At 45.0% G+C, this 72089-nt stretch overlaps 1 long non-coding RNA gene across 1 annotated transcript; it reads right to left on the reverse strand.

The window, feature by feature from the left end:
• Positions 1 to 23595: 23595 nt before the first annotated feature.
• On the reverse strand, positions 23596 to 41066 carry LOC129030643 (uncharacterized). The gene is made up of 4 exons (XR_008500719.1): positions 40835 to 41066; positions 31571 to 31806; positions 27589 to 27772; positions 23596 to 24363 (listed from the first exon to the last, which is right to left on the reverse strand). It is a non-coding gene; the product is annotated as an uncharacterized LOC129030643 (long non-coding RNA).
• Positions 41067 to 72089: the final 31023 nt, after the last annotated feature.

The raw sequence follows: 72089 nt of genomic DNA on the forward strand, positions 1-72089 counted from the left end.
CTGCCACCTCAGACTCTCACGGAATTGATTTCCGCCCCTTGGAGAAACTATTTGCTGTGACCTACTTTTTCACATGAAAGACCTAACTAAAGTGTTCTTTTCTCTTTACTGAAGGTTTGAAAAAAAAAATTCTTTTTCTAACTCTTACACATCCATGCTATGGGTGAGGACTCCTTAGCTAAGAATGACCTACACAGCGCTGTCCCGTAGGACTTTCTGTGATGATGGATTTGTTCGCTATCTGCGCTGTCCAGCGTGACGGCCATGGCCACATGTGGCCACCAGGCACTTGAGACATGGCTGCCAGCATGATGGAGGAACTGAATTTGAAATTTTATTTAATTTTAATTAAACTTAAATGTAGCCATATGTGCTAGGGTCTACAGACCAGGCCTTCACATTCCCCTATCAAAAGAGTTCCTGGTCATGCTGTTAAAGTGAAAAAAGAAAGGCAAATTGTAGTGTTATGTATTTAGTATAAATATATACCCACCCCAAACAAAACAATATACGACATTTGTGCATAAAAATGCTTTTAAATGCACAGAAAAATGGCTGAAATTATACCCAACAGACCAGTATAAAAAAGGAGAACAATCTAAAAATGTTTTCTTGTCTGCTATATCTTGAGTTTTATTTTTTTTCTTGTGGTCTAGTTATCTTGACAAATCCACCTGGATCTAATATCAAAGACCACAGAAGCTTGAGAACAGGCAGACCAGCTGTAAGACTTTTTTTCTTTTTTCTTTCTTTTTTTTTTGAGATGGAATCTCACTCTGTTGCCCAGGCTGGATTGTAGTGGTGCGATCTCGGCTCACTGCAACCTCTGCTTCCCAGGTTCAAGCGATCCTCCTGCCTCAGTCTCCTGAGTAGCTGCAATTATAGGCACACACCACCACCCCTGGCCAATTTTTGTAATTTGGTAGAGACAGAGTTTCACCATGTTGGCCAGGCTTGTCTTGAACTCCTGGCCTCAGGTGATCCACCTGTCTAGGCCTCTCAAAGTGCTGGGATTACAGGAATGAACCACCATGCTCTGTCATAAGACATTCTTTTTAAAGAACCCAGAGATCCTCCACAGCAGGTTGTGGGACAAGCCAAAATGCACACATACATCCACGTGCACCAAGTCGTGTGGAATATGCTGTTCTCAACCTCAACTGTGCATCAGAATTGCCTTTTCAAAATATCCAGAGGCTTTGCATCCCACCCCAAAGATTCTATTTCAATTTATACAGAATGGTCCCAGGGCAATGGTATTTTTGAAAGGCTGACGGGGTGATTCTATTGTATAGCCAGGGCTGAGAATGCCTGAGCTGGAAGCAGCACGTAGAGGAATACCCAGCAACAGGGAGCCGCAGAGCTGGGAACGGCCGAGTAGGAAGATGCCTCAGCCCGTCAGCCACTGTGAGTGAGGAGCAGGACGCAGAAGGAACTACTTGTCTTGGCCTCATGGAGAGAAACATGGCATCCGAACCATGGAGAGCCCCAGGGTTTCATCCTAGTCTCTGGGTACCCTCGCTTCTTAGGTAATCTCTCATCCCCTGTGGTTTTAAATTATGAATGCCATCTCCATGCAGCAACTGAAAATCCTCAGCCAGACTGCGATTTCCAACTTCCTACATGCCATCCCTACCTGGATGTCTAGCCAGCCTCAGCCATCACACAGCCACACTTGCATGACTCCTCCATCCCCAGCTCCCCTCTCTCAGACAACAGCCCCGCCGTTCTGTAACTTCCCCCTCCGGAAGCTGTACAGAGCACACTGAGCCCTCTCTTTCCCTCACACCTCACATCGATTTCATCCTCAGGCCCTGCTGGCTGTAATGTTGAAATATATTGTGACCAACCCCTTCTTACCAACTCCATCCCGGCATGCCGGCCCACACTGCCAACATCCTCTGAACATTGTACCAACCCCCAAATGCATCTCCGGTGCTCCTTCTGTCTTCCTCCTTGCAGCAGGGGCCGCAAACAGCAGCCGGAAGAAACTTGTTAACTGAGCCCTGCGGCTCCATAGGTGAGCATGCTCACCCTCCAGGGGCTTCCCATCCCCTCAGAGCAACACCTGGTGACACGCTGCGGTGCACAGGCTCCAACACCACCCGGCGTCACTCTCTTCCAGACCCACCACCTTCTACTCCATGCCTTTCCCACTGAGTCCCGTCACAGGGTCTCCTTTTTGTTCTTGAATATTCTCTCCCCCAGAGCCTCTGCACCAGATTGCACATCCCTCCATCACCAAATTCACCGAGATCTCTGCTCAAATCCCACCTCTTGGAGTGAGGTTTGGGGGGCTTTCCTGGCCCCTCAATCTCCATCAAGAATCCTCTCCCTCCCCTACCAGCTTCCCTCTGTGGCCCCCTACCTGGCCTTATTTTTCTACCCATCACTTACGGCTACCTAAAATTACTACTTATTTTTGTTTCTCTGCCTCCTCCCCTGTCCTGCCCTGGAATCTAAGTCCCTGCAGGACAGAAGGTGCCTTGCAGCTGCACTGCTGGCTCCTGGAACAGGGCTGGCATGACCGCGGCCAGGCAGGTGCTCCATGTGTGCTGACTGAGTCTTCATTAAAAGCTGCACAACAAACATAATGAAGTGTTTGTTCATTCAGCTTTTTTTAATTGTGGTAAAATAGATGTAATATGCAATTTCTATTTTTGACATTTTTTAAGACTACAGTTCAGTGGCATTAAGCACATTCACTTTGCTGTGCATCTATCACCACCATCCACCTCCAGAACTTTTTTGTCATCCCAAGCTCTGCACCCATTAAATGCTAACTCCCCTTCTTCCTCCTCCCAGCCCCTGACACCCCCTGCCATTCTACTTTCTGTCTCTGTGAATCTGACTACTCTAGGGACCTTATACAAGTAGAATCATGCAGTATTTGTCCTTTTGCGATGGCTTATTTCACTCAGCATAATGTCCTCAAGATTAATCCTTATTGTAGCCTGTGTCAGTGTTTCCCTCCTCTTCAAGGCTGAATAATATTCCACTGCGTGTCTAGACCACATTCTGTTCTTCCATTCAACTGTCAATGGACATTTGAATTGTTCTCATTCAACTTGCAGCCAGAGTGCTTGCAAAATATGAAGTACCAACAAAAGGATACGGTACGATCCAGTGTCACCAAGAGCCCCAGTTTTCCAGGAAGCCAGCAAAGCAGGACATTCCAAGGGTCCCTGTGGAGGCCTTGGGGCAGCAGGGTCAGAACTGAGAGGCCTGGATGTGTGGCAGGCATGGAATGACCGATTTCATCAGTAGCATTACATTGAGTAATCACTAACCACCAACTACTTCAATTACTGCCACAACACAGCTGAGAAGAGGAAGATCTGAAGACGAAGAGAAACGCGTGGTCTTCTTCTGCCCTGGTTTGAGGCTGAGGTGTCCCTGGTAGCCCTGAGGGGCCTCCTGGCTGTCCTCGGCAGGTGTGGCTGTCCTCACTGGCCACTGGCTTTCTCCTCACACCTACCCAATGCCCCCCATGAGGCTGACTCCCCTTTCTCACCTTTCCCTCTCCCCACTCACCTGCCAGCCCTTCCCATCAGGACCCCAGAGCCTATTTGAAGGAGCAAACAGGTTGGCTGTTTTATTTCTTTAAAACTTAAGACCCCATGAAACAAAGCAAGGTCTGGTCATATTGGGTTGCGTCACAGGTTGAAAAAGGCAAGGTCATGTCTGCAAGAATGACTCTGCTGCTAGGAGGGCAGGAAGGCTGGGATGGCCAGGCTAGAGATGCGTGGTGGGGATTTGGGGAAGAGAGGTTGGTTAAGGAAGGGAGAACCAATGGTGAAAGGACTGGAAAGAAGACACACAGGGAAAGGTGGTGTTCTCTACCGAGGGGAGGCCTGTCTTGGGTAGGGCTTAGGAGTGAGGGAAGGTGGACGTCTCATTCAGCCTCCATTCTGAATACCCTCTAAGTTATCTCAACAGGACACGTGGCTCCTCAAAGTGAGGTCTACGGGTGGGGCTGGTCTCTGACTGTCTATTACCAGTCCACAATGAGAAAAGCACAGAAATGAGAGTCAAGTGAGTAGAAACTTGTGCCTTTGGCGTGGCTGCAGCAGCCACTAGCTGTGATCAGTGGCCTTGGCTTGTCGATGGGTCTGAGACCAGGGCAGGTGCTGTTCAGCGTGTGCTGAGATGCAGGCAGTATGAGTCACGTGCTGTCAGGGACTGTTGGACCTTCAGGGGTCTGGGAGAGGTGGAGGACACTGGTTTTCACTACAGCCGGTTTGAGGAGGTGTGCCCTGAGCCACGCTCCATGACCCCGCACACTGGCATCTCCTCCAGAGCCTGTTCCCAAGCTGGGCACCAGGTGATGTTATTGGCCTGCATTTTGGGGCATATGTGCACAAAAGAGACCTCTCTCCACCCTAGACTCACATTCTACCCAATGGGGGGACCCTGGGACCAAGGCGATCTGAGGAAACAGCAAAGTCCCTCCTTCAATTTCCTCTTGCTTGAGAGTGTTCGCTCTTTGAGTAGAATGTGAGAGGGGGGCGGAAATGTCCCTATTTCTTAATCCCTTTAATTTATTTAAATTGGTCTCTCTCCGCACATGTAATTGAATGTGCACAAGTTTGTATGTATGATTTGACTCCACTGTAGAAGTTACCACACAAGCAAAAACCAGACTGATCATGTGCTCAGCAGGAACCAGGCACTGGGATGATGGCTTTGCATGAGCTTTGACTCCTCACGTGGAATCTGTGAGGAAGGTGCTGTTACTATCATGCCCACTTCACACATGGGTTTTAGCTCTTCCCACCAGCTGTTGTTGGTTGAATTGTGCCCTTCCCCTTCCCCTATGTACACCTAGTGATATATGTTCAAGTCCTAACCCTTAGTACCTGTTAATGTGATCATACTTGGAAATTGAGTCTTTGCAGATGTAATCAAGTCAAGAGGAGGTCATTAGAAAGGGCCTTGATCCAGTATGACTCACGTCCTCATAAGGAGGAATCTGGACACAAACACACACAGAGGGAAGACAATGTGAAGAGATGCAGGGATAAAATGGCCATGTGCAAACCGAGGATTAAAATGATGCATCTGCAAGCCCCAGAATGCCAAAGCTTGCAGCAACCACCAGGAACTACAGAGGGGCAACGAAGGACTCTCCTACTGCTTTCAGAGGGAGCATGGCCCTGCCAACACCCTGGCTTCAGACTTCAGCATCCAGGACTGTGAGACAATCCATTTCTGTTACTTTAACCACCCGGTTTTGGGAGTTGGTTTGTTTGCTTTTGTTTTTGTTTCTTTGCAGCGTTAGCAAACGAATGTACCCTGTGCCCGGATATAACAAAGTAACCTAGGCCTGGCCAAACAGAGTCCCTTAACCACCTTCTATCCACTATGATTATAGTTCAGGAAGGAGCAAGGAAGCTGAGTTGATGAGAAGCATCACAGCTTTTTCCATAACTACAGGGAAAGAGAATTTATTTTGATGGATTCCTCAACTGCAAATGTTGGCTCCAAGCCTCTGTCAATCACCTGGATCCAGCCACACCTAAAGTCATGACACTTTTAGCCACATATGAGCACCCAATTCCTCTTGTCTTTTTTTTTTTTAGCTGGATTTCTCCCATTTGCAACCAGAGAGTGACGGCTTTAGGTAGTCTGCATAGTCAGCAAGGCTTTTTGGGTGGCATCTGACCTACCAGCCACCTTCCCTCTGCTCTGCAGGCAAGATCCAGCTTATCACAGGAGGACTACAGGAACCTCACACTGCTGAGCCACCAAGCTAAATTACCGTGGAGCAATGTTGCCAAAATAATAGCCTCTTGGAACAGCTTGATGTCTTTTTCTTCATATGGTTTCCCAAGCAGGATATGAAGCTGGCATCATTATGTGACAAGGGATTTACTTAGCAGGACCAGGGAGGGGTAGGGTGGGGTGGGAAAGAGCTGTGGTTCTACAAGGGAAACTCCAGGTTTAAGTGCAGCTCCCAGACAGTGATCCATGTGCGCCGCCCTGGGCCGGAACTTCCACGCACGTGCAGAAGCCTGGGCACCGGTGAGTGGGGAGCAGAACACCTGTTGGCAAATCAGCCTCTCTAGACCTTGCTAGAGTGGCAATTAGGCCTTCTTTGAGAGCAAAACAAATTATCTTAATAGATATGTAACTCTCAGATCCTATTGGAAAAACGTTAGATCATTGGGGGACTATGTATTTTTAATCAAAACTTGGCATTTTTATAAAGCGCATATGATTTGAACATTTTTAGTCTATGCCCTCAACGCAATTTAAATATGACGTGCTGAGCATACACTCAGTTTTGTTCTTAAAAGAACAAACTTTGAACCTGGCTAGACTTCAGTAATTTTTTTCTTTGAACCAACAATGTTGGGAACTGAATTTTTGAAATATATGTATAAACCAAAACTTACCAAAGGGAGAAGCTTATTTAATTTCAACCAACTCTTACTGCGTGTCTTCTAACACAGGGCTTGGAAAACTAAATAATCCATAGCCCTTGTTCTTGCTCTTGAAAAGCTGCCAGTCCTTGATAAAGCCTAAGAGACCTGAATTTTGGAAAAGCATTTTGGAATGCTTTTAGTTGCAAGAAACAAATGAACAAAACTAACCCCAAGGAACATAAACAATACAGGAAATGTAAAACCCACAAAGACTTAAAGCCTGAAAATAGATTTGCCTTCAGGTGAAGCTTGATCCAGGACCTCCACAACCCAATTTTTTTCCATCTTTCCTGTTTTCAGATTTCCATTCTTGGCAATGTCCTCTCCTCTCCCAGCCTCAGCTTGTCCTCTCAACCCCTCTGCTAGCCTGCTCCCTGGGAACTAAGAAAGGGTTCCCAGAGAAGGTAATGCTTAGAATTTTGAGGCAGAATGTGCATGGGATCGACAATAAAGAAAGCACGTTCCAGAAGGGAATATCCTCAAAGGCATGGAGGAGTGAAGCTACAGGAGAGTCAGGGGAGCTGCAGGTAGATTTTGTGCTGCTGGAGGAGAGAGTCCACTTGAGGGACTAGAAGTGACAGATGCTCAGGAGTAGGGAGGAGGTAGTAGGAGGAGGGATGGGGACCATGAGCTCTGTTTTGAGCTGAACTGAGGTGGAAGCACTTTATCCTGAAGACGATGGAGAATAATTCTAAGCTGCGTATGCAAGGATAGGATCTACACCTCAAAGTGAAAGCAAAAAAGACCAACTCAAACAATAAGAAAGTGTATTATCTCATAGAACTGCAAATTCAGAGGGAGGGTGGGTCCAGACTTGGCAAGATTAGAGGCTCAAAGATACCCTCAAGGACCTAGTTTCTTTCTGTTTCTCTGTTCTACCACTTTCTGTGTGAGCTTCAGCCAAGGTCTGGCTCCCCGCATGATTGCAGGATCGCAGCCAGAGGCAGGCAGGGCCATATGTCGTTCCCAAACCCATCCAATGATGGAGACAGAGAGGGGGCGGAGAGAAGGAAAGGGAGAGGAAAAGGGAGAGAGAGAGTTTCCAAAGGGGCCCATAGGGAACAAGGAATCTGAGTGGAAACCAACAGTGCCCTTCCCGAAGGCCTTCAATTCCTTCTTCAACACCCAGGGGCCTGTTGTATTTCGGAATTCAGTACTTTTTGGATTTCAGGAGGGTAACAGAGTGCCTGTACCTCATATTTTAGGAGGGTAACAGAGTGCATTAGACCCCACAGGGGCTCTGAGGTGCTGCCCCCACCCCACCACACCAACGACTCTGCATAAAGGGCATGGACGCCAGGTGCCCTGCTCAGTCAGGGCAGGCTTGGCAGCCCGGGGACCACAGTGTGCGGCACGTTCCTTCATTCTTGTGTGGACCCCCGTGCCCAGGACGTTCCTCGACTGCTCTGTGAGCAGGGGGAGGAGGGCTGGAGGGAGCGGGTGGGGGGGAGGTCAGAGAGGTGATTTCTGAGGCTATGGGGACATGCCAGTGGGTTGCGAGATGGTCTGAAGGAGAACAGACACGATGGGAGTGGGAAACCGTGGGGACCTGAAAGAGATTCCAGAGAAATGAGGAGGCAAGTGTGAAAGAGGATTACCTGGAAAAATCAAATAGCAGAGTCCTTCTTCTGCCACTAGAGGTCATGAAGAATTAAGTCTAAGTCACTTAAATTGGTGAGGTGTTTGCAGTTCCTTTCTGTGAAAAGATCTCCAGGACAAAGAGACAAAGAAAGAGATTTGTTGACATATTTCAGATCCAGAACAATGAGCTACACACTTTCTGAAATCCACAAGTGTGTGTCTCGTAAGCTCCTATGAGTGTGGTCCTTCTTAAGAGCTCAAGCTCCCTCCGGTCTTGAGTTGCCTTGACATCACACGCTCAGGTGGGCCCTGCCTCCAAGCCCACCTTGTGAAAACAGGGATGGGGGACCGCCACTAGGGAGAGAACATGAGAGTTGGAAGGGGCCCAGGCCCATGGGGAGTCCAAAGTGGGCTGTCCAGGTAGGGAAACTGAGGCCAGTGAGGAAAGAAGGACTTTTCTAGGTCACAGAGCCGTGTGGGGCAGAAGTGGCACTAGAGTGAGTTTCCCTGATGTGAGGCTCAGGCTCTGGACTCTGCATGATCCGGGGGTGGGGGACGCTGGAAGCCTGGTTGACTAGAAGGAAAGACAAGCCAGAGGCCAGTGCTACTCTCCACTTCTGCCCTCTGCTGAGCTGGCCCTGACCCCTTCCAGGCCTCAGGGCCTCCAGCTGCCCTGATTTAAAGCTCCCTTTCCCACGATCTGCACAGATCCTGACTCACACCCTCCTCTTCATGTCCTTGGGCTACTTTCTCTTTGACTAACAGTTTTAAATTTTTATTTATTTTTATTTTTGATACATAGTATTGTACACATTTATGAGGTATGTGGAATATTTTTTACTTGCATAGGATGTGTAATGATTAAGTCAGTACAAACATACAGTTAAGACAGAAGAAATAACTTTTTTTTCTTTTTTTTTTTTTTATTTGAGATGGAGTCTCGCTCTGTCACCCAGGCTGGAGTGCAGTGGCTCGATCTCGGCTCACTGCAAGCTCTATCTCCCAGGTTCACGCCATTCTCCTGCCTCAGCCTCCCGAGTAGCTGGGACTACAGGCGCCCGCCACCATGCCCGGCTAATTTTTTGTATTTTTAGTAGAGACAGGGTTTTACCATGTTAGCCAGGATGCTTTTGATCTCCTGACCTCATGATAAATAAGTTTTTTAAATAAAATCATTCAAACTTTTCGATTCGGGGTACATGTGGAGGTGTGTTACAAGGGTATATTACATGATGCTGAGGTTTGTGGTATGATTCATCCCATCACCCAGGTAGTGAACATACTATCCAATGGGTACTTTTTCAGCCCTTGTTCCTTACCCTTCCTGCCCCCTCTAGCAGTCCTCAGTGTCTATTGCTGCCATCTAAATGTTCATGAGTATCCAATGTTTAGCTCCCACTTATAAGTGAGAATATTTGTTATTTCCTTATCTGTTCCTGCATTAAGTCACTTAAGATAATAGCCTCCAGCTGCATCCCTGTTGCTGCAAAGGATCTGATTTTGTTCTTTTTTATGGCTGCATAGTATTCCATGATGTATAAGGACCACGTTTTCTTTATCCAGCCCACCATTGTTGGGCACCTAGGTTGATTCCATGTCTTCGCTATTGTGAATAGCACTATGATCATCATACGAGTGTATGTGTCTTTTTGGTAGAATGATTTATTTTAGATGAAATAAGTTCTGAAGCTCAATAGCACAGTAGGATTACTATATTTAATCACAATGTATTGTATATTTCAAAATACCTAGAAGGGAGGGTTTGAAATGACCCAATACATAGAAATGATAAATACTTGAGGTGAGGGACACCTGACGATTAACCGGCAGTTTTGAAGCCTGGTTTTGCACAAACACCTCACCCCAACTGCAAACACTGATAAGGGCAGCTTCCCATCCTCAAAGGCTCACACCTGCCCATGTCCTTCCTGGTGTGAACCTGTTCTCCTGCTGCATCACACAGCCGGCCTTATAGGCCATTTTTCTGGATTTTTGTATTGTGTGATGCTGTCATGGGCCATGCTCCTCTCTGCCCCAGCCCAGGTGCAATGCCAGGGAGATCACCTGAGATGACAAGCCTGCATCCTGCCATGCACATGATCCTGTCTGATGCCTTATTTTGGGGCTGAAGATACAGGCTTATTTAAGGTGGTAGCTAACATCTTTACCCTGAAGAGGTCCAGGTTCTTCCTTTTGGAGCCTGAGAAAATAGACAGAGTTTTAAGAGTAAACATGTGGGCAGGGATGCCTAAAATTGAGTCAAGAAAATTAAACTGGAAGAAAGCTTATTCATATGCAAGGAGTATCATTAGGTCCATTGGTAATAAACTAATAAAATGTTCTATAAATACTCCATGAGAAGTATCCACTGGGCATCATCAGGTGGTCGGTCTGTGGTAGCTCCTGGGAAGCTAAAAGACTAATGGATTTCATACATGTTCCCATAAAACCCAGAGCTCATTCCTAGGATGAGGAAAAGCCAACAGAAAGACTGAATGAGACCAGGCACAGGGACAGGCGCTCTTCTCTCAGGGGTGGCAGGCCCATTCAGAGCAAGATCTGACCGCTATAAGCCCTTTATTATAAGGGAACAAAAGGATATGGATAAATTCGTTTTTGGTATCAAAGTTTTTTTTTTTTGTTGCTGCTTTCAGCATTTTATTAACTCATATATGTGAAAGCTCTTTATGGGGTAGTGAATAGAGTATTTTCCACTCTGTGATTTGTCTGGCAATGGGAGTGAAAAGTAGCATTATTAGAAAAAAAAAAAATCCCCTAAGATACCTGTCAGATTTTTTTTCCCTTCTATGCTATTTTCTGTTTTTTTGTTTGTTTGTTTGTTTGTTTGTTTTCAGTAAAAAGAAATCATCTTTCACTCTGATGCAGAGAACTAAGGAGAATTTTCAAGGTAATTTTTATCTGAGGAAAGGAAAAAAGAAAACACTGTGTAAATCACTTGGAGGTCATTTTTTCCCATGCCTTGTTGAATCTGTTGAGCCTCTCCCGGTCCTCCGGCAGCCTTGAAGAAGTTCCTGAAGACTCAGTTCTTACATTTCTGCGAGTGGTAACTTTATTCAAACTTGGAACCTTCCACTCTTTCGTAAGAGTGTACGCACAGTTTCCTTTTGTCCTCATGGAATGTTGCTGCTCCCCCCAGAAAGGACTGCCAAGCATCAGCCCCTCAACTTGTGAAGATGCGGAGGAGCCTGTCTGCAGGGCTTCCATCAGATTATTTTTCACTTTGGGAAAAAGTCTGTCCCCACAGGCCTCTCCTCCTCCCTCAGTCTCCTTCCCTTCTTTCTCTGACCCCTCCTTCCCTGGGACTCCACTGAGCTGGCCTGTCCACTTTGCTTCCTTGAAGATGGGACACTCATAAGACCAGCATGCTGAGGTTGACCCACTGGCACCACGTGACTTCAGCATGGTAGTTTAGTAAAAGGCTGGCTCTCCTTAGGAATGATGGTGGAGAGGGAGAAGGTATGGAAAACACAGAAAACCCCACCCTGCCCCACTGAAGTGGAGATAGAGCAGCCACAGAGAGTGGATGGGCAAGGACTCTCCTCTGGCCTCTCATGTCCTGGGCTTCAGGGTCCCCATGACAACTGTCCATGGGCACCCACACACCTAGGAACCTACAGGTGCTGGGATTGGACCTCCAGGCAGGCCAGTGGTTCTTGAGCTGCATGCTCAGCACCCTGGAGGGCCTGTTAGAATACAGAGGCCTGCACCCCACCCCAAGTTTCCAATTCAATAAACCTGAGGTGTGGCCCCCAAGTGTGCACTTCTGACAGCTTCCCACGTGCCGCTGAGGCCCCAGGTCCAGGGACCCCCTCACTTGGAGAACCACTGGGGTTAGCAAATAAGGCAGAAAGTAGGTAAGCAGAAGTCCTGGTTTGTTTGACTTGCATGATGAATTGTTCAGTGATGACTCACTGCAGTTTCTCGCTCACTTTCTGTATTTTATACCTGAATTTCTCTTTGTCAAGAACTGGGAAGGGCCTGAGATTGACACTCCTTGCAAGTTAACCTGTTAACTGGCACAGTTTCGAGAATGCTGGCAGAAGACACAAGATGCCTGGGTTAGAGGCAGAGGACAGTTTACAACTCACAGCCACAACAGCAGCTAGGGTGTCAGCACTTGCACCAGTTTCCAAAGTCATCCCTCAGGGTGATGGTGGCACCTGCACCGTCGTGTGTTGTGCTGTACAAGAGGAGCCCGGTGCTTAGGGAACCTAAGTCTTTTCTAACGGACAGTAAGCCTGCCTGACTGCAACCCTGGAGAGAGACATTTCCTTATTACACTGACAGTAAAAATAACAACAACAACAACCAAACCAAATCAAAACAAAACAAAGAATTTTTAAAAATCTTCTTGTTCCAGGGATAGACATTATCCCCATATATCAAGGCTATTGATGTACAAACATTCTTAAAATATAGTCTGGAACAAAGGCATCAAACACTTCCACTCTCAAGATGTGCAAAAACCTGAGACCCATGGATAATTATCTCCAAACATCCTTCTACTTCTTCTCATTGGAAATTACTAAAATGCAAAATCCCCTTAAGGGTATCATGGTAGGCAGAATAATACCTCTTCCTCCCCAAAAGATGTCCACCTTGAAACCTGTGAATATGCTACCTTACAGGTGTATTAGTTTCCCTTGGCTGTTGTAACAGAGTACCACCAGCTTGTTGGCTTAAAACAAGAGAAATTTATTGTCTCACAGTTCTGAAAGCTGAAAGTCTAAAACCAAAGTATAGTAGGATCAAGCTCCCTCTGAAGTTTCTAAGTGGGGTTCTTTCTTGCCTCCTCTCATGCTGATCATTCCAGGAGTTTCTTGGCTCATCAATGCATCATGCCAATCTTTGCTAGTGTCTCCATATGGCATTCTCCCTGTGTGTCTGGGTCTTCACATGGCTGTGTACTTATAAGGACACCAGTCGGCCAGGCATGACGGCTCATACTTGTAATTCCAGCAACTTGAGAGACTGAGGCAGGAGGATCTTGAGGTCAGGAGTTTTGAGACCAGCCTGGGAGACATAGTGAGACCATGTCTCTACAAAAAAATGAAAAAATTAGCTGGGTGTGATGGCATGCTCCTGCAGTCCCAGCTACTTGGGAGGCTGAGGTGGGAGGATCCCTTGAGCCCAGGAGTCCGCAGCTGTAGTGAGCTATCATCATGCCATTGCACTCCAGGCAACACTCTGGGCAACAGAGTTAGAACCTATCTCTAAAAAACGATAGAGAAAGACACCAGTCATATTGGATAAGGGGCTCACCCTACTCTAGTATGATCTCATCCTGACTAATTACATCTCAGTGGCCCTATTTCCAAATAAGGTCCCATTCTGTAGCACTAGGTGTGGGGTTAGGACTTCTTTTCTTTTGGCGGGGTGGTGGAGGGAGATGCAACTGTACCCATAGCACCTGACAAAGAGGAATTAAGGTTGCTCATCAACTGACCTTAATAAGGAGATGATCCTGAATTGTTGGGGTTGAGGAACAGTGTAATCATAAGGGTCCTTAAAAGTGGAAGAAGGAGGCAAAGAAGGTCAGAGCAACGCAATGTGAGAAGGACTTGGCCTTACATTACTGGCTTTGAGGATGGAGGAAGGGACCATGAGCCCAGCAATGTAGTGGCCCCTAGAAGCTGGGAAAGACCAGCAAACAGATTCTCCCCGGATCCTCCAGGAAGGAAGGCCATCCTACAAACACCTTGATTCTACCCTGGTGAGACCTCTGTGGACTTCTGACCCGCTGGAATAGAACATGATAAATTCATGTTGTTTCAAGCCATGATATTTGTGATAATTTGTTCCAGCCACCATAGAAATCTAATAAACCCATCAAGCACAGCACAGTTGAGGTAGCACGACTTTATGGCTGCAGGCTGTTTCCTCTATTTTCTTGGATACCACAACTTAATATATTTCACATGGTCATTGTTTGCCATTTCTAATCCCATGACTGTAGTACGTTTATAACTGTTTCTGCATTTCACAAATAAGGGATTTTGCTCAGAGAGCCGATTTCTCTTTGCTTACTTCTTTTTCCCTTATTTAGAGTTTTGCATTTCTCTGTACCATTTCCAGGTGTTTGAACTCACAATGACTACTTTATCTCAGGCTTTGCTTTGCTTCTCAATTAAAATTTTGTGTTGATAGAAGATAGGAGTGCTTGCTTGTTTAATATCTGTTTATCTAGCTTGATGATGCCATGTTTATATAATAGGAGCTCTGGAAATTAATCAATATTTCTAATGAAGCAACACCCCACTCCTCCGTATGTGTAATAGCTGGAAAAGTTTGAGATGCTTGCATATTACAACCACTCTGGCCATAGATTGTATGTATGTTAAGTGCTTCCAGGGAAGGGACTGGATCTTACTCACCTTTGAATTCTCTTAAGTGTGGAGGCTTGAACATTTTAGACTCTGACTGAATAACTGATAAATGATCAGAGATGGGGAAAGTTGCTTTCTTGAGATTTTTCTGTGTTCTGGAAGCTTTTATTTGCTGTATCTCTGTATTGTTTTCCATTCCCCTGCCATCCCTCCAGTTACCTCATCTTTCTGTAACTAAGCTTCCTGAGACAGAACAAACTCCTGCGGGTGTGGTCTCATTAGAGGCTCTGAGCTGTGAGGTAATGCTTCTCTTCCTAATGATGCCTTGTGCTTACCTTTATTACCTTACTAATAAAATTCATGGCTGGTGAGGAGCATGTACACACACGCACACACACACACACTCACACACACTCACTCCCTTCAAAGAGCTGAGCAAAAGTAGGTTACCAGTTCCGTCAGAAAACATAGAATGCCAGCCAGGCACCCTCATATTTTTTTCAAGGGACTCCCTCCTTAATTGTCCAATACGTTTCTAAAGAAAACATGATATTACCTTGAAATGTTAGAGTGTCTTTCCTCTTGGGTCTCAAAGGACAGGTGGAAACCTGAGCTTATCTCTATAACATCCCCATGAGATAAACACTCCTGCATTTGAATGCAACCTGCTTAGTTGGAGTGTAAGGCAGGGAAAATCCCCCAGAGAGTGGAGATTTCCAGGAAAGAATGCCCAGGAATATGGCCACTGTGTAGGGAAGACTGAAGCACAATTTATTTGAAGGACAATATAATTTTTCTAGAAGAATCAAGTAATTACTGAGAGATGTCAGATGATGAGATTTCTGGAACTCTTAGGATGTTTTGGAGTCAACTATAGCTTGCCACTTACTTCACTTGATCCAGAAATGTACAGTTAAATGGCCTCAAGGTTAAGTGAAGGAGAAGGAGGATTTGGATTTGCACAGCAGTTTCCAAATCAAAGCTGAGGTGTCTGAGTTCAGTCTGGAGTGGATTACACTAAACTGCTAAAGTTGGGACATTGTGAGAAAATTCCTGATGTAAATCCTGGTAGAAAACCTGAATTACGTCGCCTTTCATCTGTGGAAAGGCGCCTTGCTATTGACTAATCCCTCAGTACACTCCAAATGTCCCTACAGATTTAAAAACACCCATGTCAGGGCTTCCTTCTTTGTCTTGCCAACATACGCATATGTTGTTTAACTCTCTAAAAGTATTTCAAAAAGGTGTTGATTGTGATGAAAGAAACATTACTTGTAGGACACATAGATGCGTCCATCCATCCTGGACACATTGATCCACATGCAAATTAGTTTAATTTTGTGTCCAAAAATGCTTTAGACCAGACTAGATTTAGCCTTCATTTCTGGAATGTTTAAGTACTTTGCATGATGGACAATTGAAAATATAATTCTCAGCCTCTTGCAACCTTTACTGACTGATGTGATCATGAAAATACTAAGATGGTCAGGACTTCTGGAGCAAGGTCATGGACTGGGCCAGCGCCATGCTGAGCCATATGGAGCACAGGGCAAATGAAGCATCATTCACATGGATCCTTTCTTTATTTAAAATTGCGACCTTTTGTTCATCGTGGATTTCCCACCACAATGACTGTAAATCTTACGAAGACAGAGAGCATTGAAGAAGAGACTGGAAGTTGGAAATCAAATAGGAAAGTGGTACTTGACTTAGCAGATGAAGAAAATGACACCCTTAGCTGGCAGTGACAACAGCTGAGAAATGATCTTATTTACATTGTGGTACCCCTCTCCTCCCACACACAAACCCTTACCAACTGGAGGAAGTGCATTTCTATCAGTGGGGGTGAGAGAGGACTGGATGAAAGCCTTCCTTAAGGAGTGGCTAAGTTCAGCAGCAGCAGACAGGAAGTTTATTTTCTGGAGAAAGTAACCTGAGGCTGTCTGAACTCGCGCACCAAGCATGCTGAAGGAAGGGTATGGAAGTCAGACAGTGAGTAAACGCTCAAATCTCCAATCTCCTTCCCATTGTAGGATGGGGGCCCTGGAAAATAGCCATTTACCCTCCAGGCAGGGGATTAGAGGTGTCTTTTCTAGAGACACTCACCAGCAGATGAAACTGATGCTGGGACTCCTAAGGAAATGGCCTGCCTGACCAGCTTCCAGTGCAGGCCCTGGGTGGAAGCCCCACAGAGCCTCCAGTCAGCCCTTAGTGGCCCACTCAAGATCATCAGACAAGGCGCTCAGGGAGAATATGTCACAGCAATGACCAGAAGTCAAGCAACAGAAAAAGAGCAGTCTGCTGAAGCAGAGGCTACTGGGACAGAAGAAGAGAACAATAATTACCTCAGAGAGACAAGAGAGGACACTGCACCCACAACACAAGAAGAGGGTCTTATATCGAAGAAATATTCACGGGACAAAAAAAAAAAAAATTAGAAAATAAAGATGTGGTGGGTGAAATTGAAAACCAAGTGAGAAAGTTGAAAGATAACGTTGAGGAAATGCCCTGAAAGAAAGCAGAGTAAAAAGATCAAGAGATTGGAGAGGGAGGAAAAAAAAGAAAAGAAAATTGGAGAATGGCCTGGCATGGTGGCTCACGCCTGTAATCCCAGCACTTTGGGAGGCTGAGGTGGGTGGATCACCTGAGGTCAGGAGTTCGAGACCAGCCTGACCAACATGGTGAAACCCCATCTTTACTAAAAAAAATACAAAAATTAGCCAGGCATGGTGGCATCTGTAATCCCAGCTAATCAGGAGGCTGAAGCAGGAGAATCGCGTGAACCTGGGAGGTAGAGGTTGCAGTGAGCCGAGATCACACCATTGCACTCCAGCCTAGGCGACGAGAGCAAAATTCCATCTCAAAAAAAAAAAAAAAGAAAGAAAGAAAGAAAGAAAGAAAAAATTGGAGAATCAGTGCAGCTAACAGGAATCCAACAAACAAATCATAGACTCCTATGTATTTGGACAGGAGATAGTGAGGAGGAAATCATTTAGGAAGTAGCAGAGGAACATTGCTCAGAACTAAAGGACACTGTTTTTTTGTCCACCATGTACCCTGTTTAAAGTATAAAAATGATCTGGGCCAGGTGTGGTGGCTCACGCCTGTAATCCCAGCACTTTAGGGGGCCGAGGTGGGTGGATCACTTGAGCTCAGAAGTTCAAGACCACCCTAGCCAACATGGCAAAACTCTGGCTCTACAAAAAGTAGAAAAATTAGCTGGGTGTGGTGGCACACACTTGTAGTCCCAGCTACTCTGGAGGCTGAGGCAGGAGGATCACTTGAGCCTGGGATGTGGAGGGTGTAGTGAACTGAGATTGCATCACTGCACTTCAACCTGAGTGACAGAGTGAGACCCTGTCTCAAAAAAAAAAAAAAAAAAAAAAAAAAAAAAAAAAAATCCACAGCAAGGTATATCATTGCAAAATTTTGGAAGAGGGGGGGCAAATACCAGAAAGCACTTTCAGAGGCAAATAACAGTATGCAGACAACCAAGAATCTGAATGATGGTGGACTTTTTTGTATTAACTCCTGAGCTAGAAGACAATGAAGCAATGCTTTCAAAATTTCTGGAGAGAAGTGACTTCTATCCTAGGATTCTGTTCCCAATTCAAAAATCACGTACGTGTGAAGGTAGAATATAGACTTGGTAGGATATACAAGATTTCAAGAACTTTGCCTCACAAGAAATCACTAAAAAAGTTACTACAGGAACACTGGATGAGGAAGAAATGAAATGCCAAGAACAAATGATGTGGCATGGACATTTATTCAGGAAGAATGAATGGATCTTGACATGTCTGAATAGGTCAAGAGGAGACTGACACAACTAGGTAGAGTTTGGGTGTGAAGTTGTAACAAGTTCACAGAAAGTTAAGTGTGCACATGTACACACACATACACACCCCTCACAAGCCCGGGACAACTATGAGCTCCAGAGAATGCAAAATATTGTGCATGAAAGCAAAAGTAAGCATAGTAGACTGTGTGACTTGACTATAAATAGCATTTGCAAGCATAATTATGTAAACACTGACTACTGCCATAACCAAATTACATTGTACGTGTATTGATATTGAGAGGACGGGAGGACAAGCGATGTGTCTGAATGAAATAGCGGTAGAATGGCTGGGGGTGGGGGAAGGTATGAGAACAGAGTTGTCATCCTCCACAAAAGGGAATCAACAGATAATGCCTAAAATGGGAGACTCAAAGGAAGAGGATCGCCAGCATGCTATTTGGAGCTATGAAAGGAATTACCAAGAATGTGCTGCATGAGGGTCTGGGGGTTGCCTTTGGGGAGTGGAAAATGCTAAGGATGCACTGCAGTTTTTCATAAAAAGCCTTGTAGAACAATTTGACTTTAAAATGTGTGCATATATAATTTTGTCAGAAAAAAAATCAAATTAGAAAACGAAGAGGATGTGGATCCCTAAGAGCAGTTTACAGGCCATGATAGGGCTGAGAGACAGGGTAGATCATTCAGACGTGAGTGATTCTCTGCATGCAGTAATTCTCTGCTGCAGGTGGATGGGAATTTTCAGTGACACTTTTGTCCTCCCAGTGATATGCAGATACCTCGCTTTTGAGAACTTGTCACTTCTGTTGGACAACAACCACTCTCCAATTATGCTATGGCTTTATGGCTTTGAAAAAGTAGGAAGTGTATGAGTATGTTTCTAGGGCAGGAAATATGGATAATAATTAGAGTTAATGAATAAAGCTTCCAGTGTTAGCCAGGGTAGCATGAGAATTAATTACAAATTTGATTAAAGAGATTAGAGTTCATTAAAAGTTAAGTGTTCTGCTTCCTCATGTTTTGATCTCAGGTTAGTGAATGAGGTTCACCGTTGTGGAGTGTGCTCTACTTGAGATCCCCGAGCTAAAGCTAAATCAGGTTAAGTACATCCTTTCCTTCCCTCCCAAACTCCCAACCTAGGAGTCATGCATAATTTCCATGCACATGCAGGGGATGAAATCTCTTTAATCCTTACCACTTTTCCCTCGGGCCTGCCACGCTCACTGAATTCTGTGAATTTTTAATTAACCTAGAGTTGATGATGTATATGCAGTTATATATTCTCAAATATTCAAATGGTTTTTCAGCTCCCGTTTGAATGGCTCTTCTAACAAGGCCTGAAATAAAGCTGTGTGAAAAATGAAAGTACGAAAGAGTGCTCACTTTAGAAAAATCGAAATAAGCAATTATCATAGTTAATATTGACAAAAACAAGAGCTAGGGAACAAAACCAGTTTTTAGTATTGTGCTGGTGATTTCCGTGTGCCCCACCATGCACTCATTCTCAGTGTTTCCTGCCCCTTGTGCCCCAGGGGTTGAGCCTTCCTTGGCTGCTTCTCTTGGGCTCCTTGGCCCTTTGCCTTCTGGTTGGGGCCTTAGATTCAGTGGGTGGTGGCAGAGGTGGGGAAGCTGGGTAGCCAGTGGCTGCCTCTTTGACTACAGGTTACAATTCCACTTGTTCTGGCCCCAAGTTCTCTCTGGGCTCCAGTAACATTGCTCCTTTCTTCTGCCCCTTCAGGCCCAAAGCAGTAACAGCTTCCCACATATACAAGTCACCATCCTTTGTTGGTTCCATTAAACCCATCTGAAGAGTTGTTTAATGAAACTTTCTTCAATGAAACTTTCAGAATGTGCCAACTGCTTTCTGCCAAGACCCTGAACTGATCTGAATCAGGTTTTTGGCCATGTCATCTATGTGTCTCCTTGTCTCCTATGTGTCTCCCTGTCTCTCCCACCAACTTACAAGTCTCTGAGGGCAACATATCTGACTTACCATAGTTGTGTCCCCAGTGCTTAGAACATCGCCTGGTCTACTATAAGCATTCAATATTTGCTTGATGGATGAAACAGTGTACCCATTAGTGAATTCCTAGATGTGGTGCTTTATTTTTGAGGAAAAGTTGAGGTTATTTAACATCCAGACCAGAAGACATGAGTGGAAATGGTATAGTTTGGGACAGAGGCATGTGCCACTGTCTGTGGTTGGCAGTCATTAACGTGTTTGGGTCAAGCTCCCTCCTTCACCCCACACAAATCTCCATTAGAGGCTTATAAAACCAACTGCTTTAGAAACCATTTCATCTGAAGAACTGGATACAGAAGCTCATATGCACAAAACATGGCGTGGGTTTGGACATCAAGTCTATCATTTAGATGCTTTTGGCCATTAACAGCATATTTAATTTCCAGAGGCTTAAAAAATAAAGATTATTATTATCTCATGTAATAAAAGTCCTGGAGGTTGGGGTGCTTCTTCTCTTTTGTCTTTTCCACCCCTCCCCAATCTCCCCAGTATGGCCACAAGATGGTGGCCACTGCCCTAGGCACAATCTTCACACAAGTCCACCAAAAGGCAGGAAAGGAGGCTCTTTTTGCTTGTTTCATTTTATTAGGGAGTCCTTCAGCAGACACACCTTCAAGTTCATTGGCCTTGATTGGCTCTCATGCCCATCACCTAGCTAGCTGCAAGAGAGGCTAGGGAAGAGAGTCTCTGTTTTTTTGTTTTTTGTTTTTTTGACAGTGTCTCGCTCTGTCACCCAGGCTGGAGTGCAGTGGCGCAATCTCGGCTGACTGCATCCTTTGCCTCCCAGGTTCAAGCGATTCTCCTACCTCAGCATCCCAAGTAGCTGGGACTACAGGCATGCGCCACCATAATTGGCTAATTTTTGTATTTTTAGTAGAGACGGGGTTTCACCACATTGGCCAGGCTGGTCTCGAACTCCTGACCTCAAGTGATCCTCCTGCCTCAGCCTCCCACAGTGCTGGGATTACAGGTGTGAGCCACTGCACCTGGCCGAGTATCTGGTGCTTTCAGCCTTTACAGTGAGAGGTTATCTCCATCAGTGCTTTAGACTGAGTGTTTTTGTCCCCCACATTTATATAATGAAGCTCTTACCCACAAGGTGATGGTATTAGGAAATGGGGCCTTTGGGAGGTGATTCAGTCATGAAAATAGAGTCCTATCAATGGGATTAGTGCCTTATAAGAGGAGACACAGAGCTTGCTCTCTCTCTGGCCTCTGCCATGTGAGGATACAATGAGAAGAAGGCCATCCATAAGCCAGGAAATGGGTCCTCACCAGACATTGAATCTGCTGACACCTTGATCTTGAATCTGCTGACACTTTGGTCTTGGACTTCACAGCCTCCAGAACTGTGATGAATAAATGTCTGTGGTATAAGCCGCACAGTTCATGGTAATTTGTTATAGCAGCCTGAACAGGCTAAGACAACCAGCAAGGAAGAAGGAGTAGAAGAAAAGCTGTTGGATGAACAACCAACAGTGTCAGCAACATAAATCAAAGAAGTAGATGAGAAGAATGCCACAATCACTGAGGCTTCCACACATGCTCAATGGAGAAAGTTACTTTTTAACTAAACTTACGTGCATTCTTCATGTGGGTTGATTTATTTGAATAGAGAAACTCCAGGAGAAACCATGGTGACATCAGTCTGTGCCTCTGTAAGATGAAAATAATGATGCTGACAGCTGTTTCACTAGTGAAATGTAGGTTACAAGTAAATATTTATAAAGGCATTATGAGATCCAAAGATAAAAGCTGTCATGGCACTAAAAATACATACACACCCTCACACCTGACACTGTTCTTTCTTCTCAATTGTATTTTCATCACCATCAAGAGTACATTCACAAAGCCCTTCACATTTCACACAACGTTTTTGCACACACTGCCTTAGTTAATTATCTTGAACACACCCGGAATGGTTCTAATGATGATGTGTTTGTCTTGCTGATGAAAAGAGCAGCTAGGTAAGGAAGCTGGGACTTGAACCCAGGTCCTCTTACTATTAAACCTGCGGGGTTTTCTCAGTGTCTTTATAAGCAGGCAAGTAACGCAAAAGTAGGACAATGGGGAGTGTGAGGACATGAAGACCCGGAGACCAAGATATTCAACACAGATTCAGATCCAATTTTTAAAAACTGCTCTGTTTATGCCCTCCAAAATTTTAAATACACGTGTCCTTTGACTCAGCAATTCCACTTCCAGGAATTTATACTACAGATATACTCATATATATGCAAAACAACCCAATGGTCATCGATTGGAGACTGGTTAATTAAATGTTGGTATGTCTGTACAAAGGATTAGTATGCAGCTATTTAAAAGGGCATAGCTATTATCATGCTAATATGAATCTATCTTCAAGATATACAATAAAGTGAAAAGAACATTTGTGCATACCAGTACATATTTTCTTGCATGTTCGTGAAATATCTTTAAGAATACACAGGAAACTGGTAACATTGACTGAATCCAGGAAGGGGAACCAGGAAGCTTTTTGCAAATATCCTTTTGTAAGTATTGATTTTTGAAACATATTAATGCATTTCTTATTTTTAATAATTAACTAAAATGCTGTGTAATTAAAAAAAAAAAAAAACTCAGTGGGGGCAGTTTGGTCTGCCGTTCTGTGACCTCTTCCCTGGGGCCCAGGCTGCGTCACAGCCACCGTTGAATCTTTCCACCCTCATGCTGTTCTGGCATGCCACTGGGCTCATTCAGTGTGTAATTTGTTGACTCAGATCATTTCATTCTTTTAGCTTTGTGGGTCAGTACTTGAGGCTGTTCAGGCCCAACACTGGACTCATTATCTGCTCAGAGCTGCTGCTCCTCCTGGGCTCTCTCTGAATGGTGTTTCCACCCTCCCCGCCATCCAAGGTCAAACCCCAGTTTCCTCCGGCCTTTCTCTATCTCACTGTACTCCCTCTATCTACCCAGTCCTTGGGCCCCAGCACACCCACACGAATTCCTTGTCTGTCATCCATGGAGTTCTGCCCAGTCTGCTTCGTGAGCACCACTGGAACTATCCTTCTCACCCCTCCTGCTCCAGAGGAGTGTCTCATTATCTTTCACCTAAGTCACTGCTGTGGCCTCCTTGCTCACCTGCCTGTCACCCCTTTTTCCCACCTTAGACCACCCTACCTCCTTCCTCCAGGACCACCTGAAGACACAAATCTCATCCTGTCATTTCTCTGTTTAGAAGTCCATAGACTACCCCAACAAGAGTTGGGCTCCTTTAGAAAGACACGCGGGGACTTTCACAGCTAGTTGCCTTCCCCTCGCCCACCACCCCCACGTCCACCTCCGTGTCTCCCTGCTGGCGTGGCTTCTCCATTGTTGGTGCACAGCAGGTGGGCGGAGCCCTCCTATGGGGCTGGAAACTTACACAAAATGAATGCAAAACTCCTTATGAAAAAATCACACATGAAATTGAATGTGTATTTACAACAAAAACTTGTAACAAGTTATACATTTTTTAAAGCCTTGGGATACCCAGAAAATAAGAGAACATTTTCATTAATTAACTCTGTGGTACCTCTATGCTACATCCTCTGATAACCTTATTATGTGGCATTGATTTTTATTGCCTTTTCTACAGAGAACAGAAGAGAATGCCATCTTTCCTCTAGCATGGTTGATTGAAAATCCCTTTCATTATTGATGGTTAAGTGAAGTTTCCTTTTTACAACTCACTATTAGTCATGCATGCCGGGAAGCAATCCCTATGTTGGTGGAGATGCGTCAAACGTGCGACCTCACGCGCAGATGAATTCACCATCTATATGGCATGCCACATGCTTGGGCTCCACAGACACAAGCATTCCAGTCAATCTGATTTCACGCAATTCCCATTAAAAACGAAAAGATCTGTATGGTGTGTTTTTAATGGTATCAGCTGCATTTGTTCCAGGTGGTCAATTCGATTTTGTGCAATTCTCATCAGAAAGGAAAAAGACTGCATGATGTGTTTGTAGCAGTATCGACTGTGTTTGTTTCAGGTGGTCAGTGACACCATCTGGTGCTGGGAGGAAGTCCAGCCCAGCAGCAGAGGTGGTGTTCCCAAAGAGAGACAACAGTTGACTGGTAAGCAGCTAGCAGGGGTCTCCTGGCCCTGGAAGAGCTGCCTTGCCTGAGAATGCAGCATGGCCCCAGGCAAGCTCCCTGCTGGAGCCTCTGCTTTCTTACCTGTAAAAAGCAGATGAGGACACTTAGCCGCCAGTGTTCTGTGACGTTCAGTGACAGGGCATATGCACAGCATCTGTCCCAGGGCAGCCCCTTGCTCCTGACAGTCCTCTCTTCAGCCTTCCCCACAGCTGGGGGAATCACAGTGACAAAGGGTCCAGGTGGGCTGTCCTCAACACAGCATTGGCTACGCTCATTCTAGGTCTACCCCCCAACCCACCTGCCTGGCCTTGCTTATCCAGGCTATGTCCCGAGGTACGGCAAAGACAGGACTCTGACAGAGTGTTCCAGCCTTCCCCATTCTCAGCAATATCCCTGCAAGAGAGAAGCCCCTCAATCTAATTTCCAGGGAACCTTCAGCCTTCCACGGAAGTGTTGATAGGCCTCCCAGGGCTTCTGCCTTATGAAATGAAGACAGTAATTCACAAGTTTGACCCAAGTCTTGTGCCACAAATGGGCAAGTCTTGTGCCACAAATGGGCAAATCTTGTGCCACAAATGGGCAAATCAGAAAGCTAAAAAAAAAAAAGAAATCCCTCAACCACCTATCTTGCTAGATTCCAAAAGCCATATATTTGGTGTTAAAAATAATCTTGAGAGATTAGTCCAACTCATTTGGTTTTCAGGTGAATAAACTAATCTATACCTACAACCGAAATTAAACCCCAGTAAGTGTTATTTGTATAGGACCCTGTGCTTCTTTGGGGACAATTATTATTTGCTACAAAGATCAATTAGTTTCAAATCTCCCATATAATAACTATGCATGTAATAGGAACCTTCTAGAGAAATGTCTGAGCCCAACAGGTGGCTTGAGCATACCAGGCCCTCAGGCAGGTCAGCAGGGGACTTATTTTGGCTTTGTGGGTGTGGCTGCCACTTGCCACAAGACCTTGAGAACTCGTCAAGTTCCCTAGCAGGGCAGTCACCCTGTCTACCTGTTTCTGACACACCCAAGAACAGGAGCCTAGAATATGGACAAAAGTAATTCACTATTGGAAAAGACACTGGGAAAAAGAGAAATGCCTGTGGTGAAGACCCAGCATAAGATTCCACCGAGTGATGAGGGGCTCAGGCCAGATGTCCCCAGCACCAGGTGGCAATCTGGTTTGGCCTCAGTGGCAGATACAGTCACATGAGGCAGAAGTGGCAGCATCCTTGCCAGGGGCCCTATCTGGTGTCTTTGCAAGAAAAATGGGCAAAGGAGACTTCAGAAACATCTTGGTGGAGTCTCTTCCTATCTAATCCAGCCCCAGAGCTGGGAAAAGGCCCCACAAGCAGGCTGCACAAAGGTTGGAGGAATGTGGCCTGTTAAGCTTTGGAGTAAACCCAGTTCCTGGATTGGTCAGGGTCTGGAGGGTTTGGGCCCCTTTCCTATAAGTGGAGTGAAGGGAGGGTGATGGGTGGTGGCTGGTGTGTGTTGAGTCTTCCAGGACAGAATCCTCCAAACCTGCCTGCTATGGCTTGCCCTCGCAGGTGTAAGCCACCACTTCCCACTGGCCTGCCCTCCAGCCTCGGCCTTCCTCTCTGTGCATAAGCCCCTGTTTCCTCTCCCAGGCAGAGAAGGCTTAGTTCTTACTGATTTCTGCCTTTTCATCCTCCTGCCTTGTTTAAACAAGGATGGTTCTCCATCCCATCAATCCAGAGAAAGTCCTGCACTAATTATTGGAGCAGTGAAATAGGGCAGTAAGGACCTCAGGGGGTATAAAATATTGGCCCTATTCTTTAGGAGCTTTATTGGGGTCAAAGATTTTAAATAACAACGCCGGGGGTAAGGCTGAGTCACATGTGTGGTGAAATAGCTTTGCCACACTAGCCCCCAGAGCCATTCCACAAGGACAATCCACGATTTGCAGGAGGGCAGCTCCATCTGGTTGAAAGCATTGAACCAGGAGGCAGAAGACGCAGACACTAATGAGGCTGCTCGGCTGGTCATGTGGGCAGGGGTGAGTCACCCTGCCCAGTCATCTCACCTGCAGCCTGCAGGAGTCTCTGCTGTGGGGAATACTGGTCTGGGTGGTCAAGAGGCCTGAGAGCTGTTCCTTGCTCACTACCAACAGTAGCATGCTGTATGCTTCCTTAGCCTGCATCTCCATAAAATCATAGTGTGATGGTTTGTAAGGCTTTCCAGCTCCAGAACTCTAGGACCTTTGAATGAGGTAATGGATAGGAAAGCTCTAAACCATTGCATGCTTGCAGGGCTTTATTGTGTTATTACCACTTCTGGCAATAAAGATTCCATAAAGGAATTAGAATTTGAATTTGGCCTTGAAGGAAGGAAGAGTAGAGCTTGGATGATGGTACAGTGTGCAAGGAGCATGATGCATAAGCTGGGAAAAGCGAGGAGGAAAAGGAGAGGGGGCAAGCAGAGACTCTGGCTAGGGACAGACTGGTGGAACTTAGATGGCCATGATGGGAGACTCAGGGTCATTCATCCATGCATCCTCTGGGGACAGGGGCTCAGGTAGGCGGCAACATCCTGGAAATACCTTGGGGGCCTGAGCTAAGGCCGCACAGGCCCCATCTCCTGTGACTATGCCCTTCCCACAAGCCCGTGAGCACCACAGCCTGCCCTCACTGTGAAAGGAACCAGAAAGGAGGCTGAAATCCAGCACCACCCCCCCTTCCGAAAGGAAGTCTGTCAAGGGATTGCGATTTTTTGGTTGGCTGTACTGGAGAGTCTTATCCTCCTGTTGAGCTCTGATCTAAGTATGCCTAAGGCTCCTTCTTTCTGGGGCTTTGGAAACCCCTTCTTTGAACAGGGAGCTGGCCATGGCATAAATGGTGACTTTTATGAAAGTCAATTTTTAAGTCTTTGGCACACAACACTGAACACTTCATAGGCCTCATTGGCACTAAGGAAGTCACAGACTGCAGAGCTAACATTGCATTTGAAGTTGTCTCTGCAAGCGGAAGCTGTCTTTGGCGTGGGAGCTAGCCACGTTTAATTATCATTCACAGACACTCCTCAACACTGTTCCTGGATGCCTCAGCTATTATTCTGGTGGCTTCTAAAATAAAGTCTGGTGATTATTTTGTGTGAGTGTGTGGATGGCCTGCAAGGCACCTGTCTTGTTTTTGCGGCATTGGTTTATCTAAAGAAAATTGCAGAGCTCAACAGGAAGGGAAAGTCTCTTCTCTCCTGGAGCCAAGAGGATCCTTGGTGGAGAGAAACAATAGGGACTGTGTTTGGGTGAGTCTGGTGCATCTTTGGGCCAGCGCCACTCACCTTGTATCATCCCTGCACAGGGCCCAGTCTTTAGGGTGTCATCCCTGGAAAGGAAACACCATCACTGTCACTCTTCTCAAGATTTTTCAGGCCTCATGTGCTCATCCTCCTGGGGCTGAGCTGTGCAAGCTGCAGATGGCCTTGTCCGGAATTGCTCGGGGAACACACACACAGTTTCTGCCTGCTGGGGAAGAGAGAGGCAGGATCCGAATGGACTCAGCCTCTTTAGGCCACCTCTCCCTGATATCTGCCCACAGTTGAAGCTGGCCTTGCACAAAGGGGCCACCAGTCTCAGCTGGTGACACAGTAGACTAAGTGGGTGAGAGTCAGCACACACAGGAGTAAAAATAGGAAGAAGTGCATTTCTAACCAGGGCGACTTGCTATACCCGGATGCAAATGATCATATACTGATGCTGCTGGGGTTATCAAAGCAGAGAGAGAGGCAGACTTCAGACACCAGCACCAAGCTCCCTCCTCCCCAAGGACAGTAGTTTAAAAAACATTTCTCATGATGTCATCCTCATTTAAAACCAGCGTAGAGACACAGCGAAAATGGTTTCAACAAAAAACACAACATGATGGTGGAAAACAAGAGTTCTGAGTCTCAGTAACACAGCTCCTGCTCCCTCCAAATTGGGGACTAACAAGAAAATGCAAGAGGAGGAAAAGAGCCCCAAGAGCAGCACAGAACTCTGTCTGTCACTTGGCATCATGCAGCTGGGTAAGAGAATCTGAGACCTTGTCATTAGAGACATGCCGAATTCTTAAGCTGGGTAAAACCTAAATCCTGTAAGAATGGTCTCAGAAGGGGTCGTGGTGTGTGCAAGCCTCATTATGAAATAGCCAAACCCTGCCAGTTTTATGAGCATTTATTTGCTAACTTGGGGGAAGTAAGAAAAGCAGATCTCTGTGAGTGTTTCATAGGATCCCAGTGCCAGGAAAAGCCTTCAACATGCCATGTCATCTGTCCCTCTGCCAGGGCCTTCAGCCACTGCCAGAGCAAGGGACCAACTGCCACTCAGAGGCCAAACCCTTCCCTGCCTCCCTCTGCCTGCCTCCCACTCTGTGCACTGCTCCCACACTGGAAATTTCTACCCTCTGAAAAATCCGATTAAGTTGTATCCAGCCAGCCATTGCCAAAGTGAAAGCATATCGCCTGGGAGGAAGTGAATGAATGAATCCATTGGAAGCCACCAATGCACAGGCACAAGTCAGTTTGTTGGAAAGGCTGGGCTTGGAATGGGGAGTACAGGGCTGCCCTGGGGCCCTGGACTGGGAATGGGAAGCTGCTGACTAGAGGAGGAAGGGAAAGGCCTGGCACTGACACCAACAGTGCCAGAGTGGGTGCACAGGATGCTAGTGACAGCTGGGACTGGGCGCTGCTAATAAGGAAGAGAAGAATGTGCTGAAAACAGACTCACTTACTTTACAATTTTGCCTAGAGCCAGGCCTGCATTTAACTTTCCCAGAAGTGAACCTGTCAGCAAACCAGGGAAGGGCAGTTTGTAATTTGCTGGGGTTTGCAAAAGCCCAGGTGGCTGCGGCTAGACCTTTTGCCCTGCACATCACCTTCCCTCTCAGATGCTTGGGTGGGACCCTCAATTGGAGCAGCCGAGAGCCCCAGGTTTCTGACTCAAAGTTAGGAAGGACCATTTCAGCCAGAATTCCACCGTCTCGGCTGTCTGAGCAATTCAGCACATTCCTGAAGATCTAAAGGCCTCTGTAGTTACCACCTTTTAGGACTTGCTTAGACCTCAGTGGGCCTTTTGCTGTTTAGAATTCTACTGATTTATTTCTTTATGTTTTTTTTAAATTTTTTTTTTTTTTTTTTAGAGGAAGGGAAGAAGCCATCTGTCAGTAGCTCATGCTACAAGCAGGGGAGGCTGGGCTCCTTCTTGCTCTCTTAGAACTCCCTCACATGCATTCTCAGCACCCAACCAGAGCCCTGATTTCTTTCTCTTTTTACATAAAGACTTGCCCCCAGGACAGTTTCAAGAAGCTAAAGCAAAACAAATCAAAACCAAAACAAAGCAAAACCAAAAGAAAGCAAAACTCTCCTAAATGTGCAGTGGCCTACCTGAACTCTGGGCCTGACTGTCCCACTTTTGAGCTGTGTGGCACCCTTTAGGCTGGCTAGCCTCTCTGGTTTCATTTCCCTCTTATATAAAATAACCGAGTTCACCAGATGCACTCTAAAGTTTCTCCAGGCGTTGACATTTTTTGATCTCAAGGTCTGGGGAATGCCATCATTTCCGATCACTGACCACTTCCAAATAACAGTGAGGTCTGTCCCCACAGGAACTGAAAAGAACTTCCAGAATTGCGTTGTTCTTTCCGTTCAAAGCACCCAAAGTCTGGAGAGCAACCCGACATGTCTCCTTTAACAGTATACAATTTACATAATCTTTACGAATCTTCTCATCACTGCAATATGAAATCTATAAATATAGTAGCTACTAAGCCACAGTTAGGGAGGAAAGCAGCTGCAGTCCCTCCATGAACACAAAGGAAGGAGAAAAACTAAAAAAAGGAGGTTTAGAAATCCCTCCAGAAGGTTGCTTGCAAAAGGGAAAAAGTACACAAGAAAGTTTTCCTCTAACTTACCTCGAAAACAGACTGGGATGAATGGATGCTTCCCCCACAAGGAAGAGAGGTAGACAGTTTTGGTACAACTTTATCCCTTCATCATGGGAACGGGTGGTATAAGCAGTGCCAACAAACAGGATACCAAGGAGGATGCTCTATGCATTTATTTCTCCCATTCCTGATCTACTAATAGGTTCTGAGTGTGCTTTAGGATACACCGTGCTTATAGCTTAGTTATGTATAAAGTATAAAGACAGACTGCCTGGACTCAATGTGATAAATGTCAGAATATGAGAGGAAAAAAATTGTGTACAAAACAGCAAACCTAAGTTGTGGGGAGTCTTGTCTAATGAGACCAGCAAATGTTTCAGCCAAGACATTGATCAGACCAAGCCTTGATAACAAATGCTGGATCTTAACGGGTCTTCCCTCCAGGAAGAACTAACTCAATCAGAGGAAATAAAAATGGATCACACTTGTTTCTTCTCTCAGTTTTACAGTGTTAACTAGCAGCTCCAGGGATGAGCCTAAAAGAATTCCACACATAGCTGTAACAAAGTAGACAGCACCATGTAACAATTGGGTCTCCATTTCTTATCACTATGGACATGGACATCTTAGACCACAGTGCTATAGGCATTTGCTCCCTAAATTCACTCCTGATGCTCAGAACAGTTTTTGTTGAGGCGACTGCAAACATGGCGGGAACAGCACTGCGGACCGGTCCGTGATTAATGGTGTGAGGCACAGTCCAATTCCTTCATTAACATTTTGAGTTCCAAGGCAGAGGTTTGAAAGTGTTTATAGTCAAAGAAATCCTTCTTCAAACAAAGTCTAATGCAGAAACCCAGTACATCAAACAGAAGAGTGAAGGCGCCCTGTTTGAGGGGATCATGATGAAAAAGATGGGGATGGGATGGAGGGGTGGGGAGCTCTACTTAAAATGGGTTGCTTCCCTAGGGGCACCTCGGCAGCCCCTGAGATTCTAAGGAACAGTTTAAGAACCTCTGATAGGAGGGGTTTATCACATTCTGTGCACGATGCTTTGGAATGTTAACTAAAAATATCACAAATTTATAAATTGTGAGAGGAGAGGAGATTTTATTTCTTGTAAAGGGTTACAGCCTGCAAGGTGGCCATCCTGCAGACTCAGAAGTGTGCCTCTGACCAAGACCGGAGTCAGGCACTTCGAAGGAGGAGGGGCTGGGACAGAAGCTTCATGCTGGACAGGGTGGCTAAACATACATATTCAACAGGTTACAGGAAGAACTACGAATATTCATGAAGGTAGTCCCGACACATGCATATTGAACAAACATGCATGTAACATACAACCCAGGTTCATTTTGAGGTGGAGATTTAACATTTAAATGTATTAAAATTAGGCTCCATACCTCAAAAGGTCTTTTCAGGACATGAAGGCAGATGAATGTACTTTCTGCAAACCAGCCAGAACCAGTCCATGGCCGGTGGTCTCTTATCAGGAGAAAGTTACTGGAGTCAGTCTCTCATCCAATCAAAGCTATAGTTATGGCTGGTGGAACAGGGGTCACTTACTCAGCGTCCGTGAGCTGGGTGAGTTGTAATTGTTTTAATCTTGCTTATCTTGAGGGCAGTGCTTGTTTAGCTGCTGGAGAAAAGGAAAAACCTTGTGGCAGTTAGAACCTAGTTTATTCTTTAAGTGTTGTGTGTGTGGTGTGTATGACTTAACCCTTGGCTTGACATGGCCTTAGGTCTTGTTTATAATTTGGTGTCTTATGGCCACAAAGAGTTCATTCTGTCGGTCTTATGATCTCTATTCTAACATTAATGCTGGTCGGTTTTTGTGTCTAAAGAGAAAAAAGGTGGGGGTATAACAAGGTATATTTGACCTCCTGTCCCTTCATGGCTGGGAACTCAGTTTTAAGGTTTTCCTGGGATCCCTTTGGCCACAAGGGGATCCATTTTGTTGGTGGAGGAGCTTAGCATCTTATTTTTAGTTTACAGGAGGGAGCAAAAAATCCTGATACTGGCTTTGACTTGCTTTTGTTGGAAAGCTGAGAACCAACCAGGCTATTTTTTGTTACTTAATAAAGCCACTGGAACATACATACACATACACATACAAAAGCAACATTTTAAAGACATGTCACAGATGGACTTCAGTTGGAGTCCCCGTAAAACTCATTTGAATTTGTATTAAGCCCAACTTGGAGGAAGGGTAGGGATGCAATTATAATGCAGTGATAGGCCAACACTGGCTCACACCAGTGGATGAGAACATCTTGTTAAATTTCCAGGAATTTTCCAAGGTGATTTTTAAACACAGCCATTATTAAAAATTAAACTCTGTATCCAGCAATTGCACTCTTTGGTATTTACCCAAATGAGTTGAAAACTGATGTCCACATAACAACTTATAATACGCACAGATGTTTATAGTAGCTTCATTTATAAATGCCAAAATCTGGAAGTAACCACAATGTAGGTGAATGGATACATAAATTGTGGTACATCCAGGCAGTGAAATAGTATTCAGCATTAAGGAAAAATGAGCTACCAAGCCATAAAAAGACATGGAGGAATATTAAGTGTATATTACTAAGTGAAAGAAAAAGCCAGCCGGGTGTGTTGACTCACGCCTGTAATCCCAGCACTTTGGGAGACTGGGGCAGGCGGATCACGAGGTCAAGAGATCAAGACCATCCTGGCCAACATGGTGAAACCCCGTCTCCACTGAAAATACAAAAATTAGCCGGGCATGGTGGCGCATGCCTGTAGTCCCAGCTACAGCTACTCAGGAGGCTGAGGCAGGAGAATCACTTGAACCAGAAGGCAGAGGTCGCAGTGAGCGGAGTTCCTGCCATTGCACTCCAGCCTGGCTACAGAGTGAGACTCCATTAAAAAGAGAAAGAAAGAAAGAGAGAGAGAGAGAGAAGGAAGGAAGGAAGGAAAGGAGGAAAGGAGGAAAGGAGGAAAGAAGGAAGGAAAGAAGGAAAGAAGGAAACAAGGAAAGAAAGAAAGGGAAAGAAAGAAAGAGAGACAGAGAAAGAAAGAAAGAAAGAAAGAGCCAATCTAAAAAGACTACAAACTATATGATGGTAACTATATGACCTTCTGAAAGAAGAAAAATTATAGAGATAATTAAAAGATCAGTGGTTCCCAGGATTTGGGGGAGGAAGGAATGAAAAGGCAGAGCACAGACTTTTAGGGTGGTGAAACTATCCTCTATGGTACTATAATGGTGGATACATATCATTATATATTTATCAAAACCCATAAAATGTACAAGACCAAGAGTGAACACTAATATAAACTATGGACTTTGGATGATAATCATGAGTCCGTGTAGGTTTATCAGTTGTAACAAATGTATTGCATGGTGTGGGATATTGATAGTGGGGTAGAAGGAGCTGTGGGAGAAGATGCAGGGGATATATGGGAACTCTGCACTTTCTGCTCAGTTTCGCTGTGAACCTAAAACTGTTCTAAAAAATAAAGTCTATTAAAAAATAAACTGGATAAGATTTAATTAAATAAATTATATTAAAAGAAGAGGTAATTGATATTCAAAATGGATGACCTCCTGTTTTATGATATATTACTATTATCTATACTCTTATTTCTATCTATTGTATCTGTATAAAGGAGTTATTATACAGTGGTGTACATCCATGTAACTCTTCCCAACTCCGTGTTAAGTGACCTCAATTTGGTAGCTTGAAATCAACTTGGCCATAGCTGGTAGTGTTTGCAGTATAGAAGTAGGCAACCACTACATAACAGCACTCATCCCCCCCAAGACAGTTGATTATTTTTAAAATTATTATTAACATTTTTCAGAATCAAGGTCTTGCTCTATTGCCCAGGCTGAAGTGCAGTGATGTGATCATAGCTCATTATAACCTCGAACTCTTGGGCTCAAGCAATCCTCCTGCCCCAGCCCCTGAAGTATCTAAGATTACAGGTACACATTACAACATCCATTTTGTTGTTGTTGTTGTTTTGTACAGACACGGTCCCACTATGTTGCCCACACTGGTCTTGGCCTCCCAAAGCGTTAGAGGTATGAGCTGACAAGCCCAGCCCAGAGCTGGTTATTGAACATCTGTGGCACACCACTAATATTGGGTACAGTTGTTGGACTCATGTTTAGGATAGGTAACATATATATACCTGAGAATGTCAATCAAAATAGGGCTTTTGGAAACATTATGGAAGCATAGATCTTCACATATGATTAATTTAAGGTTTACTCTGAAGTCATCCAGAGACCTCTTTAGAATGGTTCCAAGAATTCCCTTTCGAAAGCCAGGAACTCCAACCAATCTAAAGAATTAAATCACTCAAATTTGAAGAAGACAAATATGCCTCAGGAGCAGCTTTCTTGCTATCGAAATCACTCAGATCATGTTCTGAGTGATAGATCCTAATTGCTGAACTGTTTACTGTAATTAAGTCTATCAGCATGGTTTTCTTCTGATGAAAATAAAGTTTGGTATATTATGTCTTTTGCAAAAGGTGTCTCTTATCTCCTTTAACTTGTAAATCTATGAGTCAGTAAGACTTCTCTTCAAACCCTGATTTTTCTTCCCTCCTCATGGATATAAAGAACTTAAAAAAATCAAATTAATATTGCCCACAAGAAAGAAGTTGGTTGCAAGCACCATTATTTTATGCAAACACTATTGTATCCTGCTATATCTCATCAGGAATATTTGTGTGTCTGAGGAACGTGTAGAACTTTTACCAGCCTTTGTTTCCATCGATGAAGTATGCAAGTTTGAAATAGATTCCAATCTGTCAATGCTTCTTTTGAGTCTATATTGTGGCGCTACTGTACAAACCAAACATGGAGGAACAGTTTTGATATAGAGGCAATCTCACTTGTAATTGGTGTTAGCACAACTGTTTGCTTTTAGCCCAACGACTCTCAGCACTGCCTGCCTGTTAGCATCAGTGGATAGGGGAAGGAGAGCTTTAAAAAACAATACTGAAACTCAGGTCCCAACACCAGGGATTCTGACTTAATTGGTCTTAAGAGGGTTGAGGGGATCAATAAGTTGTGAAAGCATTCCAGGTGATTCTAATATATAGCTACGACGAAGACCTATTATTTGAACCTACATAAAAATCATTTGACGCAGTTGATGTGAATTTGTTATTTGTTGACCTGAGACATAGGGGAACAAGTCAAGTCAAATAAAAAACAGATGAATCATCTTTGATTATGGCATGATTTCAGTGTCTTTTGGTTAGTTTAAAAAAATGGTGCTTCAGCATCAATAATATCACATAAAATCACCCTCTCTGTTGGGCAACTTCTAATGTTAAAAGGTAAGTCCTATAAAGTCAGTTCAGTTATATCCCACTGAGGGTCCACTCTGCAGCCAGTGAGCGAGCGGTGGAAGGCACTGGCACCACCATATTCCAGGCTGCTTTGTGGTTAGGCTTCATTCTGCTTCCTCTCCTGGCACTGCCTTGCATCTGACCCATTTTCTAAGCCAGATCTCTCAGTCTCCTGCCAATTCTGTGAGCCTCATATCCTTGTGAAAAAATTCTTCCCGTCACCCCCCTCCCTTCTTTTTGCTTAAAATAGTCAGAAGCACTTTTTGTTCCTTGCAAGAGAAAGATTCCTAGCTGATACTTTGTCATAGCCCTAAAGGAAACAGAAACCAGTGACCAGTTTTCACAAAGAAACATTTCTGAACCTAAGAACATAAAAATTCAAGAAGAAAATAGTTGGGAGACTTGCCCTGCAAAAAAATAAAAGTTGCAAAATATACGGAAAAAGGAAATAGAACAGAACAGAGCATCTGAAAGCAGGCTCAGGCATATGGAGGCTCGGGCTATAACAGAGACGGCGTGATACACTGCAGAAAGGACAGGTTACTCAGCAAGCGGTGCTTGGAAAATTAATGCTCAGTGCGAGAGAAAATACATTACTTTCTGAGGTATGAAAAATCTAAATGCAAAATCAAAACTTTAAAACAGCTGGAAGAAAACATAGGCCGGGTGCAGTCGCTCACACCTGTAATCCCAGCACTTTGGGAGGCCGAGGTGGGCGGATCACTTAAGGTCAGGAGTTTGAGACCAGCCTGGCCAACATAGTAAAGCACTGTCTCTACTAAAAATATAAAAATTAGCCAGTGTGGTGGTGAGCAGCTGTAGTCCTAGCTACTCGGGAGGCTGAGGCAGAATTGCTTGAAACCGGCAGGCAGAGGTTGCAGTGAGCCAAGATCGTGCCACTGACCTCCAGCCTGGCTACAGAGCAAGACTCTGTTTCAAAAAAAAAAAAAAAAAAAAAATCTCTTTATGCCATATAAATGTACCCAAAACTGAAAGGGAAAGACTGATGTATTTGACTACAACTAGGTGAACTTCATTTATTTATTCATTTTTATTTTTAGAGACTGAGTCTTGCTCTGTCGCCCAGGCTGGAGTGCAGTGATGTGACGGCAGCTCACTGCAGCCTCAAACCCTTGGGCTCAAGGGATTCTCCTGCCTCAGCCTCCTAAGTAGCTATGACTACAGGAGTGCCCCACCATGCCATGCTAATGTTGTATTTTTTATTATTTATTTATTTATTTATTTATTTTTTGTAGAGACAGGGTCTCTCTTTGTTGCCCAGGCTGGTCTCAAATTCCTGGGTTTAAGTAATCCTCCTGCCTTGGCTTCCCAAAGTGCTGGGATTACAGGCATGAGCCACTGCACCTGGCCCCAGAATTTTTTATATGAAAAGCCACCATAAACAAAGTGAATAGGCAAGTCACCAGTTAAAAAAAGATTTGCAATTTAGATAACCAGAAAAGGATTAGAACCTAGTATGTGTAAAAAATTCATACAAATCAGTAAGCTGTAAACAGGCCAATAGAAAAAATGAGCAAGGGATATAAATGGATAAAACACAGAAAAGAAAAACTGAATAGCCTATATATATGAAAACATGACTATTCACTAGTAATAAGAAAAATGAGTTATTTTAGTTTATACTCAAAAATATTGACGAAGATGTAGAGAAAAGAGAACTCACAAACTGCTGGCAGAAGCGTGAACTGGCTCAAGACTTTGAAAGACAATTTGGCAATAGTTGGTTAAGGGGAAGATGAGTATGTATCGTCTACCCAAGCAGTGTTGCTTTCATGGTTCATGCTAGAGAAACTCACACTTGGCCATGATGGCACATGTATAAAAGTGCTCATTGTAGCATTGCTTATATCAGAAGAAAAGGCAAAAATCAAAATGTCTATTAACAGTAAATGGGTAAATTATAGTATATTTATACAGTAGAATACTATACTTATTACACAGGATTAAAAGTTAATTAACTGAAGCAGCATACTTCATCATGAATGAATGTCAAAAACAATGTCAAGTGGGAGAAAAGCAAGTTGCAAAATTATATCAGTTAAACCAATTATTTAAAATTGGTATATTATGTCTTTTGCAAAAGGAGTCTCTTATCTCCTTTAACTCGTAAATCTATGAATCAGTAAGACTTCTCTTCAAAATGTGACTTTTTTCCCCTCCTCATGGATATAAAGAACTTTAAAAAAATCAAATTAATATTGCCCACAAGAGAGAAGCTTATTGCAAGCACCATTATTTTATGCAAACACTATTATATCCTGCTATATTTCATCAAGAATATTTGTGTGTCTGAGGAATGTGTCAATATTATCTATAGGAAAAGTATAAAAACATAATCAAGAAGAATATTCACTAACCTCTGCGTAGTTAGTTCTTAGTGAGGGAAGGAAGGGAATGACATCAGGAAGCCAAAGGCAATTCGATTGCATCTGTAGTTTCCATTCCTTAAAAAATATCTGAACCTAATTTACTAAATCTGGGTAATGGTATGATGAGAGTATATTATTTTCTGTACTCATTTGTCCTATTTTAAATATTTTTATTAAGTGTCCCAACCTGACTTTTTCTCCTTTCAACTAAGATACTGAAAGGCTTTTTGCCCCAGAACTACTTTTGAAAGGCTTTTTTCAAAAAAAGATACCAAAAGGCTTTTTGACCCAGAGATACTTTTGAAAGGCTTCTTTAGGCCAGGTGCAGTGGCTCATGCCTGTAATCCCAACACTTTGGGAGGCTGAGGCGGGCAGATCACTTGAGGTCAGGGGCTCGAGACCAGCCTGGCCAACATGGTGAAACTCCATCTCTACTAAAAACACGAAAAGTAGCCAGGCATGGTGGTGGGCGCCTATAATCCCAGCTAATTGGGGAGCCTGAGGCAGGAGAATTGCTTGAACCAGGGAGGCGAAGGTTGCAGTGAGCAGAGATTGCACCATTGCACTCTAGCCTGGGCAGCAGAGTGAGACTCTATCTTAGAAAAAAAAAAAGAGAAGTAGAAATTCTGAGATGGAAAAGCTTTTTGCCCCAGAGCTTATGCTTTCACACGTCACTATTGTAGCTCCCAGCCCTGTGGGGTTTCACTCTAGGTGTTATCACTTGCTTTGATTATAAGACTCTAGACCACAGCCCTGGGTGAACCCTGGCTCATCTGGCATGAAGACAGAAGACCATTACACAATTGCCAGCCTCTTCTTTTTACTCATCCTCGTAGTCAAGAAATACGTGTATGTGTCCACTGCAGCCTGTGTTTGCTCTGCCTCCTCTCTTCCCACCACACTCCCAGCTTGATGTTTGCCAGCTCATGCTTGTGCCAGTTGTTGGCACTTACTCTTTGGGGAGTGTACAGCTGACCTTACTGCCTCTGGCTCCTCCTTCCTGTGCTCTTGCTCTTCTATCCACCAACTTTATTAATACTCTGTTTTATGACCCAGGTTACCGAGGAGACCTCAAATCAGGGTGGAGAAGGTACGTCTGCATTCCATGCTCTCCCTCCCCAACCTCTCCTCTGCAGGTCCATAGTCACCTATTCATGATGCTCCTCAGACATGGCCATCCAGGCATTGCCCACCTCTCGTTGTTGTGAAATACACTCAATTGCTATCTATTGATACCTATTTTTATATTTTACTACAGTGGCAATAAAAAATTATTTGGGGGAGGATAGGTAGAAGAAATAGCTTTATTAAAAGAAAAATAAAGAGCACAGATTTTGCTGCATACATTTCCAAATTCTTCATTACAGTTTTTTTTTTCTTCACGAAGATTGGATTGTACTGCATATGGCACTTTGAAACCTGCCTTTTCCCTTTATAATTTATCCTGGGCATATTTTTTTTCAGATCAATGATGTTTTTCTTTTTCTTTTCTTTTTGTTTTGTTTTGTTTTGAGATAGGGTCTTACTCTGTCACCCAGGCTGAGTGCAGTGGCCTCATCTCGGCTCACTGCAACCTCAACCTCCTGGGCTCAAGGAGTCCTCCTGCCTTAGCCTCCCAAGTAGCTAGGACCACAGATGCGTACCACCACACTCAGCTAATTTTTTTTTTTTTTTTTTTGTAGAGACAGGATTTTGCCACATTGCCCAGGCTGGTCTCAAACACCTGGGCTCAAGCAGTCACCCTGCCTTGGCCTCCCAAAGTGCTGGGATTCCAGGAGGCCAATGACCTCAAGCTCCTCTATTCCCAGCAGCACTTCTCAGCTCCTGGCAGGAACATATATTCATGTATAAGCATGAAAAGGGGGGTCCTCAACTCTGCCAAGGGTGGGAGTAGGGAGCCATGGTAGACTCCCTCATGAACACACCCAGAGATGATCAGAAGGCTACATATTTGTGCCTTTGGCCTTCAAGATACCTTTTAGAAGACAATTATTATATTTTCTTGAGTGTGAGTGGAGATAGGGTGGGAGGAGAAGCTTCCAGGACCCTGCCCCACGGCAGACCGGCCTCTGCCCTGTGGATCCCAGGACCCTGCCCCACAGCAGGCTGCCCTCTGCCCTGTGCATCCCAAGCACTTTCTCTGCACTGCCTGGTGTTGCAGAAGCCCGCCTCGCCATGGACACCGTGGAAATGAACAGGCTTGCTGAGTGACTGGCATTTGCAAAGCTTTCACAAAAACACTAAACACCATGATTTCCTCAAGATGTTCTGGAGCCCTCTTCGACTGGGACCTCTCTGTTGTGGGGTGCTCAATCTCCCCAGGCTCAGGCTGCCCCAGGGGCTGGGCCACGCAGCCCCTATTGTCACCCTCACTACCCAGGCCTCTAGCCTGTACCCTTCCCCTCCCTACACTGCCCACAGCCAGCTCTCATCAAGCAACTGCTTCTCCAAGTGCTTGTGACTAAACCCCAAAGAGGCCTGGAAAGAGGATGTTGGAAACAAGCAGGGGGTGCACTTTGGGGGAGGCGAGGCCTGGGAAGCCGGCACACTTCTATGTGAGTGGAGGCTGTTGGCTGATTGGCCACTTGACCTTTGACCTGAGCCCCAGGGAAAGTGCACCCTCCTCTCTTTCATTTTGTTTATGGCTTCATACAAGCTTCCCATTTATGTGAACATTCTGACAGAAGAGGGCTCTCATTTGGCTAGGTCTTGAAAGCAGAGAATTCTGTTCCTTCTACGGGACCAGCAGCCTCTCTTGCAGGCCTTTGGCTCTGCCTGGGAGGCAGGTGGGCTGCCAAGGCTTCCTAGCTGGGCTTTTCTGCTTTAGATAAGCTGAGATATTTGTGTATGAAACCTTCTGAGATGTGACTCTGTGAAATGCATGCTGTGCCACACCCCTTTTATCATTTTTCATTGAGAGCAGAGTTTTGCTAAACTTACCATGTGATGGATATTTCTCCGTTTTGATATTGCACAGAATGAAGAACATAGCAGACAGATGAAGTAGGCCTGGTGGTGCCCTGAGCAGAACAAATCCTAAAGCCAGGTTAGACTAGCTGTGCGCTGTTTCCCTCGTGTCTAGATTTCTGAAGGATGAGTCTTTTGATTTGTTTCTAACCTGCTTAAAAGAGATGGGGAGGCGGAGGAAGCAAGGAGCCGAGGTGCAGCGGGATGCCTCCCAGGATGAATAATGGCAACAAGAAACAAAGTTCTTAAAGCCCAGATGATAAAGGCCTCAGTCTGGGTGTGAATGAACTTGGCTTGACTTCTTTGCTGCCGTCTTATGAACCGGAAGGAGACAGCTTAGATAGAGCAAGCCTGCTCCTCCTTCCAGAAGCGCGAGGGTCCTGTGGCGGTTTTTGCTTCAAACACCGCAGAACACAGAGCAAACCCCATGACGCCGTCCTTCAACTAAACAGCCCAAAGCAGCAAACTAGAGGTTTCCATTTTTAGATTGCAAGGGGAACAACTGAGCTTTCATGAGTTGGAATTTGCTAACGTAAATTGAGCCTTTGTAAGAGGGCTGAAATTGACCCTGGAGACGGAAAGCACAGGAAATATTTGCTGTGGTCGGTGGGAGAGGACGCTCCGCAGACAAAGCCGCCTGCTTCTCCAGTCAGGCCTGCCTCCTCTCTAGGCAAATATTGGAGGATGACTTTTTTATTTGCAGAGAGGATTTGGCTAATTTTGTTTTATTTGTGTACCTTACATTCATGGAGCACTCTGCACAGTCTGTTGGATAATCTCTAATTATTCCTTTCCTCTTCACACCTGTGAGGCTGATGCTCAGCATATTTCAGAGGAAGCTGGCACCAGGGATGAGGGAATCTGCCCAAGCATGAGTCACCTGGAATATTAAACCAGAACCGACACACAAACGCTCTGTGCAAAGAGGTCAGCAAAATGAAGGATTCACTGCAATTCATCGTTCTGTGGTCACTGCCAGGCTTTGGGCTCCCATCCCTTCCCAGTGCCCCCATTCCATATCCCTCTTCTGTATTTGCAGGCAGCACCATTGAAGTGTGTTTGACAGACAGAACTACTGTTTGAATCAACTCTCTGAGATGTCTAAATCAGCCTGTCAGACTTTGCTCCCTCTATCACGTTTCCCAAGAAGAGGATCAGAGATAAAGAGAAATATGGAAATTTGGAGTAAAAGGTGAGGCTAGAGAACAAGAAAAAAAAAGTGCCTTCAGAGACTACAACAAAGGAATGCAACAAAATATAGGACAATCTGGTTACTATGTTGAAGTCACAAATGTGAAGAAAATAATATATCAAAACGTTTCAGAAAAATCCAACTACTATAGCCAAGCGAATGATACATTAGTGACATTAGAATTAAATTAAATTAAAATTAGAATTAAATTAGAATTAAAACTTTTTAAAGTGTAGTAAAAATATTTCTTTGTTGTTTAAAAATGAGCTTTCAAAATGTTTCCAAACCTCATCAGTGAAGGACATACCTACATTTCTAACCCAGGTGAGGTTTTTGAAATGTGGAATATAGAAGCAGTCCCTTTAAAAAGAAAAAGAATGACTTTCATGTTGGATTTGTACAATTTCCATATGTTTTAGTAATCACGAAGTACAGAATCCCTTGAAATGTGCAGAGATTCAAGGCTAGAGCCAACATAGCATTCCGAGTTTTAAATAAACATATAATGTTTGGGAAAGCAATATTCTGGATGTTAATTTTCAATCTCTAGCTATACCTGTCAGTCTTTAAGATGGAAACTTCTGCTTGTCAGAGTTTGAGGCCTCTGTGAACTTGCAGGGAATGAGTCCTGGCTCGGCCCACTCACTGATCCCCAAAAGCTGGCGAGGAAGAAACTGAAACAGCTGTAACCACTCACTTAAATATACCATGGCATTTGTACAAATGATCGTCGACTTTGAACCCAAGAGCTGGGGTCCAATAGGAAGACAACTCCAAATCAGGCCTTAAAAACCTAGTTTCAGAATACACATTGCTGTCTTGCCTTTGTGGGTTTGTTTATTCGGCAATTGCATGTTAAGGAAGTGGGAGTAGAACTCACTTATTTGGACACTTATTAAGCTGGTCAAATTCTCCTAATTCTAGAATCTGAAGTAGAGCATTTGTGGAAAAATACAGGGGATGAGATTATAGAGACGGAAACCATCCTGTATAATGCTAAGACTTTCTGTCTGAAGGTGCTAGACATGTGAGCCCACCACCCTCCCCAGCTAGGTTCTTTTTTTTTTTTCTGAAAATTGCTGTTTCCAGCTTAGAAAAGATTGGACATAACATGGAACCTTAGATCTTTAGCCAATAACCATGTTTATAGATGCTGAGGACCTGAGATCCTGCCTAGTTAGAAGCAGATCTCAGGCACTCACGATGGCCATCAGGGATGAGGTGGTCCAGCTTGATTCTCTTCTGGAAACCGCAGACATAAATAGTATAATCTAAACACTAACATACCATGAATCATGGTTTATATTTTTAAATATTATTTGCAAAAATATAAAATTGAAGTAAATTAGTTGCCCCATTGGTGAGCAAGGCTGTCTTAGAGCAGGCACGCAAGATTTCTAACTGGACCATTTCAGGCCATGACAACTTTGCCCTTGAACATGATCAGAAAGCCCAGGCTGTGCTTTTTATAAATAGGATTCACGTTCTTTATTCTGGAACCTAGCACAGTGCCTGGCCCAAAGCGGATATTCAATAGCTATTCGTACAGCTAAATTGGGGAGCTTCTTAGCTGGTCTAACTTGTTCACCGTTCATTCTGTACTTTGCTACAATGTTAATCAGCCTGATACACTACATACAAGAAGGATGTGAACCCAATGGAGCCCAAAGCCCTTGTTTCATGCCTTAGAACCTACTGTTCTTTCTTATGTATCCCTTCATGAATTCTGCAATGGCCTTCTGATAATCTTCTTCTATGCACCTATAGTAACACCTACTGTATTACTTTTTATAGTGTAATTGTGTCTCTTTTTTTTTTTTTTTGAGACAGAGTTTCGCTATTTTTGCCCAGGCTGGAGTGCAATGGTGCGATCTCAGCTCACTGCAACTTCCGCCTCCTGGGTTTAAGCAATTCTCCTGCCTCAGCTTCCTGAGTAGCTGGGACTACAGGCATGCGCCATCACTCCCAGCTAATTTTGTATTTTTAGTAGAGATGGGGTTTCACCATGTTGGCCAGGCTGGTTTTGAACTCCTTACCTCAGGTGGTCCACCTGCCTCGGCCTCCCAAAGTGCTGGGATTACAGGCATGAGCCACCCCTCCCGGCCCATAATTGTGTCTTAAATATCCCCCCAAGATATATTTTTTAAAAGATCTTATTTTGCCTTCCTGACTTTCTAAGCTGCGTGTCTTGCACTTGGCGGCTGTGTCTGTTCACACCAGGAGAGCACCACTTTCTTCACCTGAATCCAGGCCGGTTCAGTGGCTGCTGGGGCCACCTGCATTTTCTGCTTAAGCCCTGTCTACTTTAGATCCACAAAATGCTCCTTCACCACGTGCAGTAGCACCGAAGAAAGGCAGTGCCTGCTAGACTATTAAGCTGATGACTGCAACAGTGCAGGGGGCACGCATGAGGTGAGGGACAGACCTGGGGAGCGGCGGGAACCATTTCACCCAACTCTACGGCTCCTGTCACCCACAGGCTGACCCAGATTCCTGTCTCAGTTCCTAGCCTTTCAAAGGATAGTTTTGGGGTAAAAGTAGTATTGTTATATACATATATAGTAAAAATATAAAGAAATGCCAGGAATGACCAAGACCAAAGTCAACATGGGTACTTTCCTCCCATCATCTGTGACAACATGGATGAACCTTGAAGACATTGTGCTGAGCGAAGCAAACCAGGCACATATAGACAGGCACCACATGATCTCACATGGCAGAGCTGAAAGTGTTAAACTCATAGCAGCAGAAATAGAATGGTGGCTCCCAGGGCCTGGGGGCTTGGGAGATGTAGGTCAAATGATACAAAGTTTCAGTTAGGAGGCACAAGTTCAAGAGCTGGGTTGTACCACATGGAGACTACAGTTAATAACAATGTATTATATACTTGAAAATTGCCAAGCAAGTAGATTTCAAGTGTTCTCATCACAAAATGGTGAGCTAATTCATATGTTAATTAGCTGTATACATTCCCCAATGTATACAGGTTTCAAAACTCATGTTGTACACCATATCTACAATACTTATTTGTCCGTTTAGATATTAATTAATTAATGAACTAAAAGAAACAATTCGGGGAAATAAGCAGAACCAAGGCCTTCATCTTGTTTTGGAATAGCACATGCAATGTGTAAGTTGAAGAATATGCAAAAACAGCCTGGGAGCAGTGGCTCACGCCTGTAATCCCAGCACTTTGGGAGGCCGAGGCAGATCATTTGAGGTCAGGATTTCAAGACCAGCCTGGCCAACATGGCAAAACCCCATCTCTACTAAAAATACAAAAAATAGCCAGGCGGTAGTGGCACGTGCCTGTAATCCCAGATACTCAAGAGGCCGAGGCAGGAGAATCGCTTGATCCTGGGAGGCGGAGGTTGCGGTGAGCCGAAATCGCACTACTGCACTCCAGTCTGGGTGACAGAGTGAGACCCTGTCTCAAAAGGAAAAATAAATAAATAAGAATATGCAAAAACATATTAATTTGATATTTAAATAAATAAATAATATTTTAAAAAGAAAAAGATGGGTGCTTTCCTGGAGAGAGAGAGAGAAGAGAGGAAGACATATGATCTAATGGGTTGGCAATGATTCGATTTTTAAATTATTGGTAGGTACACACACGTGCTGTATTACTCTTTGTAATTACAAATATGTAATGTATCTCATATTTGTGTCTTAAATATCCCCCCAAGCTGTATTTTTTTAAAAGACCTTATTTTACCTTCTGCACTTTCTAGGCTCCGTGTCTTGCACTTGCGGCTGTGTCTGTTTGCACCAGGAGGACGCTGCTTTCTTTGCCCGAATCCAGGCCGGCTCAGCGGCTGCTGGGGTCACCTGCATTTTCTGCTTATGCCCTGTCTACTTTGGATCCACAAAATACTCCTTCACCATATACAAAGAAACAATAGCTCCAGTACCTTCTACTTCCTTCTGACCTTGTCTAGGAATATTTTCTTACAGCCCTGCACCTTGTTTCTTAAAGGGCCCATGCACTTTAACCATTTATGTTCCCAAACCTCATGAAACACTTTTTAGAAAACTGGTGCCTGGGTCAGACTTCCTACTGAAAATCTTTCTCCTGTTCAGACAGAAATCTGGTCTGTGCTGTGTCTTATTTTTGTTTCGTGTCTGTTTTTGGTGATGGGGAGGATGATGGTTAATCTACCTTTACGGGGCAGTCCTCCAATTCTTGATTACTATTCAGACTATTTTCATCTCTGTACCTTTCTTGAGGTGTAGCAAAACTCCTACTTGGCATCCACAATGATCAAAGAGAAATGTGCAGGGAGGTTAGGCCTTACTGCTCCATCCCCAGCAACTCCTTATCCTTTGCAGCTTTAGTGTCACATGAGGCTGATAACTTTTAGGGGCTAGTCTATAAGGTTTTTTATTTTTCCTCTTAACCCATCAGGAAGAGCAGCTACAACTTGAGCAGACATTGAGATCTCATTTGTATTGTTTTTCTTTGCACAGAATGCTTTCGCCACCTTGGACATTGTCTCCTGCCTTTCTGGACATCCACACAGCCCTGTGATATGCCTTGGAGCTGAGTTTTACCTCTTTGTGTGATATTTCTTTCCTGGGAAAGGCTCACACCACCTTGGAGCTTTGCAATTTCAGCTTGTAGGTCCTCACTTATAAATCCATTCACTCCCAGACTCTACACTAAAATGATTTCTTTTGCTGTGTCTCCACTGCTGGCTGTAGCCCCTTGAAGGAGGGAGCTGGCTTTACCACGCCTGGCCTTGCATAAAGTGCAACCTGATGCTTAATACATATTGACTAGGTAAGCACAACCACTTCCAGAGCTAATTCCAGCCTTTCCTCCTGCTCCCTGATAACTCTACCTTCATACCAGGACAGCATTCTCAGAAATCATTTTAACCACGAAGACTTTTGTTCAAATGAAACAGAATAAGTATAAACTAGAAAAAGTGCAAATATATAGACAACTGTTATTTTTTCTAAGTAATCACCCAAACCCTCACCTCATCTATTAACCAAAAACTCCAGTATGTTTCATATGAAGCCTCCCTTCCAAAAGAAAATAATCACACACAACAACAACAACAACAACATATCTTCTAGGACCCCAGGGGTGACTGCCCACAGTCTCAACCTGGCTACCTGCTGGGCCCCTGCATGGCTGCTGCAGCCAGACTTCGGAGAGCACAGTGGACCTTCCCCACTGCTGCCAGGAGCCTTCCCAGGGATGAATTCCTCCTCTGACGAACAAGGATTTTGAGACAAGAGAGATCCCCTTGGCCAAGGATGCCCCAACCAGGGCTCACAAGGCCACTGTTCTGAGTGTTCCACTTGGTTCCCAACCCCAGCTGGCCCCAACAGGCACCATGGAGCCTCCCAACCACCATCCTTTCCTCCCTGGGCTCCACCTCAACCTCAGGCAGCTTTTCCTTTTACACCTACAAAACACAAAGAGCCTAGCTGCCCTCATCCTCTTCCTTAGGCCATGGCGCTCCCCTCCCACCCTCCCAAGGGTAGCCCCTCTTTGTCTCTCTTCTGGGTGAGATTGCCTTCCTGAATCCATGGTGACCGAGGAAAGGAAGCATCTCACAAGCTGTTCACAAGGCCACCTCACTGCCCCAGAAAGCCTGACAAGCACAAATAAATTAAAGCCATCCTTCTGGGGATAACAGAGGGGACTCCTGTCCTGCCCTGGTCCCAGGGCTTCCCAGAGCAGTCTGTGAATCACTGCCTATGTGGTGCTCATGCTTGCTGAGCCATCCACTCCTCCATCCCAAGGGTCTTTGGAGACTCCATCTTATCCTCAGGTACCAGTCTTTGGAGTTGTTTCTTGCCACAGGGAAGGGCATTTGTGGTCATTTGATTTGCTCAGATGGTGCCATGGTAAAGAGGACAACTCCAGGCAGCTTCATGTCTGCTCTGCTGATGGGCAGGTTGTGTCCTGGCAGGAGATCATCTGCTGTGTTTGCTACCCAGGAGGCTCCCACACTTCACCATCAGAACAGCGCCCCTGGCTCAGGATTCCTGGCACCCCAGTAGTCAGCCCTTTTGAGTCTGCTTTTGCTCCTCTAGGGTAATCTCTTCATGCAGCCTCAAGTTAACAGCACTTGTTTCCTTACCTGTCTCCATCCCAAGGCGGTGGACCTCTTTGAGGACTGGAGCATTTTCCTCACTAGTTCATTCAATAAGCATTGGTTTCTGTATGCCAGACACCCCTGTTCTGGGTCCTGAATCTCGTCTTTGGTTACCTAGAGCATTACACATTGAGACCTCAGTCCTGCCAAAAGCCAAAATAGTCTAATAAGGCCCACTGCATGGGGTGGTTGTCAGGGATGACTTAATACATAAGAGGCATCTAGAATAGCACCTGTCTTGACACTGCCCACGGGTCAGCAGTCACAATGATCACGGTGTGGATGATGTATGGAAAGAAAGGGATGGCTCATGTAGAGGGTGCTGTGGTGCTGCACCCAGGCCCCTCGGATGGGGCATTGCATTTTCCTGGAGCTTGGATTGCAGTGGTATGGGAGATTGGCTGCTGGCTGCTCACAGCTACATTCTCTTCTAGGAATTGACCTTGGCCAAAGGAATCTGCCTTGCCCAAGGTCATGCCTCCTTCCTGGGAACAGTTGGTACCCTAAGAACAGTCAGTGCCAGTGTGCAAAATCCAGGCCCCTTCATTCAGGACGTCTCTAAGGGGCATCCTGGCCCAGAGCTCCCTGTGGGATGGACTGAGGCCTCTGCTGCAGCCGCGTTGCAGCTCAACTTCTTCCTCTGCCGAATGCCACCTTCATTTCCTACAGCACTGTTCCCCAGTGCACTCCCCCAGACCTCCTCAAGAGACTCAGAGACTGTTTCCAGGGACCCTGACCTATGACAATGACTCAGTGTACACACCCTATACCCAAGCCCCATCGTGGTCACCGCCACATCCTCCACAACCCAAGAAATTAGACAAAACAGATAAAATTCGACTTCTCTCCGGCCAACAAGACCACATTAAAATAAAACACACTTGAATTGAATTTGGAGTTATTTGAAATTAGAGCTAGCTAAAGGTATCTGGACTGAGATGGTTAGAGAGGGCAGGTTGAAGACAGATGTTTTCTCTCCTCTCCTTCTAGAAACCCCAGTAAAACAACAGAGAAGGAACACACGATATGTAAACAGGCAATCGATGAGAAGAATCAGTAGCAGAAAAGATCTTTCAACAAAACCCTTGGAGAAGGAAAGCAGAGATGGTGAGGCATGAAAGCTGCAGGACGGCCTGTTTGCCAAAGGTCTGGGGGCAATGGGGGCCTGTGAACCCTGAAGACACTAGAGGAAGGCTGGGGCAGGGACTGCAGACAGACAGAGTGACAGGTGTGATGGGTCTGTTGGAAACTTTTTCTTTACAGGTTTTCCAGAGCTATTTAACTTTTAAAGCCATTTGCTTGTACTCCACAGCTTAATAACAATTGAAAAGCATTTTAAATAGGAAAAGATAATTTTAAAGAGAATCAAATGAAGTCTCAAACAAAGGCCATAGGAAAGAATTGCAGTGAAAGGGGGTGAGGCAAGAGTTTTCTGGACCTTTGATCTTTCTCTCACCTCCTATGGGGATTCCTAGACAGCTCTGTGGAGACCCCAGGGATAAAAGTTTGAAAACCACAGTGCAAAGCAAAGGACTACAGAATTCATCTGCTCGGAAGCAGCTGTGTCCCCTTTGGAAAGCGTGGGTTATATTCCCCAGCACTCGGTTGGGCGTTGTACATGGAATTACCTGGACTGTAATTTCAGTGGCTCTCGACTCTCTTTCTTATCAGAAACCAGAGGCATTAGGGCTTCAATGAAAAAAGAAAGGGACATCCTAAAACAGCTTACGGACATGGAGAGCCCTGAGAGCCTTGTGGGGTTTGTCACATTCACGAACATTCTTCAGCACCGGGGAAAGGGGTCTAGATGACTTAGGCAGGCAAAGGCCCTGGGAATGCTTCAGAAGGGGGGCTCTTGGCAGGGTTCTCATTCTAGGCCTCCCACCACCTATGCGGGGCTGCCACAGAGAAGGTACCGGTAAAAAAATAATGCGGAAGAAAGACATTTTAAAGAAGAGGTCTCAATGGTGATAAGGGGCAGAAGTGAGTTAGTGTGCACCAAAGTATGAATGATCTGGAATGATTTGGAACATACTCTGTCCAGGCAATTGAGGAGCTGCGAGAATGTCTGTGTTTCACCCAGGAGAGTGTGCGGGAAAGCAGGTGATGCTCCCATCTAGGGTGCCGTCGCCTGCATCCAGGCCAGGGTGCAGAGAGGCTGCTTGAGTGGGAAAGTGAGAGCAGAGATGCTGTGAGATTAAGGGAGCAGAGAAGTCCATTCCCTTGGTTAACAGCATTCCAAGCCACCGTCATGCATGGCTTTCTCATAGCATTATTCTAAAGAAACTATAAAGGTTTGGCGAAACAGGCAAAAAATGGCCATTTATGGTCAGGAGAAATCAAGGCTCCAGGCCCCAGTGGTGGTGACCGTCCAGGTTCTGCTGATAGTTTGTGCCTCGCTGCCTCTGTCTTATACTACGCTTTCACACTGTGGATTTCATTCAGGCTTCATGCACCCAGCGAGGTCGGCCCAGCAGGTGGGCTTGTGTTGCAGGGTTGCAGGCAGAGACTCCAGGGCCTGGAGGGCTTTGCTAGTCAATGGCAGCAGCAGATGTTGAAGCCAAGGTCTCTTCTGCTGCTGCCGGGTCCCAGTGCCACATTCTCTAGTAAAGAATACACCTCAGGCCTGGGGGCGTGCATCCCTACCCACCACCCCCAAGTTGCCAATGATGCACGTGCTTACCTGGCCTTATGTGGTCCTTCCGCCACAAGCTGCCTGTCTTCCACCTGCTTAACCTCCACCTCCTGCCACAAGCTCTGCCCCCAGCCCGGGCTCCCACTTCCCCCTATTTTTCGATTGTCTACCTCTTTGCCTGACCCCAGCCCTGACCTTATCAAAACTTACCTATTCTCTGTCCTTTTCTTTTCGTTACTGTTTCCAAAGGTCTCAGCCAGGTCATAGGATGAACTAAAATGTGAGAATCCCCTCCAGGAAAGATGCATTTGTTCTGGCTGTATTTTATGTGGATGATGGCTTAGCCCAGGGCAAAACCCTCACAGTGGCAGAAGAGACTTTGAGCGGTGAGAAGTTCCCTGTGCTTCCTTGGTTCGTTTCCTCAGGAGTGTTCAGAGATGGCTTCCTGGAGGGTTACTCTTACATGTCTGTCTATGGTTTGGAGCTTGCTGAAACCTAGGTTTATCCTGAAAACTGCAGAGAGCTAGCTGTGGCGAACATTCTTGTTTAAACCCTGGAACAATTTGTTCTACTACATGGTTACCAGCATCTTCGTGGCTTTTTTTATGGATGGGGGGTTGCGGGGGAGCAGGTCTGATTTGAGTTACTGGCAGAGTTGTTAGAGGTCAGGATACAGGGATGGTTCCTTCAGCCTCTGCATTCTCATTCATCCTCATCCAGCTGTCAGATCCCCATAATTTCCACGTTGTCTTCCTAGATGCTCAGCATTTCATTAAAACAGCCAATCACAGCATGCTCCATCTTCCTCAGGCGCTGGATCACGAACACATTAAAAGCCATCACTCTGAATATGCCACACTACAGACTTTGTGTAATAAATACAGTGTGGAACGCAGGCAGGGACTTTCCTGACTGTGTGCCAGGGCCCTGCCAGCATACTCCGTGGTCTCGCTGTTCCTGCGCACACTTTCCCAGGCCTGGTCCCGCCTGCTTCTTGAAGTAAAGCACAGCCCTTTGCTCCACCATCAGGGGCAGTAGCTGGGTCTTCTCAGTGAGGCATACCTTAATCTGCAGACATCAAGAGGTGTCCAGAACCCCAACGCTGGGAAGACCTTGGATCTGTGCTCAAGATCACGCAATTGAAATGGAGACATGGAGAAGATCCCACTTCTGATGTGTCAGAGGACTCCTCTGGCTCCTGGAAACCCATGGTTGTCAGGACCCATCACTGGAAATCTTTTTAAAAAATTAATTCACTTGTGATTCAAGTTCATAATATTCTCCATTTGACTTTGTTCTGGGTCAGTGGTTCTCAGCCTTGGCTGCCTACTAGAATTACCTGGTGTTCTTTTTAAAACTGTGAATGTCCCAGTTGATCCTCAAGTTCAGTGAAGGCTGAGCTGGGGATAACCCTGCCTGGAAAGAAGGGGCTACTGGAAGTCAGAGAAAGAGGAATCATCGAGCGTGAGAGATGGGAAAGGGAGAAATGGGAGGAAGCAAAGGAAATCAGTAAGTTGTTTTAAAAACTACCTGGGATTTTGTTTCAATCACATATAGTAAAACATGACAGACATGGAGGAAACGTCCTTGAAAGGAGAGTTTATTACAGTTCCCTAGAGCAGGGGGCAGGGCATACCATGGGGTCACAGGAGGAAGCACTGGAGTCAGGAAGCAGAAGGGGTAAGGAGAAGCAAGGGGCAGAATCTTTCTTGTGGTTTTCATGGGAAGGAATGGATGAGGCAGGGTAGGTATGCCAAGCAAGCTTAGAATTGCAGGTCTGAACAATTTCAGCAGACCCTGGGCCATAGGGATAGGCTCTAGGTGTCTGGTACCTGACCATGGGGTGATCTGGGGGAAGGGGGAAATATGGGCTCTGGATTGGTTGATTTGCACATCAAAGTTATGCTGGTAGCAAGTTGGTTGTTATTGCTAGGAATTAGCTAACCCTGAGAGGGATAGTTCTTCCCAAGCTCCACAAAGCCCCAAGATATAAAAGCATAAAACATAAAATTAAAAAAAAAACATGATTAATACAGAAGTTAAGTCACTCAGACTGAGGTTTGACTCTCAGGCCTGCTACTTACCAGCCATTCAAACTTGACTTCTTCCTCTCTAAAATGGGGATAATAGCACCTACATAATTTCTACATAGGGTTTATAGAAATTATACGAGATGATGGACCACAATGTCTGGCTCAACTGACAAATGTTTAATAAATGTGATGATAATAAAAATGCACAACAGAACACTGGACTTGGAACCTGAAATAAGAAGCCATGAGTCAAATACAGCTTACACTTTGGAGCTTAAGAAAATCATAGCCTGGCATGGTGTCTCACGCCTATAATCCGAGCACTTTGGGAGGCTGAGGCAGACAGATCACTTGAGGTCAGGAGCTTGAGACCAGCATGGCCAACATGGTGAAACCCATCTCTGCTAAAAATACAAAAATTAGCTGGGTGTGGTGGCATGTGCCTGTAATCCCTGCTACTTGGGAGGCTGAGACAGGAGAATCACTTGAACCTGGGAGGCACAGGTTGCAATGAACCAAGATTGTGCCACTGCACTCCAGCCTGGGCGACAGAGTGGAAGTCTTTCTCAGCTAAAGAAAAAAAGAAAATCATGGCCCGGCATGGTGGCTCAAGCCTGTAATCCCAGCACTTTGGGATGCCAAGGTAGGTGGATCACCTGAGGTCAGGAGTTTAAGACCAGCCTGGCCAACATGGTGAAACCCTGTAGCTAGTAAATATACAAAAATTAGCAGGGTGCGATGGAACATTCTGGTAATCCTAGCTACTCAGGAGGCTGAGACAGGGATTGTTGCTTGAACTCAGGAGGCAGAGGTTGCAGTGAGCCAAGATCAAGCCACTACACTCCAGCCTGGGTGACAGAATGAGACTCTGTCTCAAAATACAAAAAACAAAAAGAAAGAAAGAAAGAATCCATAGAGCCACTGACAAACAAGTGACAGACAAGAAGTGGTGGACGAATGGACATGGAGAGCAGGCTACTCTGAGAGAGAAGGTGCAGCCATAACCGTGAAAGTCACACCTGAGGCCTCATCAGGGAATGGGGAGAAAGAGATCTTAGCGTGCGGGAGGTCAACAGTGCCCGAGAGGTGAGAGTTGAATCACAGGGCTTATAATAAGAGATGCAAAACAATGGAGTTTCAGGAAGGTCAGGACGAAAGTCCCTAGAGAAGTCAAGGAGAGCCACATCTTCATCCAAGCAGGTCATATCACTTTGTTCTCTGAGCACCTTTGGAAGAAGACAAAGATGATCCTCTCCTCCTTCTTCTCAACCCACCTGGCTGATCTGTTCAAGTTGGAGACCATCTTTTGTGTCTCTGTATTTATAGGACCAACATGATCCTTAACCGAGTAAATAATTTTTTAATGTAATGAGACTGAAACTTGGGGATAATTTAGGCATCATTCTGTTTAGAGAAGTGCTTTAACTTTGAGGGTGATATTGGAGAAAGCTTTTATCCTCTTTCATTTTTAGGCTCTGTGCATGTGTGTGTGTGTGTGTGTGTGTGTGCAATAGAAGCCATGGGGTGAAATACATGAGGCAGAAGGCACTGAGCCCGCCCTTCCTGAAAGACAGTCTGGCAGAGCCTGCAGCCCAAGTTCTGGAACTAATGTGCCATCTAATTGACCATGTGGCCTGTTGCATGTTCCCTATTCCATCTTTATGTTTATATCTTCTTTAAAAACAATTTTGGAATAGATACACTAAACTTACACTGCTTGAGCTTGGTGATTGAGCATTGAAATTTTCTGGGGCCATAGCTATCTTTTAAAAATATTATTATTGAACAGATGTTATTAATTTCATTTTGGAGGAGTGTATTCATCCCTATGGCGACTATAATAAATTACCACAAATGTAGTGGCTTAGAACAACACAAATTTACCATCCTATAGTTCTGGGGGTCGGAAGTCTGATATGAGTTTCAGCTGGCTAAGATCCAGGTCTTGGCAGTTCCTTCTGGAGGCTCTAGGGGAGAATCTGTTTCCCCTCCTTTTCCAGCTTCTAGAGGCTGCCTGCGTTCCTTGGCTCATGGCCCCTTCCTACATCTTCAAAGCCAGCAATGCCTGGCTGAGTCCTCCTCCTGCTGCCACCTCTCTGGCTCTGTACTTCCCTCATCACATCTCTCTCTAACCCTCCTGCCTCCTTCTTGTCCCTTATAAAGACTCTTGTGACATTTGGGGCCCAAGCAGGATTATCTCCAGTGTCGTTAACGTAATTGTATCTGCAAAGTCCCGTATGCTATGTAAGGAACATACTCACAGGTTTTGGGAATCAGAATGTGGACATTTGTGGAGGTGAGAGTAAAGAGGGCGTGATTCTGCCTACCCACCACGAGAAACAGATGAACACACACACAGGCACAGGCTTGTGAGGGGAGCCTGGACTCTTCTCAAGATATGCAGAGAGATGCAAAGACAGCGTCTGCGGGATTCCTGCCTGATGGAATGTGGGTGCAGTTGCTTTATTACTGGCAGCTGCTTCTGGTTCCTCACGAGGTGGATGGTTAGGGGAAGGAAAAGACAAGGGCAGTCACTGAGATGGAAATGTGGTCATTTGGGTTTATGTACTTCTGTGAGCAGAAGAGGTGAAGTTTCTCTGAGTTTGGACAATCTTCCATCTCTCTTATTAATCCATGAAAGTCAAGAAAAGTCATTAGCTCAAGAATGCTCCTCATCCAATGCTCAACCTGTATATCTAGTCAAAAGATCACAGATCAAAAGCACTGGAACCTCCTCCAAAATGGCGGCTCCAGCCCCACAGCCTTATTTGGGGAAACAGGCTGAGAGAGGTGCCATAAACTACCCAGAGCTGGAAATGCCTGCCTTGAGTGTGCTTAAGCTGGAATGGAAAGCTTACATAATTTAAGACTAGTGGATGGAGACTTTTGTAGAGAGAGACACAGTAGAAATAACTGTTTTAGTTAGAAACATCTAGGCAGAATGAGAAGAAATGAAATTCCATTTTCAGGTCATTAGTTTTTTGTTTTATTGCAATGTGCTGTGTGTTCCAGGAAGATGGCGTCAGCAGGCCATCTGTAGGGCATGCAGGTGATCTTCCTGAGAGAGTGCTGGACGTGCCAGTGCAACCTTGTTCAACCCTCCTCGTTCCCAAAGGACCCTGCCAAAGACTACAGGCCATGGTTACACACACTCTATGTGGTGCTAAGTGAGCCACCGACAGAAGGAGCAAGAAATCACCCAGTGATGTCTGCCAAGCTCAGACACTTCCCCTCCAGCGCAGCGTCCTCTCCCCCTGAGACTGTGCTCCCAAACCACTACTGTTCAACAAGCTTTCCTTTGAGTTAAACGTTACCTAAACGTTAAGCACAGTTAATGTTTATGTCCTCCGAGTTGGAAAAATTAGAACTGACTACTACTATCTGTAGAAGGAGGTGGGCACTTAGTCACTGGGGATGGGGAAGAAGTGCTGAAATCTGGAAAACAGAAGTCCAGGAAAGTCATTTCCTGAAGGTCTTGTATCTGCGAGGCACTGTGCTTTGCACACTCATTGAGTCTTTTCAACAACCTTATATTCCCAGGTATTATTATCTCATGCAGAGAAGACTGAGGCTCACAGGATGGGGGCCAGCACTCACTCCTGGCCAGCCTATGTGGGGAGTGAAGTTGGGATGTGAGTCTGCTCAGAGAGCACCTGTAATTCCTAAGTCCAGAATATTCCTCCGGTCTCGCTCTGGGGCTGGGGACTGAAGGCAGCTGAGCAGAGGTTCATGGGCTCATGGCCTAATAGCTCTCACAGAACAGGCCTGCTTGTTTTGGAACTCTGAAAAGTCTCTTTTGTAGAAAATGCAAAATGAACCCGATTCACATACACACAGTGTGTGGTGTAAGTAAGCCCCTTCTGCTATTTGAATGTTATTCAAATAAAGGATTACAAATCATCTGGCAGCTTACATTACCATTTCCAAATGCAAAAACAAAAAAAGATCCAGTGTTTAGAACAGGGGATTTGCAATTGGACCATGAAAAACAAAGACATCGTTTTCATTTTGAAATAATAGAAACTCAGGTATGGAAAGCACTGAAGAGAACATTCTAGACTAATACCTTCTCTTTGTCCAACCTCCTACCTACACAAAAGCACAAATCCCTTCCAAAACATCTCCGACAAGCGACCTCAAACTCCTTCAGTGGTGAGAATAGCCCTCTCCTGGGAAGCCACCTCCATTTGGTGTGATGGTGGATAAGCCCACCATTCATATTTTAACAATGTAGAAAGAAGCAAAGCTGGTGGGTTTGATCCTCTCTTTCCTCTTCTCTGCCCACTCCACGGGAAAGGAGACCTGTATTATTTTCCTGTTGCTGCTGTAACAAATTAATGCAAACTTACTGCATTAAAGCTACACAAATGTACTTTCTTACAGTTCTGGAGGTCAAAAGTCTGAAATGGGTCTAACAAGGCCAAAATCAAAGCATCAACAGAGCCGTGTTCCCTCCGGAGGCTCTAGGGAAGAATATTTTCTTGCTTTTCCAGCTTCTAGAGACCACCTGCTTTTCTTGGCTCATGGTACCTTCCTCTGTCTTCAAAGCTGGCAGCACAGCATCTTCAAACCCCTCTGACTCTCAGTCCTCCCTATTTCATTATAAAGACCCTTGGGATTACATTGAGTCCTCCCAGATAACCCAAGATAATCTCTCCATTTCAAAATCCTTAACTACATCTGCAAAGTCCCTTTTGCCATATAAAGTTACATATTCACAGTTTCCAGATATTACGACACGGATGTCTTTGGGAGCCATTAAAACTCTTTTCTTTATAAATTACCTTGTCTTGGTTTTAAAGGCAAGTTGATGGAACACCAGGTGGAACCCTCCTAGGAGCTGAGGAAATAGAGGGCAGGCTTGCAGTGGTAGAGGAAGAAGTGGATGTGACACCCCAGTGTCCTGGGAAGAGCCAGGAGATGCTGGATGTTCCATGATGCTGGTAGAAAGGAACCCTAGGCCGAGGACTCTCAACCTAATCCCAAAGAGTCCTATTCCAAACTTGGCACAGAAGCAATACAGACTCCCTTCAAGGGATGCCAGAACTTAGACAATGAAGATATCAACAGGGCTCAACGTAGGCTGGAGAACAGGGAACTCTGCCAGAAAAAGCTCCAGGGCTTTTGCATGGCTCAGATGGTGATGAGGGAGCCCCATTGATGGCTGGAGTGGTTCTTTTCTGCATCCTGGCAACTGAGACTTGGGCACTGAGCATAGTGTTAACATGATTTAGAAAGATTAAATAATGCAACATTTCTTTACCTGAGTGTAGAAATCCCTGATCTACAATTGTGCTTCATTAATGGTTCTACACTGTTAGAATTGCAGCTAAGAATCAGCCTCAGTGTTTTCTTCCAATGACAGCAGCAGAGGGGCAATTCAAGACCCACCTCCAACCCCACCTTCTCTAAATGTCTTCCCTACAACTCTAGCTACAGCAACACCTCCCTCCTCCCCTAGCATTTACTGACTCTCCTAGTATTTGGCATTTGGCTCACATGCCCTTGTGCTGCACTTCTATTGTGTGAGGACACACTCGACATCCCACCTTCTCAATCTAACTGTAGACATCGAGAAGGGCAAGTGTACATGTCGTGCATCTCTGAGTCCCCTTTCAGTGCCTGTACCACCACTAGCATGGTAGATCCTAGAAAAAAATGTTTATTCACAATGAAGTTTCCAAGGAAGCCCAAGAGGATCACATCTGGAAAGTACAAACCTGTGCAATGGAAACAAGAGTACACAGAGTGATTTGGGATTTGTGGCTTTGGGCTTCATGATGTTTGTCTGGTGTATAGTTTTTCCATTGACTTAGATTCCCATATGCATTGGGTCTTTCTTGCATGACTATAGAGAAATACCCCAGACTGGGTAATTTAAAAATGAAAGAGGTTTAATTGGCTCACGGTTCTACAGGTTATACAGGAAGCATGGAGCCAGCATCTACTTGGCTTCTGGGGAGGCCTCAGGGAGCTTGCAATCATGGTGGAAGGCAAAGGGTCACATGGCGAGAGCAGGAGCAAGAGGGAGTGAAGGGGAAGACTCTAGACTTTTAAACAACTGGATCTCACATGAGCTAACTGAGCAAGAACTCCTCACCAAGGGGATGGCGCCAAGCCATTGATGAAGGATCTGCCCGCACGATCCAGTACCTCCCACCAGACCCCACCTCCAATATTAGGAACACATTTCAACATGAGATTTGGAGGTGACAGACATCCAAACCATAATACCCACTACGCTCCATTCTCCATTAAACGCTTGGCCTGGATTACACAGTATGATCCCTCCTTCAAACCATGCCCTTTCCCTTCTCCTCCACTCCCTGCTTCCAGTCACACAGAATTCTCTCATCTCTGACAATCCCAGCACCTTCTCACAACCCCACACCTTTGCCTACACCCTTTCTGGAAAACTCCTATGGACCACTCATGCAAGCCCCTCTTCCTGGGGAAGTCTGCAGCCCTTCCCCAGATGGTCATCTCTCCTGACTCAGTAATCAGTCCTGCCCCAGTGCTTCTCAGACCTTAGAGCATGCAAATCCCCAGGAGATCGTCTTAAAATACAGAGCCTGATCCAGGCAGTCTGGGGCTGCGGGGATTCTGCCTTTGTAACGAGCTGGATGATACTACTGGTTCAAGGCAAGCTCTGAGTCTACAAAATAAACAATGACTTAGTGCATTTTACTATCATTTGTTTGTATGTAAACTTCTACCAGAACAGATCCCCAAGGCAGAAACTTGGGTTTCCTGATTCATTCAACCAATATTTGTGAATGGCGGAGTGAATCTCTGGGTCTCCAATGTTTTGCTCAGTGCCTGAAACACAGCAGGTGTTCATTAGGTGTTTATTAAGTGGAGAATAGATGGACTCTGTAGAATTTAAGAATGGCTGCCTTTAAAATAATTGGGTTAATTAATTCCATCATCACTTTTCAAATAAAAATATTTGGGAGTACACTTGCATGCTAGACTATCAACCCAGGTTTTCATTTCAACAAGAATAAAAATAAGGCCAATTATTTAACTAAAGAAACAGGATATGTGGGGTTTTGCTATTCATTCGAATGAGAAGCAATAACAGAGGCCCTGCTTTCCTCTGCTGGAGTTAGGCCATTAGGAAAGATGACGATGGGACCCTTGCTTTCCAGAACCTTCTATTCTCTACCAGCTGCTGCCTAATGCCCTTAGTGCCTCTGATAGCAACCTGAGGTCTGGCTCTCTGTGGCTGTTGAGGTTTAACTGTCAACAAATGAAGCTATAGGTGGTCTGACTGATTTGCATATTTCTATATCCTTTTCCACCAACAGGTATGTTATAGTTTAAAAAAAAAAACAAACGCCAAGCATACACACTAAAAAGGGATGGAAATTTCCCAGAATTTCATTTTGATAAAAGAAAAACTTCAGCTGAATTAAATGTAAAGAAGTTTAATTGAGCAATGAATGATTTGTGAATCGGGCAGCCCCCAGAATCACAGCAGATTCACAGACTCCAGTGCAGCCACGTGGTGGAAGAAGATTTATAGACCAAAAAAGGCAAATAACATACAGAAATTGGAAGTGAGATATACAACGACTGGATTGGTTAAAAGTTGGTGTTTACCTTATTTGAACACAGTTTGAACACTCAGCAGTGTGTGAATGGTTGAAGTACGGCCGCTGGGATTGGCCAAGACTCAGCTGTTGTTATAGGCACATACTCCTAAGTTAGGTTTTCAATCTTGTCTACCTTTTAAGCTGCCTTGCAGTTTGTCCACAAGGACTCAAATACACAAGTACGGAGTCCTTCTTAGGCCATATTTAGTTCACTTTAACAATTTGAAGGCCACATTCTCTGGCCCTAAAATATGTGGATAATAGGATCCTGCTTTTCTCACTTAGCTCCTCCCCAATCCGTGAACAGAAAGTGCTACAGTTGGGAAGAAGGAGTGAAAATGAGAAGCACTGGCTGAGGAATAAGTACAGCCCCTCTTCTCCCCATCCTTAGGATGCGCGTTAGTCCAGGTGCTTTGGTCAAAATCAATAGAAACTGCATCTGGCTAACTTGAGCAGAAAAAAAATCGAATGGAAGACAGGAGGCAGCTGATAATCTGGGAGGAAGCTGCAAAGATGAGACTCAGAGCAGACGCTGGGATCTAGGGTGTGAGAACCAAAGGGCTGTCTCCTCCAGAGGCCGCTGTCTGGATGAATCAGGCTCCACCACGCTTCGTCCTGGCATCACTCAGCTCAAGACCAACATTCCCTGGCAGGACATTCCAACTGGTGCAGCTTGGGTCACAGGTCCATCCCTGGAACAAAAGTGAGCAAAGTCCTTGACTAAAATGCCATCAAGCACACCCAATGCAGGGTAGGAGTTTCTCAAGAGGAACTGAGAAATACTGTCAGAAAAAAAGAGGCAGGGAGGCTGAAGCAACAATCGTCTCCTACCTTGCTCAGAGCTCGACCTCACTCCTAGTGCCTAGAAAGAGGCAATGCTGAAGTAGGGCACTTACAATACAGTCAGTCCTCATTATTCACGAGTTCCATATTTGTGAGTTTGCCTGCTCAAGTTTGCTTGCTCACTAAAATGCATTTGCAACTCCAAAATCAATACTGTGGGTGCTTTTGAGGTCATTCACAGACGTGTGCAGGGTGGTGAAAAATTCGAGTCGCCCCATCACTTTCCCAGCTGTAGTGGTACAAGGTAGCACTCTGCCTTCTTGCTTCAGCTCCTCTGCTGTAAAGCAAGTGTCCTCTTCACCATCTATTTCATACCACGCAGTGTTTGTGATTTTGGTAGTGATTTCACTGTGTCCCCCAAGTGTAGTGCTGAAGTGCTAACTTGAGTCTAAGTCCAAGAAGGCTGTGATGTGCCTTACAGAGAATACTCATATGTGTATTAGAGAAGGCTCATTACAGAATGAGTTATGGTGCTGTTGACTGTGAGTTCCCTGTTAATGAATCAATGATATGTATTTGATTAGGTGTCTTTAAACAGAAACACACATAAAGCAATGTTATGTATTGGTCTGTTTATGAAAATGTGACCAGAAGCTTGAAGGAACCTAAACCTGTATTTCTCCTGGGAGCAATAGATCAGTATTCATTAATTCAATGTTCAAGTAGCTTTATGGAATATAAGTGCTATGAATAATGAAAATTGACTGTATATATGTTTAGATTCTTGGTCTTTGGTTTTTTGCTTTCTATGCTATGGTTTCCTCAGATTTATAGTTATTTCATTTTACTTCAAACCAGCTACTTCTCACAATTCTTGCATATTTATTAATTTATTGGCATTTAATTAAATGCCATGTCAACATCTTGAGGCTTCTCACCCTAGGGTAGGGAGAAGAGTTGACTGGGGAGACACGCATAGTCTTCCTCAGAGTGATTGTCTTCCTATCAGGTTTAAAAGATGACAATCTTTTTCCCATTTAAGGAAAGCAATCAGCTCAGCTCACACAAATGCTGCATTTCCCTTGCAAATGAGCTTCATTACCAGCTTGTTTTATGCTTTTTCTCTTAGCTAGAGTGAGCTTCTTTCTTATGGCTCTGTGTCATAGTAGAAAATGGTCTCAGCCCTGAATTATGTTCCCATCTATAGCCACATTTAATTATGGGTTTTGCCAGGAGAATGTGCTATGAATGCTCTGTGCATGAGCACTTCAGAAGGAGCTCTCTGGTCCTGTGAGACTTCTCTCAGGATTCTCCTGGATTTATAGAAAATATCCTTTCTACATATTTAACTTATCTTCAATGTTAAACCTATTAATTCCAGGCTTATAATTATTAAGAAACATTAGCAAGTGGCTTGGCTTGAACTAAAATCAAAACCAAAGTGAGTCCAAAAGTCGCAATCTATGTAATTATTCCCTAATGGTACCATGTGACAATTATTAATACTCTATTCCAGGCATAGACCATTATACAAAATTGCTTGTTTGCTTAGGGGGAAATTTTCATACAATGGTGTTGATAGAAAAATTTATTTTAAATACCAATATTTTCTATGTTCAAGCTATCTCATTCTATACTCATTATAAAAACAGGTAATAGGAATGTGTTAGTAATTTACAAAATAAGAAACACGGATAGTCAATTAACATTTATCCATGGGAATGGTCATCAGCCATTTGGTTAGACAATTTTGTTCAAGGATATTCAATGAAGCATTGCTTATATAGTAAAAATTTGGGAACACACTGCATGAATGATATTAAGGGAAGAGTGACTGGATTGTGGCCTCTCCTTATGATGGGATATACATGAACTAAAATTGCATTTTTGAACAATGGGTAAGTGCTAATTAAAACCACAGTGATCTTTACACATTGTATGAATGTTTCACATTAGCACATATACCCTGAAAATATAAACAGTTACTATGTATCAATAATAAAAACACAGTGATATGTCATTTTACACCCGTCAGACTGGTAAATACTTAAAAGCCTGGCAATCTTGTGTATTGATAGGAACTTGAAGCAACGAGAATTCTATACACTGCTTGTGGGAATAAATCTGTTGCAACCACACGAAGCTCTGTTGAGCAGTAGCTAGTTAGATAGAAGACACACCTGCCCAAGACTCCCACTCCAGGTATGTTCCCTGGAGAAACTGTCCCACGTATGTGGAGAAGGAAGACGAGTCCAGGAATGGTAGTGGCAAGGGTGTCTGCACCCGAACGAACATGGGGGACATTGAGCATGTGCATGAGCACGGTGGTGGAAACGTTGCAACTCATTCATACAGTGGCACACTGCACACCCGGGAGATGAACAGCCAGGACTGACACACCTCCGCATGGATCCATCTCCCAAATAAAATAATGGGAGACTAAAAGCACACTGAGGAAAAATATGTAGAATAAGACACCATTTAAGTTTAAAAATAATGCTGCATCTTGCTTAAGAATACAAACGTATGAGGGAAAGGCATAAAGAAATGTTTAGGATGATCACCCAAATATAAAAAGAGGTTTCCTCTTAGATGGGGAAACTGATGCCAGCTAGGAGGTGTGCACAAGGACCTTCAAATGTATCACACTATTTTATTGCTTTGCTGGAGGGCAACTGCAAGGATGTTCTCCCTCTCTTTTTGTAAGCGCTAAACAATGCATAATATTTTTAAAAGAAGACATAGTGGTATGAGAAGATACAATATAACTGAAATAGGCAAGTACATTCAATAGAATTTCACATATGTGTATAAATATACATATGTGTACACACAAAAATATGTCCATAGCTATTACTTCTAGGCATTGGGCTTATTACTCATGTTCATTTTCTTTTTCTCCCATTTATGCATTTCTGAGTTAAATATATTATTTCTATCACAAGAAAAAAAGTATTGAAATGTTTTTAATTTAAAACTCGTAGCCTCTTGGGCCCTTGATCACTGTGTATTTAGTCACAGACTGAGGTTGAATTGCAAGCTTCTGGAAGCTCTCAGCAAACGTCCTTCAAGGTCCGACTCTAACACTGTGGAAGCATGTAGAAAAGGCTCTTAGTGACAAGACACTATTCCCCTCTGAGATGAAAATAATCCTAGTGGTCAGGATTGGGGAGAGACACTTATTAGGAGTTATAAGTCTTAGAAAAGCCATTTATTGAGAGAGGGAAAAACTGCATCTGGGGAAAGGAAAGAATGCTGACCTCAGTCATTTTAAATCCCTGCACACTTCCCCAGGAAGCTTCTAGAAATGGTTAATAGTTGGTGCTCTACCAACTGAAGGAAACCTTCGAAATGCTTTTCAACCTGGCTTTGTTTTTCTCTAGCACCTCTTCTTCAAAAAGTGTTCATCCACGACAGAGGGGTTAGAACAGAAAGGAGTGACTCAAAGCTACACGCTGTTGAGGGTAGGAAAGGGCCTGGTACCCACCTTCTGAATATCGTCGGATGTCAGGCATGGGAGTTTGGGGCAGTTTCGCAGAGAGAGGCTGGGACTCAGGCAGACTAAGTGATCCCTTGTGTGCGCCTGTTCCGCACAGACCCTCCCTTCGGAATTCTGTTTTAGAATATGTAGGTCACACAAACAAGCAGAATAATAGGGTTCAGTTAGGTTTGCTTATAAACTGGAAAACATTTCCAGTGTGCTAAAATGCAACATGCATGATTGAGTGAGAGATACTTTGTTTTTAAATCTGCTCTGGTGATGTCTGAGACTCGGAGTCTGGGAAAACTGACAGTATTTTCCTCTCATTTGTCCAGGGTTTTCCCCAGTTCTTTTCGACCTGAGGTGTACTCTCAGCCAGTGTGCCCAGGTAGTGGCTGCTGGGAACTTGGCAAACCATCACATTTGCCCATCTTGAACATCAAGGATGGGCAAAAGGTGGACACCTTGTGCTGTCTAGGGAGGCTCGAGATGTCCAGTGTCCAGTTAAGAACAAGATGGGGGAGACCCCAGGAATTTTATGAATGCTGGTTATGCTCTCATTTGTCAAATGTGATGCTGTGTTTATTTGTCAACATTTTACTGAAGGGTAACAAATACAGATGATTGTGAAAATCATTAATATACATCTCAATACATTTTCAAAAGGTAGCAGCAGGTTTTAAATGAGGATATGTGTGGATAAGGCAGTGGCTCATCTTTCCTTTTGTCTTCAAGGGAAAACACAGGCTCCTTACAATCATGCCCACGCAGCCTGCACCAGAGGTGAAATCAAAGCAATACGGAGTATTGTACTGCATTTCAGTCCAGGAGGCTCAGTGCAGCCTCTGCAAAATGTATCTGTGAAACGGTCCTCGGCAAATCCTTAGCCCCAAATGTCAAGCCAGCTGGAACAGCCACTGCCTCCTGCAGACTCCAGGCTCTTGCAGGACATCTCCTGCCCAGGCCCCTCATCTCTGCTGCCTGACTCCATTTGGACCCTGGCTTGGAGACCTGCGGGAGAGAGAGGGATGGTGAGAGAGGAGATCTGATTTGTGTGCTGCCACTGCTCAGGGATGGCGAGGAGAGGGGTAGTGGTGGAGGAGCCAGCAGGGAACACCACCTGCCCATTCCTGCCCTTGCTGGACATCTCTGCAGCTCTTCTCTGGCTGCATTTCCCAATGTTCCTTCCGCATCCTTCTCTAGTGGCCTGGGCGAGTAGAGCCAAATGACAGTGTGGCTTCTGAGCCTGTGATGACAACCCTGGGGGACGATGTTGAAGGCGGCAAGGATTTCACTTATTTTCATTCCCTAATGCAGGCTTTGGATGAAGAGAAGTGGCTGGAAGGAGGGAAGTGGAGCATCATGAATGGCTGGACAAATGAGCACAGCACCTGCCATGTGCCAGCCCTCAGACTGCTGCAGAGGGCACCTGAGGCATGATTTTGCCTTACCTTAAAATGTCACCTGTAACAGATCTACGAGTCCTCTGCCTTATCCCCTCAGTCCCAGGCCCACAAAGACTCTCCATAGCCCCTGCTGTGAGGGCTGCCTCGAGGTGCACACTCATGGCCAAGGACTGACAGTTATGATAGCATAAACCCTGCAGCTTTCCTGCCCCCTGATCAGATACCTGTGGGCATAAGCCTCGCTGCCCAGAGCTCCCTGTGGGATTGAGTGGGCATAACCCTGCCTGGGTCTTTGTTGATATTGCAGCTGGTTGGGCTTTCATCCCTCCTCACTCCCCAACAGTGCGGTTTTCCTGCCAATGCTGTCTAAGAAACTCCTCTGAGATGTCGCCTCAGGGTCCACTTCTGGGGGAACCCAAACTAAGACAGTGCTATTTTGATTCCTCATAAATATTTTCAATCCTCCAATTTTGATTCATGAAACTCAGAAAATGAATCTTAAGTAAATATCTGCTATTGTGGCATCCCATATGATTTCTAGTTTTACTTCTTAAGGGTTTTCATGGAAACCCTGCCTTGAGGCAGAATTACAAGAGGAGCGATATTGAAAAGGAGACAATCTATTACACATGACCGTTTTAACCAAATTGCCTTCTGAGGTGTGACTCAGGGTCCCTCAAAATGTGAGAAAGACTTTGAGTTCTTGTCATCTGTATTAGTTCACCGAGAATGAATCCTCAAATGATAAATGAAGGGGTAAGAAGATGTGTACAAAGGCAAGGCTGCCCTCTGAGCCCCACAGGGTGGTGCCTGCCCTGTACCAAGAGACCCCCTCACCAGACCCTGCCTCTGCAGCCCCCGTGATCACCTAGCAAATCCACCATCCCCCACCACAGACTGTCTTTATTAGATAGAAGTGAAGGTGCAGCAGAAGGGAGCAGGTCCTTCTCCAGCCACTGCACGCATCTGTGATCTTTGACCTCATCCCCTGTGCCACCCTGAAGCTCAAGAGAGGCCCAGATGCCATTGGTTTTCGTGTGCTGATGTCGCTTTGGTACAACAGTCCACTCAATATATACAATTCATGATTTTAAAAAAAATCAAGGCTAAATTTATAAGATGAATTTGCCTAAATCTCTGGTTTTTAAAGCATATTACAATACTTTTATTGTTGCCAGGAAAGCCATTGACTTAGGCTTCCTGGTGATGCCATGGAGGTGGGTGAGTCCGTCCAGAGAAGGTAAAAGCTATAAGATTTCATTCTTTTGAGCTTTTATACTTATGATTTGTGATGTAAAATTTGTAGCAAATTCCCTGTACGTGTTTTTCTTCAGTGTACAAGTGACACATTTCCTGATACCTGCTAAAAGTTGATTTTTAACAGAGTAAAACATTTTGGAAGAAGGTAGCATGGAGTGTCGTGTAAAACTGCACTCCAGACACCCACACCTGCTGCTCTGAGGTGTGTATTCTGTTTGATTATTGAAGTAGGGTGGAGGTGTTTGTTAAATATTTGGGGACATGTGATGCCTGGGATGTGTTTGTTTTGTTTTTACATATATCCCTGGTTTACGAGGCAAAAAGATTGTTTAGTATCTCCAAATTATTGTTTTTCTCCATTCTCTTCACCCCATTTGTTTTTCCACTACTTTTTATCGTTTAATCGTGCCCATAATCTGATACATGGACCACCAAATCATCTCCATTGCAAATCACCTGAGCTTGCTGACTTTCCAGCCAACACATGGACAGCCACTTGCCCCTTTTACCCCCCACACACATGGTGATGGGGCCATTGTTTTATGGCCTTCTGGAGGACATTTCCTCAGTCATCATTCCACAGGCTCCCAAGGGGTCTCTGAGAAATATGCTCATCTTCTGGAAGGATAATTTTTTTTTCACTTGTGATAGCCTGAACATCAGTCTTCGGATAGTAATTGTTGTGATTTTTACGATTAACATATTTGGCAGCTCATCCATTTATTCACTTGCTCATTATTCATGCAACAGGCCTTTATGAGTTTGCTGCATATCATTATTAGATTTTACAAATGGCTGCCAAAAATGGCCAGAAATCTTGCGGGATGGTAGCACCAAATAGCTCACAGGAAAAGAATAGGAAGTGTGAATTAATCACCTTCCTAACATTTAGAGGTAAACCAGAGAGTTAGACAAAGAAAAGAAGAAATGAAGACAAACCTAGAATCACATCCCTCTTCAGATTTGACATACAAGAGCCCCTCTTGGCCAATCTCCACTCAAGAGGGCAGCTGGACCAATCATCACTCATGCTTTATTGCCCTGGAAAACACACAGACTCAGGCCCAGCATTGGGCTTATGGCTGGAAGGGCCCCTCCAGGAGACCTAAGTCTGTCTGACCCTGCTTGTTGAATCATATGTGCCCCATAAGCAAGTTGTGTTCATTCCCAACTCATTTATGTCCTTTCTTAAAATCGTTCTTTTTGTTTCTTATTTATTTATTTATTTATTTGAGACGCAGAGTCTCACTCTGTCGCCCAGGCTGCAGTGCAATTACACGATCTTGGCTCATTGCAACCTCCACCTCCCAGGTTCAAGTGATTCTCGTGCCTCAGCCTCCTAGTAGCTGGGAATACAGGTGCCTGCCACCACGCCTGGTTAATTTTTTTTGTATTTTTAGTAAGAGACTGGGATTCTCCATGTTGGACAGGCTGATCTCGAACTCCTGACCTTAAGTGATCTGCCCGCCTTGGCCTCCCAAGGTGCCAGGATTACAGGCATGAGCCACCACACCTGGCCTTAAAATTGTTCTTAAATGTTAACTTATTCTTAACATTGTATAATTTGCTTAAACATCTCAACTTATGAAATAAGAGACCAAAAGAAAAGAGAAAAGTTGCTTGAATAAAAAGTAAGTCGAATGCTTTGGAAAGAATCATTAGCACTAACCTCAATAATCCACAATTAACTTATATTTATAACACATTGCATACAGACACAGTTCGTAATAATGAAAGAAAACTCTGGGCCAGGCATGGTGGCTCACGCCTGTAATCCTAGCACTTTGGGAGGCCGAGGCAGGCAAATAACCTGAGGTCAAGAGCTCAAAAGAAGCATGGTCACATGGTGAAACCCTGCCTGTACTAAAAATACAAACATTAACCGGGCATGGTGGGAGGGCCTGTAGTCCCAGCTACTCAGGAGACTGAGGGAGGAGAATTGCTTGAACCTGGGAGGTGGAGGTTGCCGTGAACCGAGAGCATGCCAGTGCACTCCAGCCTGGGCAACAGAGTGAGACTCCATTAAAAAAACAAACAAAGAAGCAAAAACACCCTATGGAGTTATTTTTTAAAAGATCAACCATTTACATTTTTTAAAGGTTAATATAATTCACAACATAGGCAAATGACAAGAAGAATCAGTTCATAAAAGAAGCCACTATATATTACAGGTAAAAACTTTCATCATAAGTAGTTACTTTAAAAATGCAAATTAAAACTATATTTACTGATAAAACAGGCAGATGAAAATTAAAATATGACTCAGTGCCACATTCTGATTCACTCTTGAGATAAGTCTGTCCTGGAAAAAGTTTTCTTACAAGCAACTGGTCCATATGTATCAAGAGCCCTAAAAACCATTAATTCCTTTAAATGTAGTGATTCTACTTCCAGTAATTTATTTTAAATCAATAATCAGACATTTGGCCAAAGATGTATGCACAAAGACATTCATTGTAGCACTATTACAGCAAAAGATTTGAAGTCACCCAAATGTACTAAATTAGGAGAAATATACTTATGTGTGTGTATATAAATATGTTTTCCATATTAATATATATTATCTCTCTATACGCATAAGTATACAATATATAAATATGTTTGTTGAATATATATATGAATATTACATAGTCATTAAAAGTTGGATACTTAAACAATAGAAATGATTCATGGAACTGCCCATTTTATAATTTTAAGAGAAAAATAATTTCTGAAATTATATATTCAAAATTATACCATTTTTAATTTAAAAGTTACTCTAAAGATTTCTATTTCTAAATGAAAAAAGAATAAGAAAATATACCAGAATGTTGACTAGGATGTTGAAATCATTTTTCTTTTTTTTTTTTTTTAATTTTTTCTTTTTTTATTATTATTTTTTTAATTCATGAAGTATTTGTTGATCATTCTTGGGTGTTTCTCAGAGAGGGGGATATGGCAGGGTCATAGGATAACAGTGGAGAGAAGGTCAGGAGATAAACACATGAACAAAGGTCTCTGGTTTTCCTAGGCAGAGGTCCCTGCGGCCTTCTGCAGTGTTTGTGTCCCTGGGTACTTGAGATTAGGGAGTGGTGATGACTCTTAAAGAGCATGCTGCCTTCAAGCATATGTTTAACAAAGCACATCTTGCACCGCCCTTAATCCATTTAACCCTGAGTTGACACAGCATATGTTTCAGAGAGCACGGGGCTGGGGGAAAGGCCATAGATCAACAGCATCCCAAGGTAGAAGAACTTCTCCTAGTCAGAACAAAATGGAGTCTCCTATGCCCACCCCTTTCTACACAGACACAGCAACAATCTGATCTCTCCTTCCTTTCCCCACACTTCCTCCCCTTCTCTTCAACAAAACCGCCATCGTCCTCATGGCCCACTCCCGATGGTCGCTGTCTCTTCGGAGCTGTTGGGTACACCTCCCAGACAGGGCAGCCGGGCAGAGGCGCTCCTCACCTCCCAGACAGGGCGGCCGGGCAGAGGCGCTCCTCGCTTCCCAGACGGGGCCGCCCGGGCAGAGGCGCTCCTCTCCTCCCAGACGGAGTGGCCAGGCAGAGGCGCTCCTCGCTTCCCAGACGGGGCCGCCCGGGCAGAGGCGCTCCTCGCTTCCCAGACGGGGCCGCCCGGGCAGAGGCGCTCCTCGCTTCCCAGACGGGGCCGCCCGGGCAGAGGCGCTCCTCACTTCCTCCCAGACCGGGTGGCAGCCGGGCAGAGGCGCTCCTCACCTCCCAGACGGGGCGGCCGGGCAGAGGCGCTCCTCACTTCCCAGACGGTGTGGCGGCTGGGCAGAGGCGCTCCTCCCTTCCCAGATGGGGCAGCCAGGCAGAGGCGCTCCTCACTTCCTCCCAGACGGGGTGGCGGCCAGGCAGAGGTGCTCCTCACTTCCCAGAGGGGGCGACCGGGCAGAGGTACTCCTCACTTCCTCCCAGACGGGGTGGCAGCCGGGCAGAGGCGCTCCTCACCTCCCAGACGGGGCGGCCAGGCAGAGGTGCTCCTCATCTCCCAGAGTGGGCAGCCGGGCAGAGGTGCTCCTCATCTCCCAGACGGGGCGGCCGGGCAGAGGTGCTCCTCATCTCCCAGACGGGGCGGCCGGGCAGAGGTGCTCCTCATCTCCCAGACGGGGCGGCCGGGCAGAGGTGCTCCTCACTTCCTCCCAGACGGGGTGACGGCCGGGCAGAGGCACTCCTCACCTCCCAGACGGGGCGGCCAGGCAGAGGCGCTCCTCACCTCCCAGACGGAGTGGTCAGGCAGAGGCACTCCTCACTTCCCATATGGGGTGGCGGCCGGGCAGAGGCGCTCCTCACTTCCCAGATGGGGCAGCCGGGCAGAGGTGCTCCTCACTTCCTCCCAGACGGGGTGGCGGCCAGGCAGAGGCACTCCTCACCTCCCAGACGGGGCGGCCGGGCAGAGGTGCTCCTCATCTCCCAGACGGGGCAGCCGGGCAGAGGTGCTCCTCACTTCCTCCCAGACGGGGTGGCAGCCGGGCAGAGGCACTCCTCACCTCCCAGACGGGGCGGCCGGGCAGAGGCGCTCCTCACTTCCCATACGGGGTGGCGGCCGGGCAGAGGCGCTCCTCACTTCCTCCCAGACGGGGTGGCAGCCAGGCAGAGGCGCTCCTCACTTCCCAGACGGGGTGGCCGGGCAGAGGCGCTCCTCACTTCCCAGACGGGGTGGCCAGGCAGAGGCACTCCTCACCTCCCAGACGGGGCGGCCGGGTAGAGGCGCTCCTCA

The sequence above is a fragment of the Pongo pygmaeus genome, chromosome 12 (assembly GCF_028885625.2).
Source record: "Pongo pygmaeus isolate AG05252 chromosome 12, NHGRI_mPonPyg2-v2.0_pri, whole genome shotgun sequence".
In the NCBI taxonomy this organism is placed as follows: Eukaryota; Metazoa; Chordata; class Mammalia; order Primates; family Hominidae; genus Pongo; species Pongo pygmaeus.